The 72089-nt window shown below is 40.0% G+C and overlaps 1 protein-coding gene and 1 pseudogene across 1 annotated transcript; one reads left to right on the plus strand and one right to left on the minus strand.

Annotated features, from left to right (window-relative positions):
* Positions 1-7636: 7636 nt before the first annotated feature.
* On the minus strand, positions 7637-35690 carry LOC104608325 (transmembrane 9 superfamily member 1). The gene is made up of 12 exons (XM_088896420.1): positions 35397-35690; positions 19373-19565; positions 19171-19275; positions 18968-18985; positions 18784-18881; positions 18544-18696; positions 18152-18286; positions 17845-18011; positions 17571-17665; positions 17028-17401; positions 8322-8595; positions 7637-8095 (listed from the first exon to the last, which is right to left on the minus strand). Exons 1-12 carry the CDS (start codon positions 35487-35489, stop codon positions 8028-8030), a joined length of 1773 nt encoding a protein of 590 aa, XP_088752546.1. The 5' UTR covers positions 35490-35690; the 3' UTR covers positions 7637-8027.
* A 976-nt stretch (positions 35691-36666) lies between these two features.
* On the plus strand, positions 36667-37549 carry LOC148803124 (uncharacterized; annotated as a pseudogene).
* The last annotated feature ends 34540 nt before the right edge of the window (positions 37550-72089 follow it).

A 72089-nucleotide genomic window follows, 5' to 3' on the forward strand; every position in this document is an offset into this window, starting at 1 on the left:
TTTTCGTTATGATTTATGTCTCCTTTTATAGGGAGAGATCCCGGGGTCCTGAAAGGAATGAGCTAAAAGTGTTTGATTCCCACTTGGAAAGGGAATCTTTGATTTGGTGTCAGTTGTCAGGGGGACACTACTAAGGTTTTGCCATGTGTTTTATGAGATCTCTCTAGGATAAGGTTTCCTTTCGTCTAAGGATTCTCATAATACACGTATGCTACTTCCTTTTGCGAGTCTCCTAAGCTGACGTTACATGGATGATGTCAATACTAGTCTTACGCGTCTCTTTTAATCTTACTGCACGTCTTGTTACGAGTAACATCAACCAGTCATCATGTTTCTTCATTCATCGCCAATCTGCGATTGTTGTGAGCTCACCGTAGATTCGCAATGGTTATCGCAAGCTCACGATGGCTTTGTGTTCATCGCAGACCCCTTGAGACTTTGGATTTATCTTCGTTATCGTAGCTTTGAGTCTATTACAGGTCCGTGGTGGCCTTGATCTCATCGCAAGTTTGTATAGGTTTTAAGTTCATCGCAAGTCTATGCGGGCTCAAAGCTCATCGCAAATTCGTGCCGAGTTGTGAACTCGTCATGGGTGTCTCTATAGCGTTGGTCTAACACCTTCTACACCATTGTGGTTGTGGTGATCAATGTGTTCCTACAAGCACTATATATCGTTTGGGTGACATACTTTCTACTTATGCTTTCATACTTTTTAAAAGCATGAAAATCCCCAAAAGCACAAAGTTGGCTTTTATTACTTTGTGCTTTTGGTGAAATTGTGCTTCCATTTTCATGCAAATGGTGGTCACATGTGTCCACTATCAATAAAACCCCTTGATTGAAGACTCCTCATTTACCTATTGTCTTTAAGCCCTAAACCTTCTTGTAACCACGAGTTCTTACTCAAGGATTAAGGTATCCATACGATACTCCCAATATGGGGCATATCGTATTCGTATCCATCCATCCTCATGGATACAGGATACACCACGACTGGACATGTATCCCACGAGCCGTGCATATCAACACAATACATCTCCGTATCATGCCCTATTGGTGGATATGGTCTGATATACAGTGATATAAAGGCATATCAGTGCCTAGTTTGACAAAACTGTATATTGACTACTTTTGGATTGTTTTTAATCTTTAATAAAAATTAAAAAATAATATTATGAAAACTGAAATAAATAATTTAAGATTTAATTTTTTAAATAAAATTAATAAAATCTAGAATTTATAAAAATAATATATTTCATCTACCTTAAATGATTTATATATTTTATTTTACACATAATTATATGTTAAAAATGAAAACATAATTATTATTTGAAAAAATAGAGTTATTATGTAAAAATACAAAATAAATAAAATTTTCCAACAAAATTAATGGAAACAAAAAGTTATAATTATAAAAACTAAAATAAATAATTTAATATTTAATTTCCCCAAAAAATTAATAAAAAAATCAAAATTATAAATAATTTATTTTATCTATATTAAATGGTTTTTTTGTTTTATTTTACAATTATATGTAAAATAAAAGCATTATATGTTAAAAATAAAACATACTTATTATTTTAAAAGAGTTGTTATTTAAATAAAAATTCTAAATTAAGAAATATTCCCAAAAATTAATAAAAGTTGAAAGTTATAATTATAAAAATTGAAAGAGTGATAATTATTGTACGGTATTTGAATGTTCTAGAGTCCCAATATTGTTAGTGTTTGATCATTATGGGTTAAGAGGTTAAGTGTAAGAGACCATGAAGGGTTGATTACCTAATGGACTTTATCTTACTTCCATTGTCCTTGGGTCTTAATAGGATGGCTAAATTCAAGAATCATTTTAAGTGTAAATGTTGGGCTCGTATTGAAGGGCAGTGTTTTATGACTGATTTGGGCGTGAACTTCCACCTTGGGATCTGTGTTTGTGGTATTCATATCAGGTATACATCTCTCTCTTTGATTAGTTTTGGGTCTAGTCCGATTCAGTGCAAGACCAATTCTGAAAAATGCAGTTTTTCAAAACATAGGGAATTCGATTCCCATAAGGATTAGGAAATTTTTGAAATTCCGCTCATCGATCTAGCATGGTTCGGCCATCTATATGATGGATCCTAAACCTTCAAATAATATCATTCCTAGATCAAACTGTTTTACATAAATTCTAAGATTTTAGCCTAGCAAAAAGCCAAAAGTAACTTAAATTATCATTGAAAATAGATAAGCTATGACAATTGGTCTTTAAAGGCCCAAGATCAAATTTATACCAACTGTAGGAACATGATGGTCACTTAAACCATCAAAGCACAGAAAGTGTTAAACCAACACTACACAAATGCCTGCGATGAGTCCATAACTTATCGTATCGCACATCTACGATGAACTTAGAACCCGTGTAGATACGCGATGATGACCTGAAATGAGCTGCGATGAGATAAAGACCTACGTGAACCTGTGATAAGCTTAAGTTCATCGCACATCTGCGACGAGTGAAAGTTCATCAAAGGCATAAACAAGTCAAAGGAATATGTGCGTTACTGACAACGCACGTGACGTGATGCTTCGTAGGATTAAAAAGGACATGCAAGATAAGTAGTGACATCATCAGCGTCACGTTGGTTTAACAGGGTCATGAAAGGAAGTAACACATGTGTATTATCAGAATCCTCAAACGAAAGGAAAGCTCATCCTTAAGATATCTCATAAGACATGTGGCGAAACCCCTAACAGTGTTTCCTAACAACTGACATCGAATCCAATATTCCTTTTCCTAATGGGAATCAAACACTTTTGGCTCCTTCCTTTCAGGACCTCGGGATGTCTCCCTATTGTAGGTACATAGTGCTCGCTCAGTCCTTCAGAGTCCAGAAGACATTGAATCGATACCATATGGACGTCTGCGATCAGTCTTTAGCTTACCGGTCACCTGCGATGAACTTGTAGTGTATCGCACGTTTGCAATAAACACATAGTTCATCACACATTCACGATGGACTCATGCTTGATCCGAGCCTAAAATAGGTTCTAGTTAAACCTATGATGAATTCTATACGAATTTGGTTTTGCGATGAACCTTGGACACAAACGACCTTGAGATAAACCTATGGCGCATAGTTCTGCAATGAACTCTAGAGATACGCGGCCCTGTGACGAACCTGATACCATTATAGAAATATGAGTCACGATGAACCGGAGTTAAATATTGGTTAAACGTGTGACTTTAAATTACGCACGTGGTAATGTGCTACATAAGTTTAGCAAAGATGCACCCATCAAAACAATAACACCACTAGCGCCATGTCAATTAAGTAGGATGCGAAAGGAAGTAGTATGTGCAGATTATGAGAATTCTCGGGTAACAGGAAGGTCAACCTATAAGAGATCTCGTAAGACACGTGATGAAACCCTAATAGTGCTCCTAAATGACTGATAGTGGATCTAACTGAAGGGATGAGAGATCCATCCTATGGACGCCCAAAGATTGCGGAATAAGGGGCGAATTTTAAAAATTTTTCTCTCCCTTCAACTGGGAATCGCATTCCCTATTTACAAAATCATATTTTCAAGGATCATTCTTGAACCTTAAACTGAATCAGATCTGAACCAAAAGGAGTAGGAGAGAATTATACCTGATACGGAGAAGTAGTATCTCCCAACGGAGGTGTTCACGCCCAAGGAAGGATCCAAAAACTGCTCCCACTGAAGATGGCGCAGTGCAGGATGGAACAGAATCAGCAGTGTTCTTCTCCAAGAACTATGTCCTTCGCAAGAATCAGCAGGATGGTACGTGAGCACAGCTTCCTTTCAATCATTTCTTTAAGAACTGATGTCAAAATCCAATCTTGACTTCTCCCACAACTGGAGATCGAACTGGCAAACAGGGCGGCAAGAACAGGGAGGCGGCAAGAGAGTATTCGCAGGGTGCAGAATTCTCTCTTCTTGATTTCAGCACTAAAGAAAAATTTGATGATGTGTTTTTTTTTCTTCAAGGCTGCCGCCCCATCCTTCTTTTGTTAACCTAACAAGATTAGCTCCTAATCCAATTAGGAGCTGCTTATCCAAATCATATTTGGATAAGACCCCTTTTAGGTGATAGGGATAAACCCTTATCTTATCTGCAGATTAGATTAGTTTTCTCCTAATCTCATTAGGAGGTTTCTAGATCTGAATCACATTCAGATCTGGACTCTCTGAGTGGATAGGGTCAAGACCCTATCCTATCTGCTAATTTTATCTCAGAATTCACCCCTTTAATTAACTAAATAAATAGCCCAGTTTGAAATGGGCTTTAGGCCCATTAAGCTTATGTACTCACTTAACCTTCCTAACTGCTACCTAGTTGGGCTTCCTTGTATGGCGTGGGACCCAAACATTGATCTACACATCAGTCACATGGGTTCAGCCCAGCCTTTGTTACAAGGCCTGGCCGAATACACTGTTAAAGACAGTGCACCCCCTGAAACCCATCGAATGGGCTCTATGGGCCCAACACTTACCCTAAGTGGTCCCTGGGCCAAGCCACCTTGTAACACCCAGGGACTGTGGGCAGATGCAAGATTAGCCCATCAGGTATTATCCTCAATGGTCTTACACTTAACCTCTCAGCCCATAATGATCATACACTGCCCGACAAGAGAGGACATCTCCCTCGGCTGCAAGGAACAATGTTGCACTCTCTGCTTATATGGATCCCGGGAATTAAAACCTTCTTTCAAACATTTTAGAAACCATAATATATATACTTTTATATTTCATATAAAATATACTTTGCAAAACAAATCTCAACGATTGAAATCGGCTGCCGGCAATCTTGGTTTCCATCAGTGAGAGTGCATCCCCGATCATTACCTTTGTCCGACAAAGGGGTTGATCCTGTCACTATGATCACCCACTCAGATGAATTCTCGGACTGTCCCAACATACCCAAGTTTTGACCCCGCTAAGGATCTCACTGATTGGTACATCAAAGACAGATCGATCCGACACCTAGTGCAGTATCATAATCGAGTCTAGGGGTCGGGTGTAACTTTCCAGTTTTGCCCGTCAATCTCCAAGGTCCAAGGCAATACTGGAAATCTGGTCCAGTTCAAAGATTCAATTAATCCTACATTGTATGTGCCTAGGGTCTCACCCTGGCAGCTGAGACAGGCCACCCCAACCGTTTTGGTGGCACCATAGTGTCAGCCTTGTCAGGATAGGTCTCCTCAGACCGACCCACTGGCTGTGAACATTCTAAACTAACACAAGTCTCATTAAGTGTCCAATTTAAGGGTATTACACAGAAACATACCAAGGGAACATGAATCAAATATGCACTTTTATTCATTTACAATAAACTCATAAAGTACATCATTCTGATTGAAGCTAAGGGCATACAAAACTATTTAACACTAACGTCCCATTTCCTAATAGGAATCAATCACTTTTTGTTCCTTCTTTTTGAGATCTCGGGATCCCTCCTTATAAATAAGAACCCTCCTCGTAGCAGGGGGATTCATTCGACCTCTGATTCACTTAATCATTGGATTCCTTGTCGAGCCTCATCATTGCCTTTTACCCTAACCCCCTGGTTGATTCCCTGTTTCAATCTTCCTCTCTCTTTCAAGGAGACCACCCCCACATAGCCTAACCACCTCTTACCAACATTAGAATCTCTGGTTTGGTCCTTGATCAGATCCAACAACAGAAGCCCCACTCAGCCGGGATGAGTTGAGAGAATGTGTCGAAGGGCTAGTAGTAGAGATCCGTAACCATGTACAAAACTCGATCATCCTACAAAAGCCATACTCTGATCGAATCTTGTACAAGCTTTACCCTGCTTGTTACACCCCTTCATAGCAATGGTCGCAATACGATGGGCAAAGGGACAGCTCGTAGGAGCATATAAGCAAGTTCGAAGGCGCTTTGGGATCCTTCGCTCTCGACGTGGATCTAAAAGTTCGTTAATTCTCAAAGCTCCTTATTGGGCCGACGTGTACTTGGTTCGTTAACCTCACTGTTGGAAGTATCGACTCGTGGGCTGAACTGGCCAAAAGGTTCTTGTTGAAATGGTTCACTTTAGAAAGAAAGTTGACAATTGCCAACTTGAGGAACACAGAGCAATGTATAGGGGAAGACCTTTAGGCATATGTCATGAGGTTCCAGAAGTTGACCCACTCTGTCTTCGACGAGCATGCCATGGAGAAGGGCTTCGTCAAGCAATGCGTGCAAGGGATGCAGCCTGCCTATAGAATAGGCATCGAGAACTTAGAGGTAGAAACGTCAAGTCAGTTATGGAGGTGCACGGAGAGAACATCGGCCCAATCTACAAAGACACTAAGACAATACAGGAGAAATGAGGTCTACGCAGTCGACCGGAGGCTCGACAACAACCAAGGCCCCAGGCAGGGGCCCTATTACCGGAACAATGCCCAGGGAAAAAGGAATGACCTACCGATCCCTCCTTTTTCCTGCACAAAAGAGGAGGTGATAATGATAATGGACAAGCTAGTTGAAGATAAGGTAATCAATTTGCCACCACCACCAGCAAGGGACCCAAAGAAAGATAGGTGCGGCGAAAGGTGGTGCAACTATCACCTGAGAGAGTTAAGTTACTAGTTTGTGAAAAAATTCAAAGTGCAATGGCGGTTAAGTTTGCCGTTAGTGAAAAAGATGATGAAAACATTGATAAAGAGAGCAATGTTGTAGAATGCACTCATGCAGTATGCTGTTATATGAGCAATTTTGATACTTCATGATAAGTTACAAGTTGGTGAAAAAATTCAAAGTGCAGTGGCAGTTAAGTTTGCCGTTAGTAAAAAAGATGATGAAAACATTGATAAAGAGAGGAACTACTACCATGGTTTTGACTATGGAAATGAAAATGAATTACAATCAAGTATTAATAACTATGGTAAGGAAAAAAAATGCTGACGGAAAGTAAACAAAATGTTGGTCGGAAAAAAAAAGATTGCTATCTTTCACAAGGCAAATGAGTAATTCAGGTGAGATAGCAAGGAGTTATCTAGAGGGGGGAGGATTCCTTGTCAATAGCACTTGGGGAAAGTCGTCAAAACTGGAATGGTGCCAATGTTGCCGAGGTGGGTTTCTTTTCTCCTTGTCCTTTTCACAAGTAGATGATGTCCTGACGTTCGTATGCATCTTTTGGCATGATTGTGTAGTATGACTCGCCATTAAGTTTGATTACATGTATACATTGTGTTCCTCTAGCCCTCTTAAAATGCATAGCCGGTCAGATCCACTTGATAGTATGCTTTAAATGTAACAGAAGCAGCACTCAAAGAAAGTTAAGTGCTCACGGTACCTCTCACGCAGAATGGAGATACCCAGATAGGTAAACCATACTAATCAATGTACAATTTTACTAGCAAATGGCCACTCCAAAGATACAAAGTTTCGTCTGGAAACAATACTGATATTACTACTTGAATATGTTTGACGCCAATACTTCTGTCCTGCACTGAACGATTTCAGTTGATGACAAATGTTCGGTATTACTTCTTGAATTCGATATTTCCAGACGTGTTGGCCTTGATTATGAGGTCAGCATCATAAAAAAGGCTAGTCATATCTCTCAAACAAATGGAAATGCACTAGTAAATGGACACCAGATATTCCATGTACACAGCCATTATATGCACCAAAGATTTTTCATCTTGGTCGAAATGTGCAATATAGAAGAAAAAAAATGTGTAGAAATTGTTACATAGAAGTATCTCTATCAATGGAGAATAAGCATAAAAAAAAATGGCAACTGAGTCCAACATGTTAACTTTCTAGATTAACACAATCTCTGCACTTCTAATTTAAGTAAAGAAGGCTTTCACTTACATCCAGGAAAAAAAATGCAAAGCCTCCCCCAATCCAAAGACCAAAAAAGACAAAACGCTCTTGTAACCCCATGATTTCCATTTCTAAACATTCCTAAGAGCCCATTGGATGACCATGCTTCCTTTATGATACTTGAGTCTCGATGATGAGACCCCAGCAAGCAGTACCAGGTACCATCTTTTGGACCTTCACTAGTCACATTTTATGTTTCTGTAAATCCTCCTCACAAACAATGTAGAGCCAAGATAACCTACAGCTCCTGAGCATTCCAAAAGAGACAATCACCAACGTTAAATCAAAAGTAGGGAACATGATAGATAAATAACTGTACGTAAAAGAGAGACACAATAAAGATCCCAGGTTAATAAGCATCAAATAAAAACGGTAATATTAGAAACAGATATATTAATCCAGCATATCAAGGGATGCCCCATTAAGGGATTAAAAAAGAATCTGAAAATATAAAAGCACAAGTAAAAACTTACCACAGAGGATTCCTAACCCAAGGCAAAACATCAGTGTGTATCCAAAATAGAAGCTGGTCTGGAAGAAGCCTGACATTTTTGTCTTGACATAGTAATAGTATATGGAATAGAGATAAACATAAATAGCTGTTGATGCAGCAGAGAAGAATGAAGTCCATTGCCAATGATAGTTCTCAGCATTTAGCAAGAAATATGTTCCCACAATTGTGACACAAACGGTAACAACAATGAGAATTAGGAATACCAGCAACATAAATCCATAAACATAGTACACCTGCAAAAAAAAGCACGGAGAAGGCATAATTAGGTCTAATTGATCGTCAACGAATTTAGCACATTGAATTTTTGTTAGAAGATGACAATTTTTGGAACATCCCCCATTTGTCAATCCACCAAGGGCAGCTGGCAACTGGCAACCTCAGGGCCAAACTGTTGACTCATAAAATCAAACTCAAATCATTTTAAAAAGGCCAACAAATCATAAGAAAATTAAAGTATTGCAACACAGGAACAAAAACTCCTGATTAGATCAACTAAAGAAGCTCAACCAGATAAGTTCCCTTGACAAAACATGTCTCTATCATGTGTAGGAAAACATGTAGGGGATCCTGACCTCAGATAGCAGACTCACTAGATTGGCCATGAGCATAATAGCCTTGTACTCCATATTAACCCTATAAAAAACTTTATATTGGAGTTCTTCCCTATTTTAATAGCCATACAGACTTCTATTTATTTTTATTTTTTGAGTTAAAAGCTTCTCATTAAAGAAGGTTTATTCTGAACAGGTAGCAAGGACCCTCAGGTAGAATGTTTTCACTAACAAAGGATGGGGAAAGGAATACAGACTCATTTGAGCCTACTGTTTTAAAAGAAATACAACTAATGCACCTGGGGTTCTTAAAACACAAGGCTCAAGGCAAGAACAAAGTTAAACTCCACTTTTGGAGGGGAAATTTTTAAAATTTTTATATGAGAAGATGCAAATATAAATTCGAAAGAAAAATGAAAAATCCAAAAAAATAAAATAGAAGCCTATTATCTCAATTGGGTAAAACATCCTCTTGTAACCAATAAGGTTGTAAGCATGAAGGTTTAAATCCTGGCTACGCTTAACCTACAATATAACAAAGTACCTATACAAAACCAAGGCTAGTTCATCCAAAAAGAACAGAAAACCCAAAGAGGCATGCAGGGATTCATCTGATGCATAGTTGTCAAGGTGATTAAGTGCTTTTTATTGCTTGCCTTGCCTAAACGCCAAGCAATTTCTATATCAGACTTTACAATATTTTTATATTTTTATATTTTTAGCTCATAATATTAACATAGGCAATGATACACCATAACATTCTTTTATTACTTCATAAATCAATTTGCATTTATTAGTTTCTTTACCAAAAAAGCAATAAAGAACTGAAGTCAAAGACTTTGAAGATTTCAAAGACTTGAAAAGTGAAGATTGAGCAACTGAAATTATGACTTCACCTTGTAAACAAGTAACACCAGTTGAACACAAATATGATCAGATCAGTGCCTTCTTTTTCTGGGAAAAGAAATAACCCTGTCTCCTCAACTTTCTGATTCTTTTCCTTGCTTTTTTGGAACAAAAACAGGGGCTCTGCTCCTCCTCCTGTTCTCCATTTGATTTTTTTTTTCTTTCTGTTTTTTGAAATAAACAATCATCATTTTCAAGGCTTTTTTTTTTCATTTTTTAAAACAAGAATAGGGGCTTCACCACCCCCCCCCCCCTCTTTCTCATTATCTAGCGATTTATCTTTCTCTTTTCTGATACAATAAAAACAGGGGCTTTGCCCTTCCTTCTGCTTATTTGTTGATTTTTTTCTTCTTTTTCTATGACAAAAGAAGAGCTTAGCCCCTTCTTTTTCCTGGGCAATGGTTATTTTTAAGACACGCCTTGAAACATAACAAAGAAAAGGTTTATTTCTGAGACACAAGTCTTGAAACACTAGGAAAAGCAAGTTTATTTTGGAGACACTAAGCAACACCTAGCCGGGCGTCTAGGCAACTAGGCAACTAAGTGCTTCCCTGACAACTAGGTGACTAAGCTCTCCCTTTTCTTTTTCTTGTAATGCTTTGTCTCTATTATTTTAATGAAATGCCTCTATTGTTTATCAGAAAAAGGTTATGTGTGGAGATCAGTGGAAATTAGTTGGAAACTAGGAGTGTAGAATCATTGAAGGAATTGGTTAGAAGGTTATCTGTTTCGATAAAATTTAAGAATGTGGAAGATGGCTTTATTTGGGTTTTGACCAATGTTTTTGGACCTAACAGTTACAGGAAAAGGAATAAAGTGTGGGAAAGAAATCTTTGCAATTAGGGGTTCATGGGACGGGCCATGGTGTTTAGGTAGGGAATCCAATGAGGTCTGATACATGAAGGAATCAAGCAATTCCAATTAGCAAGTATCGACTAGCATGAAAAAAATTCTATGAGTTCATAGAGCTCCGTGAGTTGAAGGAGCTTCCCCTACAACAAGCTAGGTTTACCAAGTTTAACCTCCAAGCAAACCATTTTTGTTCTAAACTGGATAGGTTTCTGTTTTAACCTTGCTTGGGAGGATCATTGGTTTGGGTTGACCTCTAGAGCCTCACCTCAAGTAACTTCACACCACTGACCCATTAGGCTTGGTCCTAAAAACTTGTCTAGACTCTGGATGCCCTACCCATTTTAGATTTGAAAATATGTGGATATATAAAAAAAAAACAAGATTTGAAAATATGCTGCTGATCCATCCAAATTTTATTCTAAAGGTGGAAGAGTGCTAGAAGGAAGAGTTGCATGGAATTAGGTGGAAGGGAAAGAGATTTCATAAGAAGTTGCAAAGGATGAAAAGTAGAATTAAGGAGTGGAATAGGGATCCCTTGACAAAACATATTTCTATCATGTGGAGGAAAACATGTACGGGATCCAGACCTCAGATAGCGGACTCACTAGATTGGCCATGAGCATAATAGCCTTGCACTCCATATTAACCCTATAACAAACTTTATATTGGAGTTCTTCCTTATTTTAAACAGCCATACAGACTTATTTATTTTTATTTTTTGGGTTTAAAAGCATCTCATAAAAGAAGGTTTATTCTGAACAGGTAGCAAGGACCCTCGGGCAGAATGTTTTCACTAACAAAGGATGGGGAAAGGAACACATAGACTCATTTGAGACTAGTGTTTTAAAAGAAATGCAACTAAAGCACCTGAGGTTCTTAAAACACAAGGCTCAAGGCAAGAACAAAGTTAAGGTCCACTTTTGGAGGGGATTTTTCAAATTTTTGTATAAGAAAATACAAATTAAAATTTGTAAGAAAAATGAAAAAAATCCAACAAGATAAAAAATAAAATAAAATAGGAAGCGTATTAGCTCAATTGGGTAAAACATCCTCTTGTTACCATGTAGGTTTAAATCCTGGCAAGGCTTAACTGTTTGAAGTTTTAACTCTAAATCTCATAGCTATAACTGACAATTATAACAAATTACCTATACAAAACCAAGGCTAGTTCATCCAAAAATAACAGAAAACGCCAAGCAATTTCTATATCAGATCTTTACAATATCTTACAATATTTTTATATTTTGAGCTCATAATATTAACATAGGCAATGATACACCATAACATTCTTTTATTACTTCATAAATCAACTTGCATTTGTTAGTTTCTTTACCAAAAAAGCAATAAAGAACTGAAGTCAAAGACTGAAGATTTCGAGGACTTGAAAAATGAAGACTGAGCAATTGAAATTATGAAATTATGACTTCACCTTGTAAACAAGTAACACCAGTCGAAGATGAGTATAATCAGATCAGTGCCTTCTTTTTCTGGGATAAGCAATAACCTCTCTCCTTAAATTTCTAATTCTTTTCCTTTCTTTTTTTTGGAATAAAAACAGGGGCTCCACTCCTCCTGTTCTCCATTTGATTTTTTCTTTCTGTTTTTTGAAATAAATGGTCATCATTTTCAAGGCTTTTTTTGCATTTAAAAAAAAATAGGGGCTTCACCCCCTCTCTTTCTCATTTTTAGCGATTTATATTTCTAAGCCAGTAGCCTTGAAACATTAGGAAGAAAATGGTCATTTCTGAGACACTAGCCTTGAAACATAACAAAGAAAAGGTTTTTTTCTAAGACACAAGTCTTGAAACACTAGGAAAAGCAAGTTTGCTTTTGAGACACTAGGAAAAGCAAGTTTACAGAGAAACATTTGTCACCCTAGCTATTAATGTTAAATTCCTAGCTCTAATTCCGAAAAAGCCAGAAGTTATTCAGCCAAGATATTTCAGGCTCACAAGTTCCTCTTTAATAAGCCAAAATTTTCAAGGGGCCTTTGTTCATGAGAGACAGACCACTGGTCAAAATTTGATAGCTAATGTGTGGAGGAGATAAAAAGATCAAGGAATAAAGGATCTGTGTGTAAGCTTCACTTTGAGAAGGCCTATGATTTGGTGGATTGGTCTTTCCTCAAGGTAATGAAATGGTGTGGATTTGGAGTAAGTTATAAATGGTTGGACGGTTGCTCGAAAACTTGTCACTATTCAATTTTGGTTAATGTGGTAATTAAGGATTTCTTACCAACTCACAAAGGGACTTCAACAAGGTGACCCATTGTCCCCTTTCCTTTCAACTTTGATAGCAGAGAAGCCTTTAGCAGACTGATCTCTAGAGTGGTAGTAATAACACTATAGTTACCCACCTTCTATTTGTGGATGATTAAATTAGTTTTTCTGAAGGTGAGGACTTACAAAAGGCGATGAATCTTTCTTTTTATCAGCATCAGAAGAACAGCTTTTATTAAAACATATGAAAAAGTTACAAGATTGAGTAGCCTGGGCTAGCCTAGAAATATCTTAAGATGACAATGAGAACAATCCTTATAATTACAATTGAGACCAAAAGCAAACCCTTTTATTAACCCCTTGCTTAGCTAAATGATCAGCTAAGTTGTTAGCTGATCTAGGAACACACTGTTGAATCACCATCATGTCTTTTGAAAACATTTTGATTTTTTTTATATCATTTCTGAAATACCAAGGAACCTTGTCGTTTTGTTCCATCCAACTTAAGATCACCTTCAAGTCTCCTTCAATCACCAACTTTTTGATCCCTATTTCCCATGCTTTTTGAGCATGGGAAATTGTTTGAGAAAATTTCGGATCTGAAGATAAATTTGGATAAAAGTTGCATGGAAAGGGTGAAATAGAAGTTGGAAACTCTACTTCACCCATAGGAGTGAAATAGAAGTTGGAAACTCTATTTCATCCATAGGAGTGAAATAGAGTTGGAAACTCTACTAAGGCGAAACTTGCAGCCGCTATCCAGGGAGTACAGCTAGCTGTGCAGATAGGTGTGGAACAATTGATAATAGAAGGGGACTCCAAGGTGGTAGTGGGATGGCTACAAAACCCGGACTCTATAGTGTGGTATTTTAAGAATGAAATTAAAAAATTCAACTGCCTGACAAGGAGTTTGACAGTGAGAATAAAATGGGTGGGGAGATCAGCAAACTCTATGGCTGATGGTCTTGCAAAGCAAGGGGTAAACAGGGAAAGTTTATATTGGGCTCAGTTGTAGACTGAATCTGTTTTCCTTTTGTCTTTCTTCCTGCTGTTAGGAGAGGACGCAGCTCGTGCCTCTCCATGGGAAGCTTGTAACTGCATTAATTCTCTATTAACGAAACTTATCTTTTTACTTATAAAAAAAAGGGTGAAATAGAAGATAATGTCCTAAGCACTATTGCAAGCTCACTAGGTTGTTCTATTTCCTCTTGGCCATTGACTTCATTGATATGCCCCTAGTAGATAATACAAGGAGAGTATATTCTGGAGCTCAATTCTAGAAAGGTGTGCAAAAAGGTTGGCAGTATGGAAGAGAAGCAATATTTCTTTAGGGGGTAGAATAACCTTAATAAAATCCACTCCTGCAAATTTGTCATTCTACTACCTTTATGTTTAAAATGCCTCAGAAGAAGGTTTTGAAATTAGGAAAAGGTCATGGGGGATTTCTTTAGGGGGTAGAATAATCTTAATAAAATCCACTCCTGAAAATTTGTCAATCTACTACCTTTCTATGTTTAAGATGCCTCAGAAGAAGGTTTTGAAATTAGGAAAAGGTCATGGGGGATTTCTTGTGGGAGCCGAGGGAAAGGAACAAGGACTATCTAGTTAAAATGAGAAATAGTGTGAAAGAGGAAGGTATGGAGGCTTAGGGTCAGGTAATGTGGGAAAGAAGAACTTAGCTCTTCTAGGTAAATGGTTGTGGAGGTGGCCTCCTGAGAGGGAGAAATTGTGGTACAAGATGGTGGAGAGCATTCATGGTATTTCAAACAGAATTACATTTGAGCCACAAATAAATCAGACTTTATGCACCCCCTGTTTTGCAAAAAAAAAAAAAATACCAACCCAATTGCAGACCTCCTTTCCCATTGAACAATAATTGTCATCACTGATTATCCATTTAAATCCTTTCATAAAATCCCTATATTTCTAAACCACTGTTTCTGGTTCTTTCAGCTTTGAGTCACCCTTGACTACCAACAGCCATCTAAGTTTAGTTTAAAAAAACCTTCCGGGGGGGGTCCAGACTGCAATTGGTTTATCCTTCCTAACAGAACTTCTTACTACAGCTTCCCAATTTCGCCATATATAATCAAAAGAGAAATCTGAGAAAAGGTCTAATGGTTTGGTCCAATGTATAGCCCTACTTAAGCACATTCCACACTACCTCCACATCCCTCCCATACTGTCCAAATCAAAGCAGTCTGAGCACATCTCCACTTTAACTTTTACCTCTTTTCTTCAGCCAGCTGAAGGTCGTAGGGTATGGTATCTTTCCTTGGCTTCTTTCCTCAGCTTCTCAGCATTTTATGGTACGATGCTTGTTCCAAGAATTTTTTTTTTTTTTTCTGGGGAGATATTTGGGTTGGGAATGGTGCACTCAGGGATCTGTTCACTTCATTGTACTCTATTTCTTCATTTAAAAAGGAATCAATTTTGGTGTTTTTTTCTTCTTTCTATCCTTCTAATGGTATTTCTTGTGATTTGGGTTTCAAAAAGAGTTTGAGAGATTATGAGTTAAGAGTTAGTTTTATTTATTTATTTATTTTTTATCAGCATGAGTTAGAGTTAGTTTCTGTGACCAATCTATTGCAAATTCTTGAAAAGGTTTGGTTGGACCCATCAAATCTTGATAGATGTATTTGGTCTCCTCATCCTAATGGGTCTATCACTTGTGCTTCTTTTTCTCTACTTTATGTTCTCCTTCCCCACAATTTTTTCAATCTGGTGCAAACCTATCTCCCCTAAAGTCAGTGCCCTTTGTTGGGAAGTCTTGTATATGAAGATTAGTACTGCAGATAATCTACAAAAGTGAAGGCCTCTTCTTTGTTCGTCTTCAAACCGGTAAATCCTTTGTAAAGCTAATGAGGAGAGCTGTTACCACCTCTTTATCTACTGTCCCTTTACTGCAAGAATTTGGGAAAGGTTCTTTTCTTTATTTGGGTGCAGGTGGACTTCGCGCTGGAGTTATCTATGCTATTTGATCCTTCCACTAATAGATGGTCCAAGAGAAGTGGTAAAATTCTTTGGAAATGCACAAGGGCAGCTCAAATATGGATTATTTGGAAGAAAGGAATGCAAGAATTTTCCTCTAGAAAGAGAGAAGTGTGAAAGTGGCGATGGAGTGCATGGTAACAAGGGTGATATACATTGGGCTAAAACAATGGACATCTCACAGCTTTTCACAGGTGATATTTGGAGGAATAGGGGTCCAGTGGCAAAAAAGTTCATCAAGAAAGCATAAAATTACTATTCTTGGACTCCACCTGAAGAATATTTTATCAAACTCAATTTTGATGGGAGCAACCAAGGTAACCGAGGGCCTGCAGGTATAGGGGTGTCTTCAGAAACAAGAAAGGATGAATTGCTGCATTGTTTTCAGGTCCGGTTAGTGTAGCAGACTCGGCTACAGCTGAGCTTTTGCTGTAATAAGTTGATCATTAAAGGGGACCCTACACTGGTGATGGGCTGGTAACACAATCCAAAAGCAGTAATATGGGCTTATTGGGAGGAAATGAAGACTTTTAAATGGCTCACTAGCAATATGATTTTAAAATTCCAATGGGAAAGGAAATTGGCTAATGGAACGCCAAACACTCTAGCCAAGTAAAGGGTTGATAGAGTCATTTCTTTTGGACTTGGTTAAAATTGGACATTGTTGTTTGGGAGAGGTTGCACCTTAGACCTCTCCTTTGGCCTTGAATACTGTAATGCTTAGTTTCCTCTAATAAAATACTGTAATGCTTAGTTTCCTCTAATCATATTGCTCACTAGCAATATGATTTTAAAATTCCAATGGGAAAGGAGATTGGCTAATGGAACGCCAGACACTCTAGCCAAGTAAAGGGTTGATAGAGTCATTTGTTTTAGACTTGGTTAAAATTGGACATTGTTGTTTGGGAGAGGTTGCACCTTAGACCTCTCCTTTGGCCTTGAATACTGTAATGCTTAGTTTCCTCTAATAAAATAATTCTCTACTTATCAAAAAAAAAAAACAGAAAGAAAAACAGGAATTATTGGTCCTTTAGACTTCACTAAACAACTCAAGTAGAAAGAGCAGTTGCATGTAAGTGCTAGAAATTTTCATGAAAATGATCCCCAATATTCATATTCATAAAGAAAGGTAGATATAACATTTACCTTGTAATTCCAGAAGGATGTGAATACAAAATACATCTCAATGAAGATGCTGCCAAATGGAAGAAGACCTCCCATTAGAGAGACAACAGAAGGTGTAAGATACCATTTCTTCTCAGGGATAGGACGTGGAATGGTCTTCACACGGCAAGGATTGTTTGGAGCACCACTCCAGTTCCTTCCAACAACAGTACCAAGAAGTGCAAGAGGGAAAGAGATGAAAGCCCAAATTACAAACACAACAACCATTGTGCCAAAAGGAATAGCTGCTAGGGATCCATAGAATATGGCAATTGTGTTTAGTATGAAACCAATGCCAAAGCACATAAATGGGAAAAGAGATGCTGTGAGAATCATCGACTTTATCCAGTTTTTACCTGACATTAAGACATAAGAATTCGGTTACTTACATTGAAAGCATAAGCCGGCAATGGAAGAGAAAACTATCTGCATGATAAAATACACCTAAATGGAACTGAAAAAAATCATTGGTCTTAAAAACAAAAGCAAAAGAGGATAATCGAACGATTGAAAAAAAGAACATACCACCATTGCGGGAGTAGAGTCCACCACTCACATAGCCCGAAATGAACGATGTAAGAGCATAACATACTATGAAAGTTGTCACAATTGCTCCACGACTAAGCAACAGATTTAGCATCACAATTAATCATTTGAACCAAACTAATGAGATAAAGTTAACATGGGAAAAAAATAAAGCAGAAAAACAAGAAAGAACAATGGAACCAACTCTATTCCATCAAAGCAACTAGGCAACAGAACTGACTGGCACAAAATAAAGGAATAAATCCTTACATACCCAACATAGAGCATCCCAATGATCGCCAATAAGATGACAAGGAGAACAAGCATTGCAAGTTGAGCACCTGTGCCAACAAGTGCTGATAGTAGAACCAAGTTGTGTGGAGGCCGAAAAACATCCCCATGGACAAGTTTCCAACCTGATTCCTCACTTACATCTCTTTCCTGAGGGCAGGGAGAAAAGTCACCAACCATTGAGCTATTATCACTACCTAAAGCAATCGAAGATGGGGAAAAAAAGGATAATTCAACAAAACCAAATAAACAGTATTAAGAATACAGAGTGAGAAGGATAATATGGTCACCAGAGTCTCCAGATCATCATCTTCTCGTGCATATTTTGCATAATCATTTCTAAGAGTTCTCATCAATATCATTGAGACCAAACCAGTGAGGAAGATAACCATCATGAATGAATTGAAAATGGAGAACCAGTGAATCTGCAGAGGGGAAGCATTTAGTGGTTTCAAAAATCAAAGTTCTTACAGGTAGGTATAAAAATGACATAAAAACATTGAATTAAAAATTCATCTTAAATAGCTCCTCAAATCCTGAAAGTAACAGTAATCAACGTATTGTGAAAACGGAAGCAACAACTGCTACTAAATAGTTCAGATTGCCAAAAATGAAAGCACAGCACATCTATCAACTCAGAGAAAACAAATCAACTAAACATGCACTCACGACCATTATTGACCTGGTGCTCAAAGAAAGGGTAGTCTAGATAAATGTCAAAACGTCGTGCAAAAGTGACATTTGTTGGAATCCATTTGACAGAATATGTCATGTCCAATTTCTTTCCCACTTCCAAGGGTTTAGGGGTTTCTTGAGTGAGATTAACATGAATAATCTGCAAGAACAAGAAGCAAATTTAATACCAAGGGTATGTCCTAAAAATTGAAATACATGATCCACCAGAAATATCAGAATCCATGACCTGATCTCTATTGTATTTGACAACAATGTTCTTGTGTGTGAAGAGCACATGCTTGCCACTCTCGCTGTTTTTATCAGGATGCAGATCACCAACAAAGCCTGAGCATCAATAGCATAATTTAATGAATCATATAAAACTATCTTAAGACTCAAAATTACTCAATAGAGTTAATAAATGTGCATACCCCATAAAGGCAGATCATCTGGATGGGTCTCATCATAAAATGGTGCCATGTTAGGAGAGGGAAAGACAAATAGGTAAGAGCTCCAAAAAAGAATATAATCAACACAAAAGAAACTCATTACAGACAAATAAACATGTAGACTTAAAAAGCATATTCATAAAGGGATCCAGGCAGTAAAGGAGCAAAACCAATGAACGACATACCCATGAAAAATTCAAACCAATATGTATTTTCAATTGCATCTTTGAATTGTTTAACCTTTGCTGCATTCAGTTCAAGTTCACAAATGGTAGCTCTGTCCACATTTTCTACAAGGAAAAGATAGACAAATGATGTGGTCAAATAATTCATTTATTGCTTCTTAAACATATTTGAAAACATGACACAGAAAGAAGGTCTACTTACTCTGGAACTTTATGTCAATCTGGCTGTCAATGAGTTCATTTCCACCGAGCACCTCACCAAGGCCACCCCACTTATGAGCAGCATTGCCAGGTGGTTGGCAGAATGGAAGGCTGTAATAGTTATATGTTTCTTGTGGATTATTATAAGGACCAACTTTATTTACCCAAAGTGTAACCAGATCATCTTGTTGATACTGCAGGCAGTCACCTCACACTTTTAGCAAAATCCAACCAGATAATACGTTTTACTCATCAAATTCAAAGTACCAGAAATGCAAAGATAATCAAAATGGCAATTTTAAGAGACATATCAGGATAGTTTCGGATACATGATAGATATGGTAGAAAAATTAAGATACACATGCAGACATTAGAGATATTCACATGAATCCTATATATATGATTTACAAGAAATCTGCTCTTCTGGCTATAAATAAGGTACAAATACATAAGACATATTTTAACCCTGTGAATAAAAATGGTCATAAATCATTGAAAATAGGTCACATTTACAAGATGATGGTCTCATTATATAGATAACCAAATAACATATCTCATAACCATCATAATCACAAAAAAACACAAACTTTGACCCTTAAAATGTAGGCTGAAAGGATAGTGGCATGACAACATCTTCAACTTTCCTAAATACTAAAAGCTTTCTAATAAGACTAAAAACTAATTTGACCATTCAATATGATTAACCTACTCCTAAGACACAACTAAATAGGAAAGCAATTTAAACCAAAAAAAAAACTCAAAATACTAAAATTCAAATTACCAAGAAAAAAATGAAATTTCCAGTGGTCCAAGAATGAAGAAACTTATACTTTGCTTCATGGAAAATTCTTGGGTCATTTCGGAACTCACTAAACCATCTGAATAACAAAGTTTCTGAACAGAAAACATGAATTGCAAACTTAGTAAAAACGTTAGCAAGAGTGGTGATGCAATTAAGATCGATGATCAGGGGATAGCCCAAATTATTCAATTTTCTGGTACCTTAGATTGATCCATCTATAATAAATGAGAAATTAAAGAGGATACTGCCCATAGATTAGAGACAGGTGGTTAAAATGGACATGTGCACCTAGTGTGTCATCTGAATGACATAAACCACTTACCAAAAAATAAGTGATAGACATATATCTAAAATGAAAATTCTGTTAGACAGTTGTAAGTCTATAATTGCTATATCAGACAATGTGCTGGTGATGCAGAAGCCAAAGAGTCAAAACTTGGAATTCCTGGACTTTTTATTTACTTAAGTAATGTTAGACAGCAGAGATATTTTGGTCATTTCATTATTGTTGTGGCATTTTGATCATTTACAAATATGTAAGATACAGCCTATTAGTTTGATTTATCTTGTCATATTTCAGTTGTTTGTAGAGTCGTTAGTTAAGTAGTTTAATAGATATTTAGTTATCTTTAAGCTAGTTTATGAGTGGCAGAATTTTCCTAGTTTAGAAAGGCATTTCGCTGACCTTGTATAGTTTGATATTTTGATGTATATACGTAAAGTTGCAAACAAGAAAAATGACTTTTGAGTTTATTTTCTACTTGTGTGACTTTTAGACTTGTTCATGGGCCGGGTAGCCAGACAGGCTGGCCTGGCCTGACCCGCCCCGGCCTGTTGTATATCGGGCCTTGACAAATTTTTAAGCCTGTAGGGTCGGGCTTGGGCTTTCTCAAAAAAGACAAACCTGAGCCCGAGCCTGACTTGATGATATTATATATAATAAAAATATAACATATATTAATTATATATATTATATATTATGTAATAATAATATTAGTAGCAAAAAAGTATATAATATATAATATATTATTAATAAAATATAATTAATATATTATAAAATATCTGTTCAAGTCAGGCTCAGGCTTGGGCCTATTCGTTTTTCTTTATAAAGAGGCAAAGCCTGGCCCATGAACAGGTCTATGTGTGATTCCAAAGACCCTACAGTCCCTATGAATGATTCCTAGGTTTCTTTGAGTGATCCAAGATGCTACACTTGGTCTCAATCATTCTGTTGAATGCCATATTTGCTCTTGATGATAGAATGTCACAGGCTCTGAGGTTCCAACTGGATGAGTAACAACCACATACAAGCAAGGTTCAAAATTTCGACACATATGCCCTGTATCGTATCGTATTAGTGACCTGTCTATGCAAAATTTAAATCTTTTGGGGTCAAAAACCATTTCAGGGGGTAGAAAGGCCTTAGACCAACCAAACAAGTTTTGAAAAAAAAATGAGAAGAAAAATCAAGCATTGGGTTCAAAGTACCAATACCCCTTCCACCGTATCGAGGTGTACCGATACTTTAAACCCTACTTACAAAGTAAGGAGGCACTCTTATCACTAGACCTCTAACCACCCCCACATCTTCTATCCTCTTAAAAGCTTCAGGCCACCTCAACAAGTGATTTATATCTTCCATGGTTTGCAATATTGGCAATATTTACGAAATTCCTTCAATATTTCCCCATTTTGCTAAGGGCAATACGAAATTACCCAAGAAAACCCCTTCCAAAGTTTGCAATGAGTTGATAATGGTGGGAAGTTACAAATCATGAATGCCTCTTCTAAAACCCAAGTCGTAAACAAAACCTTTGAAGAAGAGGGGGTAGCAACTAGAAAATATAGAAATAGGCTCCAATTTGAAAGAACGGAGTAAAAACAAGGAAATAAAACTATCTTTCAAAGTTGCCTCCCCTACACATAAATCTTTCCAAAGCCTAATTTTATTACCAAAACAAAGATTACACTTGATGCAATAATAAAAGTAGGGAGAATACCATGGATTGACTTCCAAGGTTAAGCTCATAATAACCTAATAGATATTATAGCATTCTAGCCATTGTCCCCCAAACAATGTATACTTTTTTTTTTTTTTGATAAATTCAAACAATGTATACTAACCACCGTTTTATGCCACAATTTATCATTTTCAATAGGCATCCTCCACAACCTTTTCCCTAATAACACTATGTTCCATCATCTCCCTAATCTCCTAAACACAAACCCCTTGATCAATTGATCTTTCCTTTGACATACTATTCCCCATTTTACCAAATTATCCTTTTCCCCAACCCCTAGCTCCCATAAGAAGTCTCTAATTATCATCTCCATTTTCCTTGCCACTGCTTGCCAAATCTCAAACACTAAGAGGTGATACACAAGAAGATTCAATAGTGTGGACTTGATGAGGGTAATCCCACCCAATGATTTAAAAGGCGCGCCTCAGGCACACAGGCGAGGCACATTTTAGGGTATGCGCTTCGCCCAGGTCCTAGACGCACCCCTTTCAAAAGGTAGACGCCTGATGCACCTAGGCGTGCACTTGATGCTTCGCTCACTCACAAAAGCTCCCAGAACCCCATATTTGCTAATGTTGTTCATTCATTCATTCTAATAAAATATCTCCTTAAAAGGCAATTAAAGTTATAAAATCATTATTTTTTATGTGAGAAATAAGAATTTAAGACCCTAACATGGATTTGTTCGGGTTTGCCTTGAGGGGCGTGGACGACTCATAGAATCAAGAATGCAATATGTTTTACATCGCATTAGCTACTTGAAGTAATGCAATTGAGGAAAAAAAGAGATTGTGGGTTTTACATGCTTGAAAATGCTTTATATGTTTGCTTTTATTTTTAAATTTTCATCTGAATATGCTTTACATGTTATGTTTATGTATTTTTAGATAATAGGTTTCTTAAAACATTTATTTTAAAATTTAAGTTTTATATTTTTTTTATTAACATTATTTTTTTTGAAATTTTTGCATTTTTAATTTTCTGACATTTTTTGTAGTTTTGTGCCTTGCTTCAAAAAGGCGTGTGCCTCGCCTTGCGCCTTGCACCTCAAGCACAAATTGGCCCTTGCACTTTTTTTGCGCCTTGCGCTTTTAAAACATTGATCCCACCTCCCAAAGAGACATAATTTCTCTTCCATACATCCAGATTGTTTCAAAATTTTCCTAGGAACGGATTCCATAAATTACTATCTTTTGGATTTGCACCTAAGAGAGACATAAATAACTAATAAGCCAAGGCATGACAAAACATCCAAAAACTTCAGCATAGAAGGTAATATAGTAAACCCTCTTCAACATTTATCCCTAATAAGAAGCTCTTATCCAGATTAATCCTCAAATTAGAGAGCTCTTTGAAAAGTTCCACCAACAGCCTTAGATTCTTAATTCATTGTGATCCTCTAGCCTCACAAAAGAGGATGATATCATAAAAAGAATTTAAGGTGTGTGAGCACCATCCTATCTCTACCAACTCCCTAAGTAATATTAGGCAACATTTTAGACCCCTTTTTTTGTAAGTATACAGTGTTAGTGTAATGTCATGGACAAGGTCACTCTGGTCATGTTTCCAACGTCCAAGGATTTGGCAACAGGGTAGATTGGTCTGGAAGAAGAGAAATGGCCAGACCCTAGAGGGGCTGGCTGCACTATGTACCCTCCTCCAACAAGGATTAGGACCTTGTAGTTTTAGGGAAGTTGGTGACAGAGTAGGTTGGTAGAGGTGAGAAAGGAGAAAGAAAAAAGTGGGTAGCAAGGTTTAGATCAAAAAGAGGGGGAGAGGCGGAGAGCGAAATCTAGGTCCTTCATTCAGAAATGTGAAGGGGTGGACATGAACCAAGCCTTTTACAAGTTATTCAAGCCCGGTCATGAGAAGCTCGATTCAGCTTAATCTAAACCAAGCTTCAAGCTGAGCTTAAGCCTAATGAAGCTCAGCTTGTGAAACTCATGAGCCTAATCAAGCTTAATTATACATAATATTTTTAACTTAATATATGTTTAATAATAAATATTTTTTTTAAATGTATAATTTTTATATATAAAATCTTTTATATGTATAATTTTTATCTTTTTATACGTATAATTTCTAACATGTATAATTTTTTTCATTTTATATATGAAGCTTGACTCATTATCGAGCTCGAACCAAGCTGAGCTTGAAAACATATGAGCATTTGTGTCAAGCTGAATTCGAAAACATGATTCTAGCTCAAATCGAGCTTGAGCCCAAACTCAAGCCTCCTGTTTTTCTACCAATCCAAGCTCGAATAGCCAGATATTCGGCTTGGCTCGACTCAAATTCACCCCTAATGTGATATAGCAGCATGTGGCACATGCACGTTGGCACCAATGTGGTATCCTACATGGCAGGTTATGTGTTCATTTAGCATTAATATTTAGTAGTTGGTTGTTGTTTATTAGAAGTCTTAAATATCAGTTTAGTTAGTGAATTGTGTTCTGCATTCATTGGCCCAATTCAAATTAGTCTCAGCCATCTAGGTAGTGGCAGACAAAGCATTTAATGTAGTTGCTGCATGTTATCTCCTATGTAATCTCTATAAATACTCAATGAAATGAAGCAAGAGAAGGTCTTTAGTTCTGAAAATTTGTCTTTGCAAGTTCTCTTACCGTAGAGATGATCCCTCCATCAAATCAAGTGTGTGGCTTGGTCGCATTGAGTGACATCTACGATTAGCAGCATCAGTGACATCCACTGTCCCTAGTTAAGTGGGCATCCCAGGTTATCCCATCCTTTTTGGCAAATATCTCTTGGTTTCTTGTCGTTCTTCATCCCCATTGCAGGTCTTCTCTAGCCTATTTTGTGGGCTTGCTCCTGGCAAGCATCAAGTTGATATTAGAAAACTTTTTCTTAATATGATGCCGGTTCGTCATTGGAATTCTCCACCATCTTTTAATGTGATTCCGAACTCATTTTGAGGCGTTCTATCGGTGGTTTGAAAGCTCACTCTCTCTAGTTTTAATTCATAAAAGAAACACTTCAATAAGAGTTCTCTGGAGGGAGAGATATTGAAAGAAGAAGAAATGTTGTCTAACTATCAATAACACCTGAGTTGGCTATGTCGTGACATTCAAATCAAGTTCTCCATGAGATGATGCAAGATCTTCTCCACAAAATTCCAACCTCTTGAACTTAGAGTGAGAAGAAGCTCACAAAGCTTTGATTATGCTGATGAAGCTCATTCCTCGTCTCTTAGCTCTGTTCCACATCCAACCATTGTTGATCAATGGAATATGGATCAATTGTCCAATGCTCTTGAAATGCAGATAGAATTATTCAACAAGTTCATGTTCCTGTCTTTGAAGAAAGGTTCAATGCAAATGAATATTGTGATTGGATAGTCTCTCTTGAAGCCTGCTTTGAATGGAATAATCTCACTGATGAGATTCGTGCAGTTTGTTGCAATAAAAGCTAAAGAGTCATGCTTTGATTTGATAGCAAATACCAAATAAGTAGAGATCGAAGGGGCATCCTAAGGATCAATACTTGGGCTAAAATGAAGGTAAGACTTGATGAGAAGCTCCTTCCCTTGAATTATTTACAAACCTTGTATCAGAGATTCCATCAGCTACACTAGCAAATTGACCAATCAGTTCTGATTATCTAAGAAAATTTTACAAGCTTATGAGCAGAATCAACTAGAATTAGAATGATGACCAGCTTGTTGCTAGGTATGTCAGTGGTTTGAAGTTAAATTTAAAGCTGAGCTTACAATGCACTTTCTTCATTCCCTTGAAGAAGCATACTAGAAAGCTCTAAAGGCAGAATAGAAGCTGAAATGGAGCTCATACAAGAAGACAGAGGCTTTGAAGATCATGAAGGAGAAACCCAAGAAGGTGTATGCACCTGCAGCAAGCTCTCCAAACCCACATGAGGGGGAGGAAATAAATAACATGGAAAGACTGTTTCCTCATCCAACAACTGCTTTAGATGTGGGGAACGAGGCTATCATTCTTATGAATACCCAAAGAAAAAAGCTAGATTGAATCTTGTTGAAGAAGCTGAAGAAGAACAACAGCCAATTTATGACGAAGGAGACAAGGGAACAATATTGTGATCCTATATGTGATGCCAAAAAGGTCTTGTCATTCATCGCATGTTGATTATCCATGAAGATGAGAAGTGGCTTCAGTGTTTTAAAAGTGCAAGGGGCAATTTGCGCCCAAGGCAAGGAGCAAGGCGAGGCGCGCGCCTTTTTTGAAGCATAGTGCAAAAATACAAAAAAATGCCAAAATTGTCAGAAAATTCAAAAAAAACGAAAAAAATAATAAACATAATATTAATAAAAATTATAAACTTAAATTTTAAAATAAATGTTTTAAAAGCCTATTATCTAAAATTAAAATACATAAGCATAACATGTAAAGCACACTCAACATCAAATAGATTTCATTCCAAGTGCTACACTTCCTAACTTGCCTCATTATAGAACGCCTCCTAGTAAGCATGTTGAATTGCAAAGACAAGTGGATGAATTATTGAATAAAGGCCTAATTAGAGAATCCTTAAGCCCATGTGTTATTCCAACTTTTTTAACTCCAGAGAAAGATGGAACATGAATAATATGCATTGATGATAGGGCTATGAACAAGATAATAATCAAGTATAGATTCCACATTTCCCATCTTGAAGATATATGCTTGATCAGCTTACTAGAGCTAAAGTCTTCTCCAAAATTGATCTTCACAATGGTTATCACCAAATTAGGATCAAAGAGGATGATGAGTAGATGACAGCTTCTAAAAACTAAGGATGGACTCTACAAATGGTTGGCTATGCCATTTCTAAGCGCCAAGCACCTTCATGAGACTCATGACCCATCTTGAAGAACTTTATGGGCATGTTTGTAGTGGTGTACTCCGATGACATTCTGATTTATAGTAGAGATGCAAAACAGCACCTTGAGCACTTGCATGAAATGTTCAAAGTTCTCTATGTCAACAAGTGAAGGCTCTATTTGGGAAGAATGCAAAACCCAGATCGATGTATAGACATACCCCGGGCCACTTTTCCCGCCGTTTGGTAAGAGTGAAAGAACCCCAAAAATTGAGTGGAATATGCAATCTTGTCAGGATTTCCCTCGATTTAGGGGTGTACTTGTACATTGTTTTTTTGGAAGCAAACTTGTGTTCTCCCTTCCATCAATGGAAATAGAAAACTGCTTTGCTCTCTTCCCAACATCTTTCTTCTCCACAGAAGTCCACCATTGAGTGGCATCAATGGATACCTTGCCATCGACCTCCGGTAGCATCTGAAATCGATCAACGGCATTAACGGCTAACTTAGAACATCCAGTGTGCTATCACCAGCCACTTCAAAACATCTGGTATGCTATCTTTCTTCTCCTTGGAACTCCACCATTAAAGGGAAAGGAGATCCCGCCATATTTCACACCATCTGGGAAAGGACAACCCACAGCATAAACTGGTTTTGGGAAGCAACAGTAACATTAGTTTTCCCAAATGCCTGCAAACATGTGCCGCTAGTTTGTTCTCTCCCAGCCAAACAGAAAATGGTACAAATGGGACTTCCAACCAGCCTAAACTTTGCATTTACCTGAACTGCATAAATTTACATTTGCACTCTACATATTTGCATTTGCACTCCTCCCAAATAGAGCCTTATATGCAAACCTGAAATGTTGTTTTATGACTGATAAACTGATGTTTCTAGGATATGTCATGTCTACAGAAGGTATTCATGTGGACAAAGAGAAAATACAAGCTCTTAGTTCAGATGGACTAAGAAGGCTGAAGAAGTTTCCAGATCTTGAAGACTAATTATTTGAATCCTATGTTAGCATTGCCTGATTTTGAGAAGACATTTCAAGTGGAATATGATGCCTCTGAAGTGGACGTTGAAGCTGTTCTGGTGCAAGAAAGGAGGTCAATTACTTATTTCAGTAAGAAGCTTAGTGATGCAAAGCTCAACTACTCAACTTATGACAAGGAGTTATATGCTATGGTAAGAGCTTTACAACATTTGGAGTATTATCTCATTGGGCTTGAGTCTATACTCTATTCTTAACTATAATGCATTAAGATTCCTCAAAGCACAAAAAGGTTCAACTCACGACATGTCGATTGGGTATCCCTTCTAGAGAAATTCAACTTTTATCTTAAATCATAAAGTTGGCACTTCTAATAAAGTTTCTGTTGTTCTTAGCCAAAAGTTTTTTTTTTATCAGCAAAATGAGTAATTTATTAATGCTTGAAAAAATTTTACAGATCCCTGCTACACAGTAGCCCAAATACAGCAGAAACCAGATTGGCCACCCTGATTATACCATGCCCCTTTTTACTATTACAGATTACAACATTGCCCAAAATAGAGTGGATCTGTCCACTCCCTGTTTTGCGAGAATATCTGCCAGTCCATTTGCTGATCTTTTTACCCATCCAAAGCTAGTGTTACAACTTTTTGCAAGGAAGTCAATTTCCCTGAAGGCAAATTTATATTTCCAAGGAGCTGAACTAATTTGTTTTGCCCAAGAAATAACCAATAAGGAATCTCCTTCCACTTCAAGCTTTCTAACACCCATCTGTGTTGCCAGTTTTAGTCCTTGTAAGAGAGCCATTGTCTCACCCTTAACCGAGTCGCCAAATCCAATTGGCCCAGAGAATAAGGCCACAACTGCACCTAGATGGTTTCTGAAAACTCCCCCTATACCCGCCCTCCCCGGAATACCAAAGGAGCTCCCATCAAAATTTAATTTCAATTTGTTTGGCCTTGGAGGTTTCCATTCCATTATCACTACTTCTTTGTGTGTATCTGCTTGTACCACTTCAGACCATTCCATAATAAGTCATTTGTGGAAACATCTCTAAACAGCTCCAAAGTTTTAGCCCAATGTACAGATCTGATCCATATGGATTCAATCACTTCCTCCATTGACCTACTCTTTTCTTGGAAGATTCTTTGGTTTCTCTCCTCCCAAATGGTCCATACCAAGGCTGCTCTTGTGATTTTCCATAGAGATCATCCCCTTTTCTTCTGTTACCTTAAGAAACTGGAGTTAAATAGGCTAGCCACATCTTGAGGGGGTACCCATCTACAACCAAAAAGAGAGCAGTAGTTCCAAATACAAGTTACAAATGAACAGGAAAGTAATAAATGAGAAAGGGTTTCACCACTGGCCTTGCAAAGGAGACATACATGAAGAGAGAGGCAATTATTTGGCCTTCTTTTCTGTAGAACGTAATAGGTGTTTAACTTCCCGAGGAAACTTTCCCAACATAGAGCGTGTACCTTAGGAGGGATTAGTTTGCACCAAATTTCTCCCACCGGGAGATTTACCCCTAAGGGTTCTAAACTAATAAGGAGGTTAAAGAAAGAAGCACAGGAGAAGTGACCATCAGGGGAGGGGATTCACACTCATTGTCCCTCAACCACCTTCTGAACCCGAAATCCCATTTTAAACCACGTGATGAAGGCCTACCGAACCTAGAAATTGGTTCGTTCTTGAAGTTTATTAGAGAGTATAGTACTGGGAATTGCAGTTCGAGTGGTAGGTCCCCAAGCCAAAGGTCTTCCCAAAATAAGACTTTGTTCCCCCATCCCACATCATAACAAATAGAATTTAAAAAGGTAGGTAGTACCTCAAAGATTGCTTTCCAAGGGGAATTTGCAGAAGTGTGAAGCACCAGTTTTGCATCCCAGCCTTTTTCTGCAACACCATGAACATTTTCAATGATCTTGTGCCACAACCTGTCTTCCTCTAAGGGAAATCTCCATAACCACTTTCCTAAGAGAGCTGTATTCCTCTTAATCAGGTTTCCAATTCCGAAACCTCCTTGCTCCTTTGGTTTACACACCTATTCCCACTTCACCAAATGATCTGTTTTTTCATCTCCTGGCTCCCACAAGAAATCCCTCATCAACTTTTCTAATTGCTTTGCGATTTTCACTGGGATTCTAAAGGTGGAGAAGTAATAGGTGGGCAAATTAGCTAAGGTGGATTTGATCAACGTAATTCTTTCCCCTAAAGAGATATAGTTTCTCTTCCAAGATGCTAATTTTTTAGCAAATCTTTCCACTATTGGTTTCTAGAAACTCTTTGCTCTAGGGCTTCCTCCCAACGGCATACCTAGGTACTCTAGGGGCCAAGCTCTCACCTCACAACCTAGGAGGTTACTGGCCAAAAGTTTTGTATGCTTTCTACTCTTAATTATAAGGTTACTGGCTTCGATCTTTTACTTGAGTCCTGTGTAACAAATCATTTCTTTTCTAAAGTGTAACAAACCTTTAAGACAAGGGATCCCCTCTCTTCCTTTCTCTTTACATTGGTGGCTGAGGTCCTTAGAAAACTGACTTCAAGATCCAGTTATTTGCAGTTGTTCAGAGGTTGGTCATTAGATAGAGATAGGGTTGTGGTGACTCACCTCTAGTATGCAAATGATATTTTAATCTTCTGTGATGGAGAGAGTAGGGAGAGTATTGAGAATTTGATGTCGGTGCTTAGTTTGTTTGAGAAGGTGTCTAATTTGAGTGTAAATTGGAATTAGAGTTTGTAGCTGGTATTAATTTGGAAGAAGAGGAGCTTAGGGTTGTAGAGATTTTGGGTTGTGAGAGTGGAAAGTGGCCTCTAAGATATTTAGGGATGCCTTTAGGTGGTAACCCTAGATTGACTAGTTTTTGGACTCCAGCGGTGGAAAGGATTGAGAGAAAGCTTGCCGGTTGGAAAAGGAACTATATCTCTTTAGGCGGAAGGATAACTTTAATTAAGTCAACTCTTGATAATCTTCCTATTTATTTTATGTCAGTTTTTAGGATGCCTTGGGTAGCGGTGAAAAGAATTGAAAAGTTAACGAGGGACTTTCTTTGGGAACCGGAGAAGGGGGAAGAAAGATCATTTGTTAAGATGGGAACTAGTGGTGAAAAGGAAGGAAGAAGGGTGTTTGGGTTTTTTTTATCAATAACAGTAACTTTCCATTATAATAAACAGAACTAATTACAAGGAAAGGGAGATAAACTTTCTTAACTCCCTGAGTTGGGCAGGAGCCCCCATAAAAGCAAAAGAAGAAATTACAACTTTGCCCAAAATAAAGAATCCCAAGCAACCCCTTGCTTAGCTAACCCATCTGCAAGAGAGTTAGCAGATCTCTTCACCCAGCTGTACTTCACTTCCATCTCCCTTTGTTAGCCACTTGTAGATTTTCTGTTTCATTGCTGAGGTTCCACAACCCCGCCTTATCCTCTTGTAGCCATCCCTGCGAGTCACCTTCAACCACAAGTTTCCTTATATTCAACTCCTTTGCCTTTCTTATTCCCTCTAGAACCGCAAAAATCTCAGCCCTGAGGGAAAGGGGGTTTGGGTATTGGGAATGTGAGCCTAAAAAATCAGGCCCTATTAAGTAACTGACTTTGGTGGCTAGTATTCGTGGCCAATCAAGGAATGGATGGGATGCTGGTTGTCTGCATAGAGCTAATCTGGCTACACCTTGGAAAGCTATACATAGTATCCTCCCATGTTTTCACAATTTTGTAAAATATGATTTGGCTTCTGGCAGCAAGATAAGATTTTGGGAGGATGCTTGGGTTGGGGAATCTCCGTTGAGGGATGCTTTCCCCTCCCTCTTTGCTCTTTCTACTCTTAAAGATAGGATTGTGGCTGATTTCATCCAACATCATCCTTCTTCTTTGGGGTTGAATTGGAATTTGGGGTTTACCAAAAACCTTAGAGAGTCGGAAAACCCCTGATGTATCCAACCTGTTGAACATTTTGGGCTCTATTTTCTTTGATGTGGAGGGTAGAGATACTTGAGTTTGGTCCCCTAACCCTATTGGGCCTCTCTCCTATAAATCCTTCTTTAAAACTCTTATTTCTACTCCCTCCTCCCCTTCCTTTCATGTTAAAGACGTTTGGTGCACTCCTATTCCCCCTAAGGTCAGTGCCTTCTGTTGGAAGGTTGTCCATGGCTGCATTAACACATGTAACATGCTTCAAAGGAAAAGACCTAAGTGGTCCTTGTCCCCCAATTGGTGTGTTCATAATCTCCTATCCCTTTGTTTTTGCATCTGGGAATGGTTTTTTTTCTCTTTATGGTTGCAAACGGTTCCCCCCTGCCAGTTTGGAGTGGTCATTTAGCCCTGCTGTGTTGAGGAGAAAAAAGAGGAGGGCGGGACGGGATTTTGTGGAGATGTGCATGAGCCACAGTGATCTGGACAGTGCAGGAAGAAAGAAATTCAAGAACCTTTGGGGAGGAGAGAAGTAAGGAGACAGTGATAGAGACCATTGCCTTTAGGGTGGCTCATTGGATTAAGACCTTGAAACTCTTCACAGACTTCAAGGTGGAGGACATTTTCAGGAGTTGGAGGGATATAGCAAACTCCAGCATGGGTAACCCGGGTCCCTCAGGAATTGGAGTACTTAGAGATGAGGAAGGAGCTATTTATGCCTTCTTCTCAGGCCCAATTGAGCAGGGTGGTTCAGCCAGAGTAGAATTTATAGCAGTTCTATGTGGGATGGAGAAAGCTAAGGAAATGGGAGCCAATAGGCTGATAAGGTGACTCTAAAATTTGTGGGATGGCTGAAAAAAAGGAGTGACTTGGCAGATGAGAAATGAGTTCCAGCGCTTTAAATGGCTTGCAAAAGACATGAATGTCCAAGTTAGATGGGTCAGACAATCTGCTAACAGCTTGGCAAACAGTCTTGCTAAGCAAGGAGTTCAGAGACAACAGATGTTTTTGGCATATTTGTAGTTTCAGTTGTGGATTAATTCTGAAATGGGTTTGCTTTTTTCACAACTTCTTGTTGTACTTTGTCGTTTCTCATTATTAATAAAATTTTGATTCTGCGTTGCTGATAAAAAAAATGGCAGGGCCACTCAAGACTATGAGGTCTACATTATGAGTTCATAACCCCCTTATTCATCTCATAATGAATAATGAGATGGTTAAAATTTCCCCTCCTTTTCAAACACAATGATGGATAGTGTGAGAAAATAACTTTTTGCATGGTCTCTTGGATCAATCTGTAAGCCAACAGGGATGAGGATGGTCTAACCCCCAAAGTCCAAGGAAAACGTTGATTTGAACGGGGGAAAATAGGGAAGGGATAAAAGGAACCGATCGGACCCCCAAAGGGGTTGTGTATATACCCTCCAATGAGGGGTCAGGCTGCTGAAGTTCACCAACCATGGAATTCCTGTGGAAGAATGCAAAAGAAGTCAGTGATGTGAAGGGAGAGAGAATGGGGGTTGTGTATATACCCTCCAATGAGGGGTCAGGCTGCTGAAGTTCACCAACCATGGAATTCCTGTGGAAGAATGCAAAAGAAGTCAGTGATGTGAAGGGAGAGAGAATGGCAGTGAGGTGGTGATTTAGGGAGAAGAGCGGTGGCTCAGAGGAGAGGGAGAATAATTGGGTTTGGGGCCTGTAATGGTTAAAGGTCCAAAAAAGATCTCCAAAGTTAGGATATGGAACCCCTGTTTATAGGGACTTTGGGTTTCCCGAATTCTAGAATGTTCCTTATGCATTTTCTTTACCCATTTTAGTCTTTAACTATATTATTCTAGAATGTTCTAGCACTCAAATGGATGCAATTAAATTTGTTTAAATGAACAATTGTCTAAAATGACCCACTGACCTGGATTTACAGTGGGTTAACCAGGTTTATGTACTAACATAAATCCACTGTCTCACACAATCATAAAAATTTCTATGAATGGCAAGACAAAAGAAAGAGGGAACAGGGCAAAAACAAGAGCTGTTATGAAGACCCTACTAGGAGGGAAATACAAAAAACATACAATATAAATTACCCACTAACCCCATCAAACAAACGAAAAAAGCATACATCACAACTCTTACATTGTCAACCCCCAATAAAGACCATTCCTATTCATACCTCCTCTAGCTAGGAGCAAGCTCTCTTTCAATTTAAATTCTGATCAAGAATAAAAGTAAAAATTGCTGGGCGCAGCCAGGGTACAACTTAGGTACGGAACTTTGTAAGTATTAAAACATGTATGCAACTCCTACAGGCATATTATAGTTCACATACGTTAAACTATCTATGGGAATATTTTATTCCTCAAAAAGGACAAGTCTTTATCATGTCATCTTGCATGAGAGAAAAACCTGAAGAAAAGAACACAAGAAAAACTTTTCTGAAGATATAACTGAGAAACAGACATCAACGACCATGCTTCCAATTCAGCTCAAGTTGTTGACTTTTGAGAAATTTGACTTTAAAGATGGATTAACATATTGCAAGTAGCAGATTCCAATATAATGACAAAATAAACACTTCCCATATAAATTTTTTGATTTCATGGAACCCAAATAATTAAATTCCAACTCAAATTTCAAAAGAAAATTAGAGTACAATACAATGTTGCAACAACAACAACAACACAACAAAACCACCAAAATCACGAAGAAAGGTTGCACATTTCAATTGAATCATTGAATGATGATTTAAGCATTCAAAAGCATGGACAAAATCCTTATCATAGCCCCCTCCCTCCCAAAACTTAGCACTGAAACTTACAGAGAAAGAGCTTTCTAATGCAAAGAAACAAAGATGCACCACAAAAGAGACCATAAAAGCTAGGAGAATTCATTAACAAGTGAGCACCAAAAGAATGAAGAAAGGACCTATGAAATAACACGGATACCGAATCTTCAAAATGTAAATAGGATTTCACGACAAGGAACAAAGAAAGTAACGGAACCTAAAAGCGATCCTAAACAATGTGTCCAAACCAATGACGAAAAAGAATAAATTCTTTTTTTGCAACTATAGACCACACACCAAAATTAACCCAGATCTAATCCCCATATAAACAGTCTTAACTTGCTAATCAAAGATGACTACTAGTCCCAATTCACCAAGTGACCTCTGCATTCACACGCACAGTTAATAATGAAGTCGAAACACGAAAACCCATTTCGATCCACAGTCCAAGAAGCTGAATGATTCAACTAAACAAAAAAAAATGCTAGATCATCCGAATACACAGCCACGGAAACGATTATTCCACACAAATCACCAAAATATTAACAAATTGACCCGTCTCAAACAAACAATTGCCCAGATCTGAAGAAGACAGAATCAAATCGAAGAAAGACGACAAACCCAAAAAAAGATGTATGAGTTCAAAACTTCAAATACCAAATTCCTCACCGAGTAAGCTAATTAGGGTTGGAGATCAAAAGATATAGAGACAAACAGTGCACTTCACCTTGTGATCCGACTCGGAAGCAAATGCCGGAGAAGCAAAGAGAGAGAAGAGGGAGAAGGCGAGGAGGGAGAAGGATCGAACTGCGAAAAGCATCGCGGTTGAGGGCCAATATCTCAGTCAGAATAAAACGGAAATCTTGAATTTGTTTAGCTTTCTTCGTTCTCTTTCGTTTCTTTTGTTCCTTTTTTTCCTCCGACGCGAGCGAAAGAGCGCGAGAGGGAGAAGATAGACCCTGATTTTACTCGCTCGTGCTCATAGAGACTCGCGATTTCAACGTCTTGTGCGCGTTAAAAATTCTTGCATTACGACTTATTGTAATTATTGTATATACTAGCGGTACCCGTGGCATGTACGAGATCTGTTAAGCGAAAATTAATAGTAAGATATCATGATATTATATTTTTTATTTTTTAAACAATTAATAATTATTTATAACTATGATATGTGAATGATATCTGAAATTTTTTTGACCAATCAATTAATCAACTGATATCATAAATATGGTAGCCAATCAAGTATTATTTATCAAAATTCATGGGTGGATTTTGATCGGTTAAAACTCTATACCTATTGTTCCCGCGTCATAAATTTTCTTTTATATTTTATAGGATAAATTTCTTAAACTATCTCTAAGGTTTAGGAAATTGACTAACTATACCCTACTATTTCTGTATTGTCTTAAAGTATTCTTACTGTTTCTGACAATTGCCGCACAACTCCCTTCTCGTTAAGTCTCCATCACATGTCGTTTATATGTGACTTCACGTATTTGATTTAAGTTTAAATTATACCCAAAATACCCTTTCCAGCAAAGATCACCGTCTTCTCTATTCAAACCAACGACAACTAACTTTCCATCCTCCTCCACTCTGACCCTTCTCTCTCTCTCTCTACTCCCAACAATATGGAAACACTAGTCTATTCCACTCCTATGAACCAACTGGACCACTTATGACATGGTAACACCTGTATTTCCCATGGTTGCTCGCTTCTCTCTCTTTGGTGCACCCACTGATCATGTTTTCTTTGTCGCTACAAGCCATGGAGCATCTCGTGAAATTCCGGCCTTCAGAACCCATTATTTGAGAGAGCTTGTTATTTGGGACAAAGTATCCAAAGAGAGAATGATCACCATCGTTGAAAGCAACACTTGAAAACAAACAATGATACTTGACCAACCACCATGGGACAAAGAAATCAAGCCCACGAGAAAGAGAGGACGAGAGATAGGGAGACATTTTGTCAAGTCCACGAGAAAGAGACAACGAGAATGAGAGAGAGGTTGTTATCAAATCCATCGTTGCAAGTTGCAGGGGTGGTGGCGGAACAAGTGAAGTGAAAGAGGAGGGGAGAGAGAAAGAGAAAGAGGGAAAGAGATCTGTCACTGTCTGAAGGAGCGCAGATCAAACCATCACCATTGGTTTGCCATTGTCTCAGATCAATTTATGATTCTCGTTGTTCACTCTCTCTCTCTCTCTCTCTCTCCTCTTGCCACAGAAGGTCATGAAGATCCAATTTTCTCTTCCAATTGTTTTTTATTCTTTTCCACAAGTGGTTATTTAAGGTTCAACTTGAAAATTCAGAAGTTCTCCTCCGTTATTCCTCTACCCTTGGGCAAGGTGGTACAAATGCATTTTGGAACAAACACTAGGCATTTCTTGTCTTTGTTTCATTTATCTTCTTGAGGATGTTGCATTGGTACTTGAACACTTAAATAAAATCGCCTTGTAGACCCAAAGAGACTTGGATCTTCTGCTTTCCATATTCATATTCTTTTATAACTTAGTTGACAAGCTAGGAGTTTTGTTAAAGCAATTTCCTGTTCTTTCCAAATGTTTTTTTTTTTTTTTGTTGACGGTCCTACAAACATTTTTGTTATTGAGCTAAACTGATTAGCTTCAAAAGTACTGCTTCATTACCTCCCTTACATGAAAATCCTTGAGGGCTTGGAATAGAGGATGGCAAGTACAAGTACAAGGTTGAAAGCATACTTATAAAGTTTCACATCCCCTGATGGTTAAATGTAACCAACACGGTCTGTTTTTTTGGTTGCTATATCCATCGTGTTGGCCCTCTTCAGTTGGAGTTTTGTATTGTCTTGCATCAGGACAATGATATACTCTGTCATGAAAACAATTTTTTTTTCAAGTTGAAAGAATCTGAGAAAACCTAAATATCCTTAAATGTAGAGAATGGATTGGGTTTCAATAATCTCTCAATTTAAGATATGACTCTGATGCATTTAGATTACACTAGCAAGTGCACTAGCCGATCAAATAATATACTGATGAGTAGAGTATTGTTCCCACATGGATTAATCCAATAACTACTAGTACTGAATCAGCCTTTTGTTATCTGACAATCTGAAAGGTTAAACAAAGAAAAAAACTTAACTCCTAATTAGCAAATTATCCTAAGTATTATTGGATCAAACCGCCTTAAGTAATGAGAGGAAGTGCTTCACGAAAATACTAACAGAACCGGTTCAGCAATTATACCATTAAGCTATCCAACCAAAGTTGAATTCAGTCATGGGTTGGCTAATTCCTAATTGTATGGGCAGCCTCTTTCAAGCACAACCCACTCTATCTATGAGCAACAACTCTTATATTTCTATCAAGAATTTTATCGCCATAGATGCATTAAGGACAAAGAATTCGAAGGAAATCAATTATTGATGAATGAATGCCAAACGAATCATGCACATTATCTCTAAAGTACATTCAATCCGTTTTCTTGATCAGTTGATCTGATTACCTAAACCCTTTCTCAAGCAATTTAAATAATCCAAGAAACAAGAGCAGTTTGGTCAAAATTACTCTTATAATCGAAAACCCTAATCAAGAAATCCCAAGAATGAATCACTATCAATCGGATCAGCTTAAAATATTAATTACAAATTTGAATTAACATCCATCATGGTCCGCTTAATAGAAAGAAAGAAAGATTCAACAAAGAAAAACCCTAATTGAATCTAGGTTACTGAATTCGCAGAATCAAAGAAGAAGACACTTAAAATTTCTGCATCAATCTTCGGCCTCTTCTTCAATTCTCCTTCAGCAGCCTTCTGATCCTTCTCCTAGCACTTTCCTCTTCGTTCTTGTGTCAAGGGGTCGAACCCTAATTTCCTCTTTTTCTTTTTATTTTATACTCTTCTTTTTTAGCTTTTAATTGAGAGTCCTACTCCTTTTTAATACTCCTAAAGTCAGCCGCCTTTTGGAGCCTCCCATAGGGCTGCGGTTGGGCCTCTCTCATTGGCGGGCCGAAGTCCTCCCCTTGCCGCCATATCACCATGTATTATGTTCTCTTAACTCTAAATTGTCCCAAATTCCCAATTTCCTGAAATTCAGCTCAATTAGGGTAAAATCCATTAAGAATCATCATCAAAACCATGTATAAATCAATAAAAATAATGTGTAGCATGCGCACACATTACACTCCATACAGAGTTCAGCTTTGTCCTCTTATTGTAACTTTCGCTTGATGCATCATGTACTTTACTTTCCTATGAAATTGACGTTTCCAAATTTAGCATAGGACTCCATATATGATTAGTTCTATCTTCTTATCAGAAAAATCAGTGTGCTTAGTTCTTTATGTATGCAAATCACTTTCAGTTTTGGATGGTAGGGGTTTCCGCAAGTAGTGCAGGCGAGATTTGGGACTACTTCCGTTGATTGGAGAAATTTGAGTGAGAAGTGAGATCTGCATGTTCTTCAGCTTCTTCCACAAACTTCAGAAGGGCCCCACAGTCTCCACATCTGAGGGATAGGCGTACCATTGGAGAGATTTGGATGATGATTCTCCATAGAACCAAACGAGTAGAAGAATAAAAAGAGTCATGGCAGACTTCCTCCACCATTGGAATAAGAGGAGGAACAAGCAAGACCCAAAGGATCACTATAAATTAAGGGATTCAAGAAGAGGGGATTTTGAAAACCTCTCTTTGAATTATATCTCTCCAATTTAGAGAAAGGAAACTGGGGCTTTGGTGATACAAGAGGAACAAAGAAGAAAACCGAAGTTGCTCAATAAATCCTGATGAGGGGTGATTTGGCCCGACCTAATAAACAGTGGACATGTGGATACGACCTAATGACTGGACATCGACTTAAAACTTTCTGCCACCTCAACAAGACAGGTCACCTCGGCTAGGACCAAGGTCCGAGCAGCTCGTGGTGCCCCAAACTACCAAGGTGACATCCAACCAACTTCTAGAAGCTAGCCAGCTATCTACGAGCTTCACGGGATCACGCCACACGTCCTTAGGTCTTATCCTCATCCTGCCCGGATCGGACGGACATGATAAGCCTTATCGGCTAGCATGATATCCACCTCCCGGTGCGGAACAGACTCCTAACAGCGCGGGAGGTGTTTTGTAAGACCCATGGCAGCTCAACTATATAAGGGCATCTACCCCAGTGGTACAAGGTATGCACGATTTACTACTTACTAGCTCTCATACTCTTAAGCCTTCAGCTCGCACACAATCAGTTACTAACTTAAGCATCGGAGCGACCACGCCAAGTTAGCCACCCCGGGTTCTCTAATCCTTCCTGTCTTGCAGTTCGACAAGCCAGATAAGAACCGACGTCCAAGCTGCCATCCAGCTAGGAGCAACCAGATCGCGCACCATCAATTGGCGTCGTCTGTGGGAAACACTACAAAAGGCTAAGTTCTCACTCCTACTTGCTCAACTTCTCTCTACAAGATCTTATCAATGGCATCCTCAAGCAATACCAAAAAAACCATTGACACGACCGTTACTAGGGGGCACGACTAGCTTGCACTGAACCCTGAGACCCCCTTAGTGACGATTGGCTAGCTCACCATCCCCCTCATCATTTCGGAGGTACAGACAGTCCACAACCAGACCTTCAACACCCAACCGATTAATGCACCTCTGCCTCATGTGAGAGCCGCCTTCCCAGTCGTAGAGCCTTCTATGGTTCCTCCTGGGGTCGGAGCGCAACAGTTCCATGAACTGATGCAGAGTGTGCAAATCATGCAGATCCAACAGTTTCAGTACTATCAGTACCAGCAATACTATCAATAATAGTTTCCCCCTCTCTAGCAGAATCATAACCAAACTCAAAACCAACAGAACGGGCGTTAGTCTCCACCCCGGGGTGCAGGGCTGTTTCGGGTCCCAACCCCTCGTCGGGGCTAGACCCCACCTCGGGACCCAGTAGCAGGTCGACGCACACCACCACCTCGCTAGGTGGTGAACTAGCGAAATTGGTCCCAGAATAGTTGTCAAAACAAGAATGATCAATAGCAACACCGCAATGACAAGCATCAGGTCAGTAACCACCAGCTCGGGGTAAGAGGTGCAGACTCAATTCGAGACCCCGAGCACCCCCACAACAGTCTGCATCATCCTCGTGAGAATGCTAGCAACAAAGACCAGTTCCCTCCTCACGACAACGTTCGAGATCAGGAGAATACTAGGGTTGAGACTCAGGCCTAGATCGAAGTCAACAACACTAACCAAGAAGTAGCAAGGAAGCCACGTCGTCGCAGAGCACGCCGCACCTTGGCTAAAAGCAGTATACCAGTAGCAGCAGTAAAGGGGAGGGAAGAAGTGAGCTCAGTGGCTGCACGACCAACACCTGTCTTGTTGAGGCTGCCTTCCCCCCTCGCCCTAGAAATCATCTCGGCCCCATGGTCGAGAGGCTTTAAGACACCCGCCTTGGAGACATATGATGGGAACTCCGACCCAAGGACCACATTGATAGCTTCCAGTCCATGATGTTACTCATCGAACCAGATGAAGCAAGCCTGTGCATGACTTTCTTGACGACATTCAGAGATACGACCAGGTCATGGTCGATTGATCAAGAGTTGGGCACAATTTGTGGACCTATTCACCACTCACTTTATCACAAGTAAGAAGTGCCCAAAGTTCGTGACAAGCTTTCTGAATGTGGTCCAGTGGGAGAATGAGTCTATCGGGAGTTACATCAAGAGATTCAATGTAGAAAGTATACAGATACCCGACCTTGACCGTGTCGTGCAGCTCACTACGGCCCAGAAGAGAGTCCTCCATGCCAACTTCTGTTGGCATCTCAAGTTGAACCGTCCAAAGACCATGGAGATGTTCCTTGACGACGCTAACAAATTTATCAAGGCAGAGGAAGCCCTCGGGTCCCAGTTAGAGCTACACTAGGGTGAGAAGAGGAAGAGAGAAGATGAAGGCAGCAACAGCAGGAAGCGCCGACAACAGAAGAGAAAGTCGCTAAAGCGAAGCAAGTCCTCACGCAGGCGAAGCAAGTCGTCGAAGAAGTCACCACCTCAGGGTTCTAGGTTAGGTTAGTGATCTAGGACTCCTCCCATTCAAAGGTCCAACTACACCACCCATGAATGCGAAGCAGGGTGAAATTTTGGTGGCGATAAAAGATATCAACTATGTCAAGTAGCCACCCATGATGCAAGGAGACCCGACAACTAGAAACCCTAACTTGTACTGCCACTTCCACCGTGATGTTGGGCACAACACTAAAGGTTGTCGCAACCTCAATGATGAAATTGAGGAGCTTATTTGCCAAGGGTACCTGAAGCATTTCATTAAGCATAAAGACAGGGAATCAGCAGATTGACCCGTCGACCAGCAAAAAGGTGCACCAGAGTCGAGAGGTGGAACGATCAACAACCACCACCACTATAGGACAGGCCAACCCACGGGGTGATCAACATGATCAACGGAGGATCTATTGTTGCGGGGTGCAATACGACAGCAGGGAAGGCATCAGTTTGGGAGCTTGCACACGAGGAAGAGAACCCGCCGAAGCGCCCTTGAGTGGAGGAGGTGATTTACTTCACTAAGGATGATGCTCGTGGGATCCAGTACCCGCACGATGACATGCTCGTGGTCAAGATGGCGATCAACAACTTTGAGGTGAAGCGGATACTTGTGGATTCAGGCAGTTCTGCAGATATCTTGTTCCTAGAGGCATTCGATAAAATGAAGCTCAAGCAAAAAGACTTGCGGCCATCAGAGACACCTCTGGTCGGGTCCAGTGGAGATGTGGTGAAGCCACTCGACAGAGTTATGTTTCCATTTGCAATAGGGACCTGGCCCAACACGGTGCGGTTCGAGCATACATTCCTGGTGGTTGCGACTCCGTCCCCCTACAACGCAATTTTAGGTCGACCCATTCTGCATGCCCTACGTGCAGTGGTGTTGACCTACTACTTGTCGATGAAGTTCCCGACGGGCTACAGAGTAGGGGTAGTACGAGGCGACCAATTAGAGTCGCGAAAGCAATGTTTTTGAACCATTGTTGATCGGTCAGACCATTCATCCTAGAAACCGTCCAAGCAACCAGTTCTATTTCACCCCTGACCTGCTCTTGGATAAAAAACCATTGACTTCGTCATAAAACCGCTGACCCGTGCGGTCGAACCGTCGATTCGTTTGACCCAGATAGCGGTTCGTGGTTTGAGAAATTGAGAGAAGAGAGAAACTCTAAGTCTGAGACACGAACTCAGATCTGACATCCAGAGAGAAGAAGAAGAAGAATAAGAGATATGAGAAAAAGTTTCATTTGTTCTCAGATCTCAGATCTAGACCTGAGATAAAATAAAAAATCAATCTCATATCTGAGATCCGAGAACTCGTATCTTAGATCTCAAATCGGTCATCTGCGCTGTTACCGCCATCACCACCTCGTCGTCACCAGTGAGCGTTGAATCATTCTCCTCCTCTTCCTTCTTCTTCCCTCCTTCCCTGTTTCTTTCCTTCCTTTTCTTTCTCTTTTTTTTCCTTTTTTTCCCTTGCTCCTTTATTTCTTTCCTTCTTCTCTTCTTTCTCAGCCGACAAAAGACTCTTCTCCACTCCTTCAGTCCTCCTTTCACTGTTTCTCATATACTATTTGGCATTTGCTATCTTGCCCTAATGTAAACCATCCGAACGGTTCGACTTGGATGGTCGAACTACTGACCCAAAAACCGGTAGCTAGAACGTGGCCGAGTTTAAGGGAAAGGCGAAGTGAGCGGATGATGTCGAACTGGAGCCACCCTCGAGCACACCAAGGAGCGAGCCATGCCCATGGAGGAGACAGTCATGGTCCCAGTCTTTGATGCCGAGCCGACGAAGACCCTCCAGATCAGTACTCGCCTAAAGGAACCGGTCCTGTCACAATTGGTAAGTTTTTTACTTAGTAACTTAGATGTTTTTGCTTGGTTGACTGCAAAGATGCCCGGCATAGACCCTAGTATAATAAGTCACAAGTTGAATGTGGATCCCTTAGGTAGGCCAGTTACACAAAGAAAAAGGAACCTTGCCCCGGAGCGGTGGAGGGTAGTAGATGAGGAGGAAGGGAAGCTCCTCGCATCAAACTTCGTTAGAGAGGTACAGTACCTGAGCTGGGTAGCCAACCCTGTGCTCGTGAAGAAAGCCAACGCCAAGTGGCACATGTGTGTCTACTACATCGACCTTAACAGAGCCTGCTCGAAGGATAGCTTCCCCCTTCCCATAATAGATTGCCTGGTATATGCGACCTCGGGGCACGAGTTGTTAAGCTTCATGGACGTCTACTCCGACTACAACCATATTAGAATGGACTTAGTCGACTAGGACAATATCGCCTTTGTAACTGAACTTGGGCTATACTACTATAAAGTAATGCACTTTGGGTTGAAAAACACTAGAGCGACCTTCCAACGTCTTGTAAATAAATTTTTTAAACCAATTATTGGAAATAAACTTAAGTGTTACGTTGATGACATGGTCGTGAAGACCCAATTCTCCACTTCTTTGATTGATGATTTAAATTTAGTTTTTCAAATTCTAAGAAAATATAACATGAAGCTCAACTCAAACAAGTGTGTCTTCGGGGTCATGTTGGGAAAATTCCTTGGCTACATAGTGAATTGGCGTGGTATCGAGGCTAACTCAGAAAAAATAGAGGCCATACTAGATATGAGACCACCCCGGAACATAAAAGAAGTGTAGAGACTAACTGGCCAGGTAGCTATCTTAAACCGGTTTATGTCTAAATTGGCAGGTCGGTGCCTCCCCTTTTTCAAGACCATCAAGAAAAACGGGAACTTTGAATGGTCCGAAGAGTGCCAGATCGCGTTTGACGAGCTAAAAAAGTACCTAAGTACCCCACCGGTTTTAACCCAACCTGAACCAGGAGATGAACTCAGGCTATACCTCTCCACGAATGACGAGGTGGTCAACTTGGTACTAATCTGAGAAGTAGACTGGGTCCAAAGTTCCGTCTACTATATAAGTAAAGTTTTGTTGGCAACTAAGACGAGGTACGCCGACATTGAGAAGCTGGCCTATGCCCTAATCATTGCTGCTCGAAAGCTACGCCCATATTATCGTTGTCCTCACCGACAGACCACTGAGGCAGATCCTGGAGAAGCCCGATGTCTCAGGTAGACTGACGAAGTGGGCCATCGAGCTCAGCAAGTACAACATCTAGTTCGAGCCATGCCCAGCTATCAAAGCTCAAGTCTTGGTAAATTTCATTGTGGAGTGCACATTTAGCACACCGACCCCTGAGATGGCTGAGCCGACCAACATGTTAGAGGCATCAATCTGTGTGGCATCAGTTCCGATAAGGGAAAACCCGGCCTAGGATGAGGAGCCCTGGATCCTCCACATTAACGGCTCATCCAATCAGTGAGGAAGCAGTACCATACTCATACTATACGGGTTGAATGGAGTGAAGCTGGAGTATGCTCTTGGGTTTGGATTCGAGGCATCGAGCAATGAAGCGGAGTACGACACATTGATTTCCGGCCTGGCATTGGCTAAGAAGGTTGGCACGAAGCACGTCATGGTATGCAGCGATTCCCAATTGGTCGTTAACCAGGTAGATGGTGAGTATGAGGCTTGGGAACCAGCCATGATGGCTTATTTGGCCAAAATGAGGGAACTCCTACCCAGCTTCCACTCTTGGTTCATTTGGCAAGTACCGAGGTCGGAGAACGCTGAGGCCGATGTGCTCTCGAAATCGGCAAGTACAAGCGACAACACTATGAGGACGATGTATATAGAAGACCAACCTCGACACAGCATTCTCGGGGGGGGGGGGGACAAAAGAGGTCGCTCTTGTGTTGCAAGTAGAACCGAGCTGGGTTGACCCACTTGTTGATTATCTACTCCATGGGACCCTACCAGCAGACCACAACGTAGCTCAGAGGGTAGAGCGTCAGTCATCCCAGTACGTCTTTATCGATGGGTGGCTGTATAGGAGGTCCTTTACACTCCCTTATCTGCGCTGCTTACGACCTTCAGAAGCAAACTAGGTGCTACACGAGATTGATAACTCTGCATTTTGATACCTTAAGGGCATCAATTCAGGGGTATTTTTTGCCTTATAATAGTTAAGATATGCCTTTTTCCCAGTTAAATGCAATGTTGTGGCCTCTAAGGGTCTCTCTGCAAATTCTGGGGAACACTGGGAAGTTTTCATGGCTGAAATGCAGATTTTGGGAAGCTGGTGTGAAGTCCAGCTAAGAGAGGGGGTGTTTTTGTGAAAAATTAAAAGCAGGAGGGCACCTCCTAGCTGCTAAACGTAGTTTGGCGCCCCTCCTACTGTATTAGCCTGCTCCCCATGCCTTAGCAAACCCTAGGGAGCCTTTTAACCCATTCTTTTCATTCTTAACAAACCCTAGCCGCTCCTAATTGCTAAATCCTCACCTTCCATCCCTTCTAATCTCCACCATCCATTCTAGGGCACTCTCTTTTTAGCATTCTAACCCTAGGAGCCACCTAATTTCTAATCTTCACCATTTAGCCTTTAGCCATTAAATCTTAGCTTTACATAATATTGGGTGCCTTCTCCTTTTCTACTAAGCCTTTGGATCACCCTATAACCATCCTAACCCTTCATTCTAAACCTTAGGGCACCCATATTTTTGCTAAAACCCAGCTGCCCCCCCCTCTTTCTCTCTAATTCCAGTTATATCCACCATTCTCTATAAAAAGGACCCAGGGGCCCTAGAGAAGGGGTTGGTCAATTCACTCTGGTAAGAAGGAAGGCTGATCTTGAGAAGTTCAAGGGTAGAAGAAGAGGGGGACGCCCAAGCAAGAGGAGGGGTTCATACTTGCAGTTCGCCAACACCACTACTACCACCTCTGGATTTGAATCCCAACCATTTTTTCTTTAGTTTTAGAATTACTTTCTATTCTTTAATTTCCAGTTCATTTTTCCTGCCTACAAATTTTACCTTTATTAGATTTAATTTGTACATTATTTCTTTTCTATAGATCTGAAATTCGGCCAGGTAAGACGGAAGGCTTAGCTCGAGAAGTTCGAGGGTCAACGACGATATCTGGAGACTACTACCTCTGATCGAATTGCAAACTTCTTCTTTTTAATTTCCGTTCTTGATTTATTGTTGTTATTTATTTTATTTTCAGTAGTATTCGAACTCCATTTTTATTTAATTCTAATTTAATTAATGAAAGTTTTGTGATTCTACAATTTCCCTTTGGATTTTTTTCCTGGATTAAGGTTTGTAATAATTTTTCCCTCGCTTCCCTATGGATACGACCCGTTCTCACCATTTACTACGTTAGTAGTTGTTTGAGAAACGGTAAAAATTATAAATGTTTAAATGGTAAAAATTATAAAAAAATTTTAAAAAAATAAAAATTCAAATTTGAGTTTAAATTGTAGAATTTAAATTTCAAAATTTAAATTTGAAATTAAAATTCAAAATTTAAACTTCAAATTTCAATAAAAGGGGGGCTTAAAACAAAATGAATTCAATGGCCGGAGTTTGTGGAATGAGAAACTACTTCCAACCTGAGCCATAGATAGATTGAAACCATGTGTCTTGACAACTGGACAAGATTAATGGGATGGCCCACCGAATTGACCACGTCCTTGCATATCGTCAACAAAGTGGCCCATTCCCAACTTTGTCAACCTATCTATCATGTTCCATCTGTGCAAGCCCGGCCCATCATGTTAGCCAGTGCCCTGCGGCTGGCCCATGTCAACCTGTCAGTCCAAACCAAGTACATGTGACCAATAGATTTTTCCAATCCAATGCTAACCCACTCTTTAGTCCATATAACCCTGGGTGAGAAAATCAACCCAATTTCACTTACAGGGCCCAAGCCCAAGAAACCCCCCACCAGATGTGCACTCTCAATGGTCTAAAGGCCAGACCCACTGGGAGTACAATGATTACCCTAGGACTTAATCGACTCAACCATGTCAAACCAATTCACAGTCCCAACAATATTACCACCCATCTAACTCCATGTTCCACAAGTTTCAGAGGCCACAAGGGCATAACCAATTACAGCAGGTGTACCCTAGGAACCAAATGGTCCAACCGTATCAGGTTTACCCATAACCTCCTCAGACCCGTACAGTCGATGACCAATTCATGCAGCTTCAGCAGCTGATCCTAAATCAACAGCAGTCCATCGATAGGTTAGAGAATCGAATAGGACAGCTAGCCGAAGCCAAGAAGAGGAGAGAAGTAGGGCAACTACCAAGTCAACCGGCTGTGAGTCCTAGAAATCATCCATTGGGTTTTCCTCCACAACAAATTCAACCACTTCCTAAGGACCCTCAGCTTGAAAATGCAAACGCAATTACAACCTTAAGGAGTGAGAGGATTTTAGAGGACTCGTATGAGAAGAAGAAAAGGAGCAGGAAGACCCAAAGTTGGGGGGAGAAGAAGAAGGAAAGGAACCTTTAGAAGAAGAGCTTATAGTGAACCAACCCATGGTTCCCTTTCCAACTGCACTCACAGTCGGTCCAGTGCGAAAGAAGAAAGAGACTCGCAACGAGGAGAGCAGGGAAGTCCATATTAACTTCCCTCTCCTCGAGGCAATCCAACATGTCCCGACCTATGCCAAGTTTTTAAAAGAGCTATGTACTCAATTTCCCTCTCCTCGAGGCAATCCAACATCGGCCCCACAAAGAATAATGCTCTTGGCAGATGTTAGTGCAGCTCTCCTAAACCACTTTCCCCGAAAAATGAAAGACCTTAGTGCTCATCTCATAAGATGTGTCATCTCTCGAATCACCATTGATCAGGCCTTATTGGATCTAGGGGTCAGTATAAATATGCTTCCGTTAATTCATGATAGGTTCAGGATCGGTGAGTTAGAACTTACCCCGATAATTCTACAACTTGCTGATTGGTCAGTCAAGACTCCTCGAAGTGTCATTGAGGACGTCATTGTCAGGGTAAAGGGTTGTCACTTCCTAGTTGATTTTATCGTCCCAGACATGACCCCAACTAAGGAACTGAACCACATCCCAATAATCTTAAGATGTTTGTTTCTGGCAACGGCCAATGTAAACACTAACTGTAAATCAGGAGAATTGGACATTTCATTAGGGGAGCAGAAATTTCGGTTAAACGTTTTTACTGCCTCTAAGTATCCAAACCTAGGGGAAGATGAGTGCAAAATAGATGTAGTTGATAATCTTTTAGATGCCCTGTCTGCCCCTTGGTTAGCCCAGTCTGAGCCCTGTTTGTATGAAGATGAAAGTGAGTCGGAGAGTGTAGATGGAATAAGAGCGTGAATGTGTCCGGCTGAAGACGTTAAACTTAGCGCTGGTTGGGAGGCAACCCAACGTAGTTTTTAGTGTTTATGTTGTTAGGATTTGAGTTTTTTTTTTCTTTTTTTTGATTCGAGACTAGGTGGTAGACTTTGAACCCCTCAGGAAAACCCTATTGATTGTTCCCTTTGGCCCAAATCCTTTTTGCATCATTCTAGTCATGCCATTAGGGACAATGGCATTTAAATAGGGGGGTGAGGAAAGAGAGAGAGAAAAATGAAAAAAAAATTGAGAAGCTAAGCCTTTAAATATGTAGAATTAAAATTTTACTGAAAATTTTAAAAAAATTTCCACTAAAAGAGATTCCCAAATAGAAAAAAGTTAAGGAAACTGATAAAAGAACATTGAATTTTGTAAAAATTGGTAGCAAGTGATAGGAGTCAAAATTGGGGGGCTCATTTGAATATTGTCGAAACCGTTTAGAAATTGGAAAATACTCCCAAGTTTGCCCCTATCAAGATAAGAAGAGAAAGATTGAGAAATTAGACAATTTTTTTCAAATCGTTAGAAACAGTGGACTGCCCTGAACAGTGTTGCAAAAAAAAAAAAGAATAAAAGGTCAATGAACACCCTAGACTTAGTAACCGGGTCTCTTCACCTAAGTCAAGTGTCGAGATTTGCGTCAAACAGAAAAGGGAATGCCAAAGACACTTACATAACACTTAATAACCGAGTCTCTTCACCTAAGGCAAGTGTCGAGATTCACGTCAAACAGTGGAACATAAAAATAGAAGTACGTGTGCAAATTAAGTTTAGGGGTATAAATCCACTGTCAAAAATTGATAAGAAGAATATATGTCTAATTTTAAAATAAATCTGAGATTATCAAGACAGTTTGCAAATGGAAGGGTAAAGATTTTTAAGCCAAGTTTCTGTAATATTCAAAGAAAGATGATTTTACCCCTTAAGCCGAATACTGATCTATACAGAGTTTGACAATGATGGAATTAGGATGCTTAACTAATTGTGTTAGGGAAGATCTTGAGATGGGAAAGATTTTTATGATCAGTGTAATTTTAAGGCTGCATTGCTAAGGGACTAGCAATGTTTAAGTTGGGGGGTGTGATAACTCTGCATTTTGATGCCATAAGGGCATCAATTCAGGGGTATTTTTAGCCTTAGAATAGTCAAGATGTGCTATTTTCCTACTTAAATGCAATGTTATGGCCTCTAAGGGTCTCTGTGCAAATTCTGGGGAAAACTGGGAAGTTTTCATGGCTAAAATGAAGATTTTGGTAAGTTCGTGTGAAGTACAGCTGAGAAAGGGGGTGTTTTTGTGAAAAACTGAAAGCAAGAGGTCACCTCCTAGCTGCTAAACCCAATTTGGCGCCCCTCCCACAGTATTAGCCTGCTCCCCACGCCTTACCAAACCGTAGGGCACCTTTTAACCCATTTTTTTCACTCTTAACAAACCCTAGCCGCGCCTAACTGCTAAATCCTCACCTTCCATCATTTCTAATCTCCACCATCCATTTTAGGGCACTCTCTTTTTAGCATTCTAACCTTAGGAGCCACCTTACTTTTAATCTTCACCATTCAATCTTTAGCCATTAAATCTTAGCCTTACATAATATTGGGTGATTTTCCTTTTTTCTTCTTAGCCTTAGGATCACCCTAGAACCATCCTAACCCTTCATTCTAAACCCTAGGGCACCCATATTTTTGCTAAAACCTAGCTGCCGCCCCCATGGGCCCTGGAGAAGGGGTTGGTCAATTCACCCAAGTAAGAAGGAAGGTTGATCTTGAGAAGTTCAAGGGTAGAGGAAGAGGAGGACGCCCAGGCAAGAGGAGGGGTTCATACTTGCAGTTCGCCAACACCACTACTGCTAGCTCTGGATTTGAATCCCAACCATTTTTTCTTTAGTTTTAGAATTACTTTCTGTTCTTTAATTTCCAGTTCATTTTTCCTCCTGCAAATTTGACTTTTATTAGATTTAATTTGTACTTTGTTTATTTTCTGTAGATTTGAAATTCGGCCAGGTAAGACGGAAGGCCTAAATCGAGAAGTTCGAGGGTGAACGACGATATCTGGAGATTTCTTCATTTTAATTTATGTTGTTGATTTATTGCTGTTATTTATTTTATTTTCAGTAGTATTCGAACTCCATTTTTATTTAATTCCAATTTAATTAATGAAAGTTTTGTGATTCTTCAATTTCCCTTTGAATTTTTTTCCCGGATTAAGGTTTGCAATAATTTTTCCCTCGCTTCCTTGTAGATACAACCCGTTCTTTCCATTTACTACGTTGTAGTTGTTTGACAAATGGTAAAAATTATAAATGTTTAAACTGGTGTTCTGGAGTGTTTAACGACATGCTTTCGGAAACACCAGAGATCCATGAAGGTTTTTGTGGAGGACACTTGGGGGGTAGGGCGCTCGCCCAAAAAGCACTAAGGCAGGGATACTACTGGCCCACGATGAAAGCAGATGCACTCGAGCTCGTGAAGAAGCGCGAGAACTGCTAGAGGCACGCCAACATCCTTCATCAACCTACAGCCGATTTGAAGTATCTCACCATCCCATGGCCTTTTGCCCAATGGGGAATAGATATCCTTGGTCCATTCCCATCGACAACCAGGTAGAGAAGATTTTTTGTTATGGCAGTCAATTATTTTACGAATTGGGTGGAAGCCAAGCCACTGGTGATGATCATAGTCTGGAATGTGCAATACTTCTTTTGGAAGAACACAGTATGTTGCTTCGAACTACCCAAGGTGCTAATCTTAGACAATGGGAAGCAGTTCAAAGACATCAAATTCTAGAATTGGTGTGTCGAGATGGGGATTCAGCAGAACTTCATGTCGATGGCGCACCCCCAAGCGAATAGACATGCCGAGGTGACGAACAGGGCAATTCTCCGCGGATTGAAAGCTCACCCGACATGAGCTAAAGGTTTGTGGGTGGATGAGCTACCTAGTGTACTTTGGGCCTACAGAACCACCATCAAGATTGCAATAGGCGAGACACATTTCAATCTGACATATGGAATGGAGGCCATCATCCCGACCGAGATCGAAGTACCGACCTTGCGACTAGAGGTGTATGATGAGGAGGCCAACGACAACGAGCTACGGATGAACCTCAACCTAATCGAAGAGGTGCGCGACCTGGCTTACGTCCAGACTACAGCCTACCAGTAGTAGGTAGCTCGGTACTACAACGCCTGAGTCAAGAGACGCTAATTCCGAGTTGGCGACCTTGTCCTCTGGAAAGTAATGATGCCTAAGCCTGGCGTTGGTAAGCTCGAACCGAACTGAGAGGGTCCGTACAGAGTGAGATGGGTATTCGATGAAGCCATGTACGAGTTCGAGACATTGGAAGGGAAGCAGGTGCCTCGTGCATGGAACATTGACAAGTTGAAGAAAACTACTTGTGAGCTCGGGAGCAAAGCATCCACCAAAATTTTCTAAGTCCAGAAGACTAGCGAACTAGTCAGATTGCACACCGGTTAAATAATACAATAGAGAGTTGAATACGAGTCGCTCCCAAAAGCCTAAGGGCTATGGTGCCGAGCCAACAGGGACCTCGATGCCAAATGCAAATAAGACCTACTTGCTTCTTGAGCATGGGCAACACAAGCGAATTCAACTAAAGCCTCATAAGCGCAAAGGCAGGCTGGGCACATACCCAGTTATGTCTACCCACCTCGATTCAAATTAACTTCAGGTCACTCCCTATTGTGCCTAGTTCATCAACTCGGCACCTCGGGGTAACCAATACTTAGATAAATTTTACAAAATCATTGTATGCGAAGTGACAAAAAAGAGAGTATTTCATTACCTTGTAACAAAAAGAAGTGTTCTTACATTCAACAAAGAAAAGGGGGGGAGAGTAAAGTCTAATAAACCGAGCTTGGAGGCTTGGTAGACATTGTATTTATAGGGGGTCCAAGAAAAGAGGCAAAAGTTCAATCTTCTCGGGGCTTCTCGCCCCCACCTTCAGTATCTCCGAAAGGATCTCTGGCTGGCTCGATCTCCATGGCGTCTTCAGCTACAGCAAGCTTGTCCTTGGCCAGATAATCATCGAAGTCCAGGTTGAGTTCGACTAATTTCTGCATCCTCTTTTTCATCTTCCAACTGAGGCGTTCTCCAAGGCCACTAATGGCGGTTCTCCATTGAGTTTGGAAGGGCCACCCCCCTTCAGCGATCACAGTAAAGTACCTAGTCTTCCAGGCCAACACTTTGGAAGGGTAGTTGTGGAGTAGTTTGTATCCTGGGCGGTATGAGATATAATAACTAAACTTATCAACCCCTGGAGAGGCAGTGGTCATGGAATAAAAAAATGGTGCTGACCATAGTGCGAACTAAGTTCAAGTGAAGTTGGTTTATGGTGACACCAAAAAAATTCAGAACCTTAACTATTCCTCGAAGACAGCGATCTCATCGTCATCGTGCTCCCAAAGAATAGGCTACCCATACTGCTACTACTAGACATACTGGAATAAAGGTAAAAAACAGCCAAGTTACGAAGGTAGGCGACTTACCTAAAGACGAAGTGCGACCACGGGAACGAGACAAGGGGTCACCGACCTGGAAGCAAGTGCGCGACCTAAGAAATGTGAATACATGACATATGACAAAGCGAATGGGACCCAAGGCCCCTATTTATAGCCACTGTAGTCAACTTGGATGGTCAAGGTCGAAGTGATCCGATGGCTCTCGTAAAAACCAGTCGCACACCTCCCGAGGCCGAATTCGGTTGAGCGCGCATTTTGACGTCCGTGGAGTTTGTAAATTACGTGACATCCCATGCATCCCCGATACACGATCTGGTCTCACGATCGAGCCAGACAGGTCATTGTGGTCAGACCGCCGGACCAGACCTCAACCGGAAGAAGACCAAGCCCAACCCACCTAAGCTAGTCATGAACTCCCTACACCGGGTCAGGACCCCTGGCATGGGGAGTGGGGGGAAATTGATGAGTAGTGATTTGGCCCGAATTAGTAAATAGTGGACATGTGGATGCAACCTGATGATTGGACATCGACTCAACACTTTCTGCCACCTTATCAGGATAGGTCACCTCGGGTACCTCAGTCACCTCGGCTAGAACCGAGGTTTGAGCAGCTCGTGGTGCCCTAAACTACCAAGGTGACGCGCAACCAACTACCTCTGAGCTTCACGGGATCATGCCACACATTCTTAGGTCTTATCCTCATCCTACCCGGATCGGACGAACACAATATGCCTTATTGGTTAGCACAATATCCACCTCCCAGTGAAGAACGGACACAATATGCCTTATCGGTTAGTTCGATATCCACCCCCAAGGATCTTGGAGGTGTTTTGTAAGACCCACGGCAACTTAACTATATAAGGGCATCTACCCTAGTGGTACAAGGTACGTGCGGTTTACTGCTTACCAGCTCTCATACTCTCAAGCTTTCAGCTCACACATAATAAGTTACTAACTTAAGCATCGAAGCGACCACACCGGGTTCTCTGATCCTTCCTGTCTTCCAGTTCGGCCGGCCAGTTAAGCAATTGACGTCCGAACTGCCATCCAGCTAGGAGCAACTAGATCGTGCACCATCAACTCCAATCAACAAATTAGAACCAGTGACATAAATCTTGAATAAGGTGTCAAAAGTTTCATTTTGAAAATTTAAAGATGAATGATGGGCAAAATAGTCTTTTAATCATTCTGTTAATGAACACTGATGGTAAAGAATTAGTGAATTCTTAGAAATAGTAGGGGTACTTTAAGACAGTACTAAAACAGTAAGGGTATAGTAAGTCAATTTCCTAAACCTTAGGTGTAGTTTAAGAAATCTGCCCTATTTTATATACTACATTTTAATGTTTTTTTTTGTAATAAAAATAAAATAATTAATTTCAGTTAGGGTTATTCATCAAACTAATGAAACTGATCAACCCAACCAACTCAACCCAAGTTGGTCAGTTTTCTAGTATTTCCAATCGGCTTTGGTTCAACAATTCCCCAACCCGACTAGGTGGGATCAGTTTCTCTTTGGCCATTTGTAAATTGACCAAAGTTGAATAACCCGACCATAAATATATATTAATATTTTATATTTTAATATAATTTTTTAATACAGGAAAGCGAAAAAACTCTCATAGTTAAGTCTAAATTATTTTATATGAGGAATTTAACTTTTTAAGTTTAAATCTTTTGAATAGACCTACCAAACCAAATCGATCCAAATGTATACAACCCAAGTTGGTCAGTTTTCACTAATAGCCAATTGATTTTGGGTGACCAACTCCCCAACAACCTACAACCAAATTGAACCAACCCACCATGAACACTCCTAATTTTAGCAAAATTAATAGTTTAGTACCTAATAAATAACAATAGTTTAATCGCCAAATTATTGAAAATTTATAGCATAAATACACAACTATTAAAAATATATTGATAATGAAAATACAATAAAAATACAATAAATACTAATACATATTAAATTAGTCAACAAATAGTGTAATCTCAAATAATAGTTTAATCTCGAATAAATATTAATAAATAAATCATAAAAAATACAATAAATTAAATTTAAAAAGTTATATAACAGTAGTTTAATCTCCAATAATTATTAAAATTTTTTGTTATATAACAAAACAAAAATATATTTATCACAAAAATAAATAATTACTAAAACTACAATAAATATTAATTTAGTATATAAGTAAATAATAAATATAGATAAATATTTTAAAATTTTTATGAATATATATTAATTTTTCCGAAAGATATTTTCTAGAATTATTAATTGATACAAGTGAAATTAGTTATTTACAATATTATTTAGTTATTTGAATAATGTCATTATTTAAATTTTAAAATATTAATTATTTGTTGAATTTAATAACCCATAAAATTTTTAATTTGAATATTTATGTTATAATTATTTTATAGTGTAAGATTTTTATTTTAAATTTATTACATAACTTCATTATTTTACAATATAAAATCTAGTTATGTTAAATATTTCATTAGTTACAATATTTGTTTATTTAAATATTTAAATAATATATATATATGTATATATATATAAATTTTTGTTATTTGAATTTTATTTATTTTAAAGTTATTAAATTATATTAAAAATTTTGTTATTTAATTATTTAGGTATTTTTAATATTTTGTTATTTAAGGTATTTAGTTATTGAAAATTTTAAATAATATTTTTTAATGTTAAAATTTTATTGTTTGAGTAAAATTTTAATTGAATAATCGATAAAACTATAATTTATGTTTGTACATATTTTCATGATGAATTTTATAAAAATATAAGATAATTAATAATATGAATATTATTAAATCTATTATAATGATTTTCTGTTTTTAATAAATGTTTTACGTTTAGTATATAATTTCGTAAGAATACAAAAATAATTTTTAATTTTTTAATTCAAACTTTCTTTAGATAGATATAGATAAAATTTGTGGGATATGATGAATAGGAACTGGAGATAATTTTGGAAAAAGTGGGGGAGGCACTTTAGGAGATATTTTAGGAGAGGATATTATTTAGGTTATGGAGAACATGTGGGAGGGGAGGAGATTTTATGGAATTTTTTATGTGGAAGGAGAGCATTTCATTGGTTGTTTCAAAAATGACATGGAATAAAAAATAAAAAATAAGTAGAAAATTTGTAGACTGTTGTGTTTTACCCTATTTACCCACACCATATGGTGTTATTATTATTAATAGGGAAATTTTAAAATTAGTACCCTGTACTTTGGGATAGGTTCTCTTTGGTCCCCAAACTTTAAAATGTGCTAATCTAGTACTTTAAACTTCCAAAACGTGCCAAATTAGTACCTACCATTAATCAGTCGTTAAATGGCATGTGAAAAGACAAGAATAACCTTTGGGTGTCATCTAATTTTCTTTATCAACCATCCAATGCCCTTCTCTTGAGAAGTCAGAATCATCTCTGTTGTTCTCTTTTTTCCATCAAGGCGTTGTTACCATGTTTTTCCAAACCGTATACCATTTGGTTTCAAACCCAAATTATTCCTAGACCCTTTTTTAGTCACATCACGTTTTGCGAACAACGTTCTAAAACTAGAGCAATGAGTTGAGTTGGTTAAACAAAATGCTAGCCTAAATCAAACCCGGTTGATCAAGTCAACCTGATCTATTGGGAAAGTAGGTGGGTCATCTTTGTCCTTAATGAAAACTTGAGAGATTCATGCTTGTTTGGTACTTTGGTTTGGTTGAATCAGGTTGGGCTGAACCTTTAATTTCCTCATCTTCAACATTAGTTTTCATATCTCCTCTTAGCAGTTTCTACTCAATTTGATTTTTACATCATAACCCTGATGAAATTATACACTTTAGGCCACTTTCGACCCTAAAGTTTGGAAATGGGACACTTGAATAAAATTAATTAAGTAAATTACTTCAAGGTCTAATGAAAGATGTAGGTATATTATGGTCACCTAGACCATAAGAGAACAGGAGGTGCCGAACCAATACTACACAAATGCATGCAATGAGTCCATAACTCATTGAACATCTACGATGAGCTTGGAATCCGTGTAGACATGTGATGAGCTCAGGACCCGCATGGACTTGCGATGAGCTTAAGCCCATGAGAAAACCGTGATTGGTATGTACAAGTTCATCATTGGTAAGAAACAAGCAAAAGAAACACGTGCGTCACTAATAACGCGCATAATAGGATGCCTCGTAGGCTTAAAGAGGACACATGAGATAAGTAGTGACGTCATCTACGCCACGTCAGTCAAAGTTTCTCATGAAAGGAAGTAGCACACATGTATTATGAGAATCCTCAAACGAAAGGAAAGTTCATCCTTGAAATATCTCATAAGACACATGGCGAAACCCTAGTAATGTTCCTTGACAACTGATACCGAATCAAAGATTCCCTTCCATAATGGGAATCAAACACTTTTGGCTCCTTCCTTTTGGGACCTCGAGATCTCTCCTTATAAATAGGGGCCCAACTCATAACAAGAAAATCATTGTATCACTTCATTCGCCCTAGCCTTTAGCCTACCTCTTGCTCATAGCTTTCCTTTGTCGTTCAAGGAGACATCTGTATGTAGCCTTAACTCCCTTCTCACATTAGAATCTATGCTTATTCCTTGACCACAGAGGATGGCTGCCTACCGGATTAACCTTTCCCTTATTCCCAAAGAGAGAATCAATGAACAAGAAAACGTCAACCTGGAGACTGAAGTTTAGGTTAGCCCGGAGTCAGCTAAACAAGTCGACATCGAGATACTCTCGAATAATGTTTACGAGTTCGAATCTCATTTCGACTGGATGGAGTAGATGCAGAATGAAATGAGGACTGCCTTACAAATCCTCCTCCTATGGTCGTCCGGGACCAAATGATCCCCTTCCACCCCAGCCGCTTCCTCAGCATTTGTTCGTGCTAGTCACCAGTCCACTAACTAGAACCCTGCCATCCCTAAGTAGCTTACTAGAGCCAGCCTCGAGTCACTCCACAGAGCACCCGCACAAAGCAACCTCCCCAATGTCAAACAACCTAGAGTCTCTCCATAGACCAACCTGGTGACAGAAGCGTCACTCAGCTGCGATGAATTGAAAGAATATGTTCAAGGGTTGATGGTGGAAAGCCAAAATAGTGCCTAGGCTTTGCTTGTTCTTTAGAAGCCTTACTCTGACTTAATCCTGTACAAACCTTATTCCACTGGTTACGTCCCTCCTCAGTAGTGGCCACAGTATGATGGAAAGAAAGGAAGCCTGCAAGAAAATGTGAATAAGTTCAAGGATGTGCTAGGATCGTTTGCTCTGGATGGAGATCTGAAAGTCGGGGAGTCCTCCAAGTCATTGACCAGATCGGGCTACACTTGGTTCATCAATTTGACCACGAGTAGCATAGACTCACAGGTAGAGCTGGCGAAGAGGTTCTTGTCAAAATGGTTCACACTGGAGCGGAGGCTGACGATGGAGGATTTTCACAATACAGAACAATGTGCAGGTGAGGACCTCTTAGTCTATGTGATTTGGTTCCAAAAGTTGACCCATTCAGTCTTCGATGAACATGTTATTGAGAAGAGTTTTGTTGAGCAGTGTGTGCAAGGCATGCAGCTCGTCTACATGATAGGCATTGAAAACATAGAGGTCGAGACCTTTAGTCCTCTATGGAAGTGTGTAGAGAGGATGACACACACTATCAAGAGTACTACGTCCCTATTTACATCGACTTCAGTGCAATATGGAAAGAATGAGGCTTATTTCATCGACAGAAAGCCTCAGAACACTGGAGGGCCAAGGCAAGGGCCCTAATATCACGATGCCCACCAGAACAAAAGGAACAATACGTTGCCACCACCCCTCCTCCTTTTTCTTGTATCGAAGATGAAGTAATTATGATAATGAACAAGTTAGTGGAAGACCGTGTCATCATTCTGCCACCACCACCACCACCACCAAGAGTTGACCTGGAGAAGGAGAGGAATAGAGGGAGGTGGTGCAATTTTCACCAGTCATCGCACCACGACCTAATGAACTATTTGACACTCTGACGATTGTTTGTGTAGAAAGTGAAACTCGACGACTTTGTCAACAGGAAGCCAGCCTAGGTAGACATGAACCCCCTCCCTACAAACACCCGGGGAGGGAGTATCAATGTGGTCGGAGTGCTAGGCCAAGATCACCTGGACATGCTAATCCAGAGGTTCGAGTAGAGTGCGGAGTTGCAGTAATTCTTCAGTAAGTAGGGGGCCAACTCCTTGACAAGGAGGCTTGCCATCAGGCTGTTCACAGAAGCGTTCAGAAGACCGTTGGAGCCCCATCGGTTTGGTTGCACATGGAGTTCACTTAAGATGACATGCTGGCCACCGAGCCCCACCCCAACTGGCCCCTATACATCACAACGAAGATTGAGGGTTATGAGATGAGGTGATCTATGATCAACCAGGGTAGTTTTGCGATTTTGATCTCTGCTGACACCCCAAAGTTGATGAATATTCAGAAGGAGACAATTAAAGGATTGCTTATGGAGGTCACAAACTTCAACAAAAATGTGTCTGTCATAGAGGGATCCATAGAGTTACTAATCATGATAGGGCCATTCACCATCACCTAGGAGTTCCAGGTGGTCTCAGGGAGAACTGCATATCATGTTGTTGGGGCATCCATTGATACACGGGTTGGCCCTTGTCCCATCAATGTACCATTAATGCATCAAGGCAAAACACAGAGGATGTGTGGTGAGGATCCCAGCGACTCGCGTCCCTTTTGACAAAACAGGGACCCATTTATAGGATGCGATCTATTATACTGAGTTGGTCGATGAGGGTGAGAAAAGAGTGGCCAAAGTGGAAGGTGTATAGCTGTCGAACCCTATGAGCGAATCCCTTGTTGTGCTGGAAAAGAAGAAGAGAACAAGGTGCATACGAGTTATCGATAATGATGAAAAAAGCTATTATACCATTGTAGAGGAGTACGAGGACGATGGCACACCAGCTGCCAAGAAAGCCATCCTCTAGGTATGACTTTGTGATTAATGTCTACAATATGTATATCATCGAATACTTGTTGTAGGCTATATTGCCGTCACTAAGATCGAATCAACCACTGTACATGCATCTTCTACTGAAATCAAATGATTTCTATACACTTACTACTCGAACTAAATGATCAATAAGCATATGACCAAATGATTTCCCCAAGATATGCCTTTATAATTAAGAAAATGAGTGCACACATTCTAAATGTCTCAACCAGAACTATTTTGTTGTACTATCTCCATAAACGGACATCGCGATGATCTCATCACAAAGGGACAGTGAACAATCAAAATAGAGCCTGCTAGAATCAAAGGTACGATGTGCTAAATTGATGTTTGCAATTAACAACAAAAACAAAAGATACTAAAAATTACCCGAAATAACAGGGGTAGAACAAAGAAACAGTAGAATACTGCGATGAGGTCCACGCACCTCCCAAACACATGCAGGACTCTATCAATGCCATGGAAGAGTTGTTAGAGGAAATAAATATGGCCATAGAAGGAACAGAGAAGATGCCATTGTATATCTCCTCCAAGTTAGGATTTGAGGAGAAACATAAATTACGTGACCTTCTAAAAGGAACAAAAACCTTTCCTAATCACAAACACTAGGCATTCATTAAAACAAAACTAAATTGTGTTTTCTTTCACAGGGTTCCAGGATGTCTTCGCTTGGTCATACGACTAGATGCTAGGATAGGACCTGGCCCTTGTTAAACATTCGCTGTGCATAGATTTGAAAATCAAACCTATGAAACAACCACAGAGGATCTTCAAACTAAAAATTGGTCTGAAAATCAAAGAGGAGGTCCAACGACTTCTGAAAGTAGACTTCATCAAGCCCATCACACATCCACAATGGTTAGCTAACATGGTTCCAGTCAAAAAGAAGAATGGACAACTAAGGTTAGTATCAATGTTCTAGCATACTAGTTTTCAGTTATCATAACAAAATTATCACACTAGCTTCTCCCACCCCTACCCTAGGTGTTGTGTCGAATTTAGAGACTTGAACAGAGCCTTCCCCAAAGATGAGTTCCCTCTGCCAAATATGGATATTCTAATAGATTCAATGGCATAAAACCATTTGTTCTTCTTAGACGCTTACAGTGGATACAACCAGATCTATATGGACCCTATAGATCCACCACACATGAATTTTGAATGCCAATCAGGAACTTGTACTACAAGATGATGCCCTTTGGCCTGAAAAACATCAGAGCCGCTTACTAGAGGGTGATGAAGAGCATATTTCATGACATGATGCACAAGGAAATTGAATGTTATGTAAATGACATAGTGGTCATGGCAAAGAAAAGAGAATGCCATTCTAAAGTGCTTAGAAAGGTATTTGACAGATGCGGAGTATTCAACCTGAGATTCGACCCATTAAAATGTGCATTTGGAATACATTCTGGAAAGCTTCTGGGCTACAGAGTAGATCAGACTGAGATCCACCCTGATGAGGTCATGGTGAAAGCAATTCTAGACTTACCCCCTCCAAACACCGAGTCTCAACTAAAGACCTTCCTGGAAAAGTCTCCTACCTTAAAAGAATTATTATCGGCATAGCACACGCAGGGATGTCATTGCTAAAATTGACCAATAGGTCTATAGAGTTCAAATGGTCAATAGAGCATCAGGATGCCTTCAACAAGTTGAAGCAGACTTTGGCCAAAGCCCTAACCATGTCACCACTTAAGAGTGACCTAGAGTTCAAAGTGTACATCACATCAAACTCAGAGGCTATACGATTCTTGTTAGCCTAGGACAATGATGAGGGCATTGAGTGTCTGATATACTACGCTAGTAGAACACTAAGACCAACAGAAAAGAATTACTACCACATGGAGCACTAGTGCTTGGCGTTAGTGTTCACAACACAGAAGTTCAGACGCTACATCCTAGGCCTATAGGTGAAATTGATTGCAAAAAGTGATCCCATCAAATACTTCATAGATAGACCTCCACTCTCAGGAAGACTGGTGAAGTGGATGATGTAGTTGAATGAATATAGCATCGAGTACACCTAACCAAGGGTGATTAAATTTCAAGCGGTTGCAGACCTCTTAGTTGCCTTCCCTACAAATAATAGTTCCCCATCTCTTAAGAAGTACCCAGAAAGCTACCCATCACTGCAGTAGTAGAAGATGGAGAGTGGACCTTGACCTTGGATGGAAGTACTACAAACACCTTTGCTGGAGCTGGAGTCACACTGACTTCGCTTGCTGGAGATACCCCAGCCTATTCTTTCAAGTTGCAGTTCCCCTGTTCACATAGCATAGATGAGTATGAGGCACTAGTATTGGGCTTGATAGTGGCCAGGGACTCCGGGGCAAGGAAAGTAAAAGTAATTGGAGACTTTAAATTGGTGATTGGGCAGATGTATGACAACACCACAATTAAGGAGTTTACAATCTTGTCGTATAGGACATTGATCCAAAGGTTAACTAGGAACCTGGAAGTAACCTATGAACACTAGAACAGAGCCAAAAATAAATACGCCGATGCATTAGCCACATTGGGATCCAAAATACAGCCAAGTGAGAACCCAATCAACATTACAATTTAGATGCAATATGAACCATCAATAGAAAGATTGGGACACTAGGTAGAAACAAAGGATGACATAACAATAGAGGATTGGATATATAGTGTCATACAGAATCTGAGTAACCCAACAGAGGCGATGCAGGACAGTAAGATACGATTAAGGTTCCAACTGGTGAATGAAGTACTATACCACAGGTTGGTCGATAGAGTTAGGGCAAGATGCTTTGGGCCCTAAGAGGTAGAAGTAGTCTTGAATGAAACCCACAAAACTTATTGTGGAGATGTAACCACTATACTATACAGAAGATTGTAGAGATTGTGGTACTTTTGGCTAGAGATGAAAAGAAATGCGACCAAGATTTAGAATGACTGCGTGAAGTGCATCCCAGAGGCAAATAAGAATGAGTGCCTTATACTGGGTAAACCATATTGGAGAATCATGTACATAATACATTGAGAACAAAGTCACACCAGCCAACCCGGTTATGAGAAGAAAACTCTTAACAAAAACAAAAAGATTCTACCTACATGACGGAGCACTATACAAGAAGTCTTACACCGGGAAACCTCTGCGATGCCAAGCTGGTGAGGAAATAGAAGAAGCATTAGATGCAGCCCACAGCTCTGAACCAATCCCACACCAAGGACAGCTAGCCTTATACAACCATATCCTACACTTAGGCTTCTACTAGCCTACAATGTTTGAAGATACCTAAAAGCTTGTACGAAGATGCCAAAAATGCCAAGTACATTTTGAAAGGATACACCGACCAGCCAATGACCTCCACCCCATCATCACACCGTGGCTTTTCCACACCTGGGGGGAAGATCTGATAGGCAAAATACACCCACCTTCCTAGGGATACTGTTTCATCATAGTCTTCACATATTACTTCACAAAGTGGGTAGGGGCATTACCTCTAAGAAGAATTTATGCAGAAAACATTGAAAATTTCCTAAGGCAGCACATAGTCCACCAATTCGGGGTTCCCATGAGGATTTTGATAAACAATGGGTTTTCCATAAAGAATCAGGAAGTCTGTGATCTATTGGGACAGTATGGAGCAAGACTAGGTAGATCTACAACCTTTTTACCCACAAGGAAATGGGCAAGTAGAGCAACCAATAAGACTTTGTTGAATGCTGAGAAAGATGGTAATAGAAAATTAAAAGGACTAGGCAAGGAAATTGTCTGAAATGCTTTGGGCTTATCGCACAACCATCAATAAAAGCACACAAATAACACCCTATTCTGTGGTATACGACTAGGAAGTTGTTTTACCGGTGAAGATACAAAAAGTATCCACCCGAGTAGCCAATGTAATGGGAAAACACTTCCAAACAGAGGAGATGGACTAATTGCTCAGCAACAAACTAAAATGCATAGAAGAGGCAAGAGAGAATTCATTGCAGAAAATGGCTTTTGACTTCAACAAACAAGTAAAGCCCAAAATATTCAAAGAGGGCGACAAGGTACTAAAAATAGCACTCCATGTTAGGCAAGGTAAATCAACTGGAAAATTTGCACCTAACTGGGTTGGACCTTACATAATCCAGGAAGCTCATCCATTTGGATACTATGTACTAAAGAGTTTAGCTACAAATGAATAGGATGAGACAGTGAATGGTCACTGGTTGAAACCTTATAATGTTTAGTGATGTAAATTATAACTGTGAAATCTTGAAGAAAAAGCATGTCATATGTCTTCTGTACTTATCATCAAGAAAAAAGTATGTTGTACTCAAAATAAAGCATGCTATGGATTCTTTGTACATATTCCTAATCTTGAATAAAGCATGTTATATTTTGGTCATACCATTGCTTTGAAATTGTCCAAAGTTCTTTTCTAATTGTGTCTATATATATATATATATACGTATTATACCCTGGCAACCCCAGAAGTGATCTCAGATACCTTGGCAACCCCAGGCGTGATCTCATATACCTTGGCAACCTCAGGCGTGATCTCTTATACCCTGGAAACCCTAGGAAGGCCTTGGCAACCCCATGCATGATCTCTTATATCCTGACAACCCTAGGAAGGCCTTGGAAACCAAGGTGCGATCTCTTATACCCTAGAAGCCCCAGGCGTGATCTCTTATACCTTGGCAATCCTAGGCGCGATGACATATACCTTGGCAACCCAAGGCATGATGCAATATTCCCTAGCAATCCCAGAAAGTACCTGGTAACCCCAGGCGCGATGAAATATTCCCTAGCAATCCATGGGAAGGCCTTGGCAACCCCAAGTGCAATGGCATATACCCTAGCAACCCCAGGAGCGATAACATTCCAAAGTACATAGCATTTTGAAATGCAATGAGTTACCTTGGCAGTTCCAGGAGGAACTTGGCAGACACTAGGTGTGATGACACTTAACCTTATCAAACACGATGGCACTTATCTGTCTCAAATGCGATTAAATATCTTATTAAACCACAAAGACCTTGTAAATGCTGAGGGTGATGGAAGGCATTGGTAAACAGAAAATCCATGATAACAATAGGCACGACAATCAGTCTCAGCACTTAGCATAATCAAGTGCAATGACATATCCTGGAAAGACCAGGAAGGCTTTGACAATCTTAGCCACACTAATGGACCTTGGCAAAAGAATGCCCCCGACAAATACAAGGGAGATGGAATACCACAAATACTTAGTATTCCAAAGTGCGATGACATAAACAATGCAACTCATAACAGTTCGGAAAGGACCTCATATGTGATGAGACATCTCAGTGTTACATTGGAAACATTGTATGTACACAAAATAAGTATTCGTCAAGTAATGAAAGTGACCTGATTATGTGGGGAATACTCGCAATTGCGATGATAAACTAAGCTACTTGCGACGCCAAGATAGCGCTTGTGCACAAATTACTATCACAGTTAAACAAATGATTATGGACTGGACATGGACACCTAGCCAATGCCCTAAAGATTCTATGCATCGCACTGATGGTGCACGCTTTACTCCTCGCATAGACAAAACATCTCAGTATCACACACAAAGTGAATTGATAGGCTCTACCACCATTAAATGGGAGCCCAAATTATCTAAAGGAACACAGGGCCTAAACAACTTACTGGCAGCACACTCAGCTCAATAAGCCTACTAGCATTGCGTTCAGCCTGATAGACCCATCAACACCACCCCTTTTGCCTCATATTTCATGCAAAGACTAGGGGGGATACAAATACCAGAAATTTAGAGAGAAACAAGATACAAAGGTATCAAAATAAGATTCTCTTTCATTAAAACATCACACTATTTTTACACAATATGAGGTTACTTGAAAATTCACTAATTGTACCATTCATTCCTTATGCGGGTGATCTCCGCCAAGCGTTGCCTTTGTGATTCAATCTTTATAAGCTCCTTTCACTCCGCCTCATATTGCAATACTACCTTTTGTTGGCAAGCACACTTATCAAGCAAGTAGTCAAACTTTTTCGTGGCCTTCGCAAGACTTGATTCTACAACCTTGAGGCATTGGCGGATTTCTCTTCAAGCTTGAGTAGTTTGGGGCTGAGACTCCTTGTAACCAACTTTCCAGAAAACATGGGCCAGAAGAACCACTCTCTCCTCGTTATGATCCATTCTGAAGCCCAGAGCAGAAAATGATTCACAGGTCCTCAGCTAGCGGGCAAAATGACAACAACCCTATGCTCATGCTCTTCCCCAATGGGTTGCCTTGATACAACGTCTAGCTCCTAGGGGCAACCAGTTGCGTCCACTGGACTCCTAGAGGGATGCTCTAGCATTGTAACTACTAGCTGATCCTCTTGGCTGCCCTTAATCTGACCCACTGAACTACTGGGGGACTGCTCCTGCAGGCCCATAGGAGTTTCTTGCTCTTGCAAAGGGTTGACAGATACAGAGTCACCAACATCACCCTTTCCATCAACCCTAGCATCTCCCATGTCAACGGGACGCTCCTCAGGTGCCTTCCACCCCTCGAGGGAGGGATGCAAAGACTTCAACTCTCGAACCAAACGCCTAATAATAGGCAAAACTGCCGCATTAGAAAGATTGACGTCGCGAACTCCCTACGATGAAACAAACAAGATGTGATTAGTATAAGAAAATAAAGTATATTGGAGAATTGAATAAACATCTTAACCACACATACCCCTTTACCCACAATGCCCCCAGATAGGACTTGTGGAATTTCAACCTCGGGATGAGTCTCACTGACCTCCACCCACTTCAATACAAATGATTTTAAAAATAATACAAGTCAGCACAAAATAGCAACCGAAACAATAATTCAAACACATTGTAAAAATCATTCAAACTTACCAGTCCATCACTCTCAAACTCCCTTCTATGAGGGCTGGGTGCCATCTTCTTTACCTGCCCACTAGCGACGGGAACAACTACTTTATTTGGAGGAACTGGCACTGAAGATTGCATCGATTCCATGTCAGCTACCTCCCTTGCCTCATGAGCTGGGGCTGGAGGATCCTGTATAACCTCCTCAGGATGCTCCCGTGAAGAACCCCTAATCGAGTGCTCCTCAACCCTTGACCACACAGCATCAGACCCAGTTTCATGAACCTCCCCTGGTACCGACAGCCATAAAGAACGAGGAACCCTCGTTGTCTTAGACCTCTTAGGTGTAGGAGGTCGGCTACCTTCACCCTCCTCGACGGCCAGAAAGAACGGAGACCACACAACATTGGACCCAGTTTCACGAACCTCCCATGGTACCGATTTCCAGAAAGAACAGGGCACCCTCGCTGTCCTAGATCTCTTAGGTGTAGGAGGTTGGCTTCCTTCACCCTCCTCGAAAGCAAGACGCTTACCCTTACAAACAACACCCATAAATTCGTGCTCCTCCGCCGTCACTGGTGGGGAACTTGTTTGGGAAGGGTCCTCTTCCTGCCTCTGCTCCACTGCATGGCTCGGAGGAGGGGCCATAACATGATAGGGATGGGGATTTGCAGGTATAAAAATTTTCATCTCGCTGAACAATGAGAAAATATATGATAAGTGCAAGGACCTACACTGCTCGACCCTCCTAATACCTGTGAGAGGGAACCACGAGACACCCAGGAATGCGAGATTGTCACAATGGCTCCAGAACACATCTCGCCTAGAGATTTTAAGAATTGCGAGCCCATTCCATCATAATCGAACTATCGGAGAAGCCGATCAGGATGATAAACTGTCACCTGCACCTCGCTGACCCGATCGAGATATGCGATGACTCAGGGCCACAGTAGAAGACGCACCACACGAGCAAGAGGATGATTGACTTCCACTGCACATTACTGGTTGCTGTCCTCTAGAATGCTGACACCGATGTATAATGACATGGAATTTTGGACGACCAGAACATGTGGCCTCAACACAAAACCATCAAGAGAGGACAATTTTGATTCAATCTCAGCCACCCCAAACTGCCTTAACCTTTTAGTGTTAAGCCACTGTTTCCTTCTGCACACACCCAGAGTCTGCTCCTTAGTTGAGCCCCCCTCCAAAGTGGCAATGGCGACGGTCATTGGGGAGAGACGACGAGGGGTAATACTCAAATGCAGCTGCTTGCAGGTGAATATGAACAAAAAGGGGGCAAAAACATAGCTGCAACGCCGCTTGCAACTCGTATCCGTCATCTGATGGACAATGTCGTCCATTTGGTCAAATAGATAACTCAAAAACAAGGAAGCCAATGACAGTTGATGGCCGTCAGCAACAAGAATAGCAAGTGGAACTAGCATTGTGTGTAAGCTGTAATCTGGAGTACCTGGGAACAGAAACCGGGATGCCACATAGAGAATGAAAGCCGCATGGTGACACTGGCTGTCTCCTCTCCAGACCATAATGCTAGCCTCGTTGTTGGTCTCGAACCAGTAAGCCTCCCACGCCTCCAACGACATCTTCCCATGAGCAGTTGATTCGTCCACTTGACACTTAAATGTATGGATTTCCTCCATCAAGTCCACACAAAGATTAGACAAATGGGCTGGGACAGACTCGATGAATTGCAAATGATGGGCAGACTTCACCCCACCAACCGGAAGAGCCAAGAGCGCAGAAACATCCTCAATGGTGATGCCAAACTTGCCAAAAGTACCCAAAAGGATGTGAGTACGGCAGCACCAGTGCTCTAGAAGGGGTTTCATATAGCTGACCCCCTCCTTGCCGAGGAGGTCCATGAAGTAGTCTACAAAGCGTAGAAGACCAGAATCTCAAAATAGCTGGTAGAACATTGGGTTGTCCAAAATGTATTGTGCCCAATGAAAATAGTTCATCGACGACTTTGAACCGTCAGTCATAGGCTTATGGCCCCAGAATGAAATAGAGCAGTTTAGACGATCGTACAAGCACATTAGTTCCCTGCCCTCCACATCATCGAATTCTCCGTCCTTACCCTGAGACACTAGCACAGGAGGCTAGAAACCCTTTCCATCATCGGCCATGTTGGTCGCTTCATGCTCTGAAAGCATCTTTGTCGTATCCACATCTCTAACAAAATCGATGGGACACTATGACTTCTTCTACAAATAGGGAGCCATTACTGAGAACAGACCATGGAAAGGAAATCCAAGGAGAATCGAACTCAGAAAGAGAAATGCAATCGAAAAGAGAACACAATCGACTCAAATAAAGAAGGCAAACAAAAGGCACAAATAGTTCTCGGACATCCCCTTTTTATAGAAGCTTCGAATGAGTTTGGAATTTCAAATGGCGCCGTGGAAGATGAAAGAAAATGATTAAAACACCCTACTATCACTCAGCCGAAAAGAAGGACAAGGTAAATTACAAACATAGCCCAAAAATAGGCGGGACAATCAGAACATTAATTTAAAATGACCACCACATTAACAAACTGCCACTGAGAAAAGGGCACACCTAATCCCCGAGCCACATGCACGTCCACAATGCATTAATGTGAGACGACGATTATGCGAGAGACATGATGAATACCACATCACCCACGCATAATAGTTAGTCTCCCCAACTCACCTAACATGTGAATGTAAGAAGACACTTCATCCCTCAACGAATCACCATAAAAACCAGATTGCAACACACTACGCATACCCTTCAACACAAATGGAGGCTGAGAAGAGCCCCACATAAAAAACTGAATCAACCAATGCATTTTACGATAGACAATTCTTTGCTAATGACAGGGGGATTAGAATCAAAACCACAATTTCAATTGTCTTTGGCAAAGCATTCCCCTATTGCAAAACAGGGGGCTAGAATCAAAATCAACAGACTTCCCTTAACCAAGGAGGGCTGGAAACTTAGATGAACTTTGCCAATCAATTCAGCACAGAGCTACCTTTCGATAGAAAGCAACCTGTCAAAAGACAGGGAGGCTGCATTATAGAGAGAGTGAAAAGTTAATTTAAAACAAAGTTCACTATGCAAATAACACCACTAAGTCGAATGCAAGAATGCTTATCGATAAGTAGGGGCTAATAACCCACCCAAATTAAAAATTCATTACGCACAGAGTCCGCCGTGCATCCCAATAAAGAATGAGAACAATCACCAGACCCAACATTTTGAATGCAAAGAATCGAGGCGCCACAACACCTATAATCTCCCATTCTCATCACTTTGTTATAGACCTCCAAAGTGAATCGAATGACAAAAATGCTTATCGGTAAGCTCCTACTTACCAATAAGCAGGGGGGATAATGTAGGTATATGATGGTCACATAGACCATTAGAGCACAGAAGGTGCCAAACCAATACTACACAAATGCCTGCAATGAGTCCATAACTCATCGAACATTTGCGATGAGCTCGGAAACCACGTAGACATGTGATGAGCTCATGGCCCAAAATGAGCTGCGATGAGCTCAGGACCTGCATGGACTTGCGATTAGCTTAAGCCCGTCGCATAATCGCGATTGGTGTAAGTTCATCGCCGGTTAGAAACAAGCAAAAGAAACATGTGCCTCGCTAATAACGCATGTAATGGGATGCCTTGTAGGCTTAAAGAGGACATGTGAGATAAGTAATGATGTCATCCGTGCCCCGTCAGTCTAAGAGACTCGTGAAAGGAAATAGCACATGTGTATTATGAGAATCCTAAGATGAAAGGAAAGCTCATCGTTGAGATATCTCATAAGACATGTGGTGACTCCCTAGCAGTGTTCATTGACAACTGACATTGAATCCAAGATTCCCTTCCCTAATGGGAATCAAACACTTTTGGCTCCTTCCTTTCGGGACCTCGGGATCACTCCCTATAAATAGGGGCCCAACTCATAACAAGAAAATCATTTTATCACTTCGTTTGCCTTAGCCTTTAGCCTACCTCCCACTCCCGGCTCTCCTTTGTCCTTTAAGGAGGCCCCCGTACGTAGCTTTACCTTACTCACAAAAGTATTTAATTAAGTAATTAAGTAAATTAAATAAATTACACTAACTAAGATAATAAAGAAATAAAATTAATTAACTAAATTAAATAAATAAAGATAATTGACCTAAATAAGTAAATGAAGCCAATTATGATGGGATGAGAGATCCATCATATGAATGGCCCAACCCTAAAGGAAGGTTGGATGTAATGTCACTGTATTTGATTGTCTAAGGAGGCTATGATGTAGCACCGGGCAAGAGTTTTTCTCCTTCCATTCTTGATATTTCCTCTTGCGGGCCTCAGAAGCCCTATCACCCGGACAATCCGGAGCAAGGTTCTTAGCAACTTTGTCCAATTTCTTGGACGTCAGAACCAACATAAGGTTACGAGACTAGTCAGCGTAATTTGGGCTCTTAAGCTTTTTATCGTCCAACAATTTGGAGAATTGTTCGTTTGGCATTTCTGATAAAAGGCAAAGCAAATATTAGTGCACAACTTGATTTGATTCATGTTATTTACATAGAAATGGCTTTTAATCTATGTTCCATTTCCATTTGTTCATCTCTGAGATTTTCCTCCTATCTCAGTGACGGAGACTACAAAATATGTCCCTGGAAATGTGGAAAATCATATACAGTGCATGGAGCCAACTGTTTCAGTTGCTTAACCTCACCCCCTTCTGTGAATGATCATATCCACTCATCTTATGAGCTTTCCCTTTGGCTTTTGCCAGAAAAGGTTCATTACCATTTTAGGTTAAACCTTTCTGTCTAGTAA

The sequence above is a fragment of the Nelumbo nucifera genome, chromosome 1 (assembly GCF_055504915.1).
Source record: "Nelumbo nucifera cultivar China Antique chromosome 1, China Antique-T2T, whole genome shotgun sequence".
Classification (NCBI taxonomy): domain Eukaryota; kingdom Viridiplantae; phylum Streptophyta; class Magnoliopsida; order Proteales; family Nelumbonaceae; genus Nelumbo; species Nelumbo nucifera.

Coding starts and splice junctions, on each gene's coding strand:
- LOC104608325 (XM_088896420.1), bottom strand. CDS start 35,489: ATGCTTTTCGCAGTTCGATCCTTCTCCCTCCTCGCCTTCTCCCTCTTC. Junction 18,012..18,151: donor ATGATGATCTGGAGACTCTG/GTGACCATATTA, acceptor CCCTGCCCTCAG/GAAAGAGATGTAAGTGAGGA. Junction 8,596..17,027: donor CATCCTTCTGGAATTACAAG/GTAAATGTTATA, acceptor TTTTTTTTGCAG/GTGTACTATGTTTATGGATT.